The following is a 70,394-nucleotide window of genomic DNA, read 5'->3' on the forward strand; positions in this document are numbered from 1 at the left end:
TGTGTTTGATGAAGGAGATTAACTGAGGGATAAATGATAAAAGATCTTATTTTTGAAACATATATTTTGCTATAATATTGTTGTATTTCACGTGTTTATTATTGTGCTTTTTGACAAATTATGCCAAACACTGAAGAGAGATGATTTTTATTATGATTGACTGTATTCAATCATGGTGATTGAAGTGTTTTCAATCTTGTTCTACTTTTGATGTAATTAATGTGAGTGAGCCCACACAACTCTGAAGACGCTTATTGACTTAAGTATTGACTGAAATATTCTTTAGACTAATGTTAATTGATTATCATAGATCATAGATATCATTGATAAAAGGGTGGATCTGTAAAGGAATATTTTAGTCTTGTTAAAGTATATAGAGTTTAGTGACTTGTCCTCAGGAATCTGTTTAATGGTTAAAGTGTATTCCTGCCTGTAATGTGATCCATAGCTTCTCAGGAAGACACAGGTCAAGAGGTCATCTGATGTCTTGTCGGGGGAGAAGCTTGGCTCATGTGGGTTTGCAATACAACGAGTCTTTGTCTCGACATCTGGCATGCATTAAAGGAAAACCCGCGTGTTTTAGGGCCCTCCTCTTCTTACATATAGATGGGTTCTTGGCGCTTTTGTCTTGAGAGTTGGCTGGTATCTTACAGGAGAACTGTATTATACTGTGATTCTCTCCGGCCGTCTGTCTCTCAATAAATATCAGTGTATTGACAGGCGAATCCAGTTTCCCTCATTTGATGATTGGCTCAACATTGCTGCAAAGAAGTTTTTACTTCACAATCAGTAAAAATGAATATCTATGTCAGAAAAAATGAAAATCTACATCTATATCTATATAAAAAATGTAAATGTTCAAGTTAAACACAAGAACATGACACCACCCCGCCCCAAACCATATTTACACAAAGTTGCTCATGAAAGTTTAAATGAGCTAAAAGCCCTGAAAGAGGACTGTTTTGCAGAGCTTCTTTCTCGTGCTCCCTTTCTGCAGGTCAACAGAGGTGAGTTTGGCAATGTGGTGTAGTCTTAATTTCAGAAACACAGACACAACCAATGACAACAAGTTGGAATAATGGTTGTCGATACCAAACTGCGTCTCCTCAATGTGTTCCCCAAGCTGAAAAACATCCTCCGTTCCAATCTCCTCCCGGACGATGTAGGTGACTGTCGACACCTTTGGAGCTTGCCTTGTTGAAGCTTGGCGAATCACCCTCTCTGCAGCTCTCAGCACCTTCACTGTGCCTTGTGATGGAATCACTAGGCCACCGTTGTTTTTCAGGGCTAGAAGGTGGTAGCTCTCATCAAATGATGAAGGTACAGCATCTCTGACCAAGCTTGCACGGCACACATCACAGGACAGCTTTCGCAGAATCTGCCGGACTACAAATCCTGCGATGTAGACCAGCGCATTTTCCACCAGACCACCAAACCGAGTGGGAAGATAGCTGTGGTCACTCACAACAGCCGAAATGTTGGCGAATGGAGATGGGTGCTCTTCAGCAGTTTCAGCAGAGGACATTTCTACCGCAGACAGGGACACAGTGTGATCTTGGGCTGCCACATTGCCTGTCTCACTATGAAACACCGAACCATCAGACGGCAGAAGATGGCCTGGAACTGGCATGCAGATGGATTGTTATTCCAGCCACCTTGTATGGAAAACAGGCACACAATACATACATTACTCATAAGTCATTTTCAGAATGGATTGCAATTAAAAGAACATCAACCCTACCTGACGCTCTGATGGAATTAAATAGGAGCTCCAAGTGATCCTGGCTGAACCTGTAGGTGAGGACATACCGCTGAACTTGGAGCAGTTCAGGAATCATCAGCATCAACGTGTCGATGTTAATGACAAATCCGATGACTGACAAGTACCTGCAAAAGAAAAACATTTTATTACTCTGATCATGGCAAAACATATACAGTATACTTGTAGGACACTTAGCTAACTAGGAACAATGTAATTGCAGAACTGGGATAACTTGAGAACAAGAACACATGCAATACATACCATTTTGACACCTACATGTGCTTGATGGTGTGTAATACGTACCATTAGAAGCATCTGGGACCTCAAAAACACTGAATACAAGATAATTCAAATAGAAACAAAACTGCAGATTGAAAAACATTGAAACAAGAGAACATCATTTCAACATACATACCCTCCTTCTGACACCTGCAAAACTTGATGTTGTGTAATACATACTATTTAGAAGCATCTGGGACCTCAAAAACACTGAATACAAGATCATTCAAATAGAAACAAAACTGCAGATTGAAAAACATTGAAATAAAAGAGCATCATGTTAGCAGACCAAACTAAAGGAAAACACATTGTAACAGTAGCATCATATGAACCTGATGTAGAGAACAGAGCATCTTATGAACTCGATGCATAACGGAACAGAGTATCGTTGAACTCATGTCGTGAACTTTTCATGCATGAATAACAAGCACTATTTGAATAGACCTCTTAGATCGGTGAAGTGGTGTTCCATCTTTTGTCACCAAAGTGAGCAAGTACTCCCTGGCTCTTGACAAAAATGCTTTCCTCTCTATCCAATTCAAAGCACCCAAGGGAGATTTGAATCCTTTGGCACGAGGATTGCGTCCATTCATTGTGTCAAACAGCCTGTCAATAATCTATAAAGAAATATCGGCATCTAAATCACTATCATTACAGTGTTTCATTAGGTATCAGATAGTTGTAATCAATACTCATCTATTCAAGATATAAAGAGAACAGAGTACTTATTTCTAAACTGTATGTTCAACATGCAAACTTAGTATTTGCTTGACTTCCTTCTCTCCATAGGCCTGCTTTGTGCTACAGCACACAGAGCTTTACCACTCTAAAATGTGTGAAGGTATGTGTAAGGTTATATACAAACTTTTGTATTTATGAATATGCAATATCACGGTTCATGAAAATATTTGCATGTTGAACTTAGAGAATTATCAACAAATTGTTCCTGATGCTCAAATCACATTTTGATCAATTATTTAAAATCAACACGTACTTGGTTCTATAATCACTAACTGTTTACCTCAATGAATTCTGCCGTTGCCTCACAGTCTTTAGAGCAACTGACACGGAGCGACTCAGTGTTTGTGCAGCCAGGGACACCCTCCTCTTGTGGTTCTCAAAGTAGACATGTTTGTCTGTGATTTTATTGGCAGCATGCAGTCCGTCTTTTTTTTGCACATCATTGAGATGATTGATGAACCTCCACTTGATCTGTCCGGTGGTCGTTGCAATTGGACTGTTTGCCTGCAGAGAAACATTCAGTCACTGCTCAAACAAGTACAAACAGCAACATGTTGATCATCACGTCCAGCCATAACTGTGCAAATGAACAGACAACAATATTTAGATACAACTTTTAGCAGCAGAGACAAAACTTGTACAAATAGGTCTACAACAATCATCATTTACCTGCAACATATTACGTGCCAACTTCAGCCTGTGGCATGCATCCATCATTACAAATACTTTGTCACCAGTCGAGGGATGCGGGAAACTGGTTTGAAGTGGCTCCTGTGGGTTTCCCTTCAGCTCACACCCAAGTTGGTTGCACATGCTGACATTGGAGGCATGCCCATCCATCGTGACAGATACCACCCGAATGCCCCGTGCATGCAGCTCCTCCAAAGCATGACTGAGAAGGACCCTTTGTGTTTCAGGTGACAGAGACTTCGTCAGGTAATATGCAATGGGAGCCTTCCAATGTCCTTGTAGGCCAACCACCATGAACACAAGAGCCTCAGTAGCAACATCGGTCTCATTGTTTCCATCACCCAGCCTACAAAACCAGACATCGACTGGTTATGTGGATTATATTGTTTTCTGATGGCCATGGCATCCAACATGAGTGCAACACATCCATATTTAGCCTGGTCTTCCTGGCATCTTCTCTCCAGCATATCCAGCATCATCTTGTTCAGGCCAGGCTTGCCATCCACCGAACACAGCCACCTGTAAAAAAATTGAGAAGTAGCTATTTAACGTATTTGCAACCGTAATTTCCAAAAATGAAATTGAACAACATTAAGACTACCTTTGTAATGTATGTGGATGAGGGAGGGGAAGATTTGTAGTCTCTCTGAGGTATTTGTATGTCTTTGGACCATGTAGATGGAGTGTGAGGGCAAACTCTCTGTGGTCCTTTGAGTACTCATGGCCCTGCTTTGCCTTGAAGTCTATTTGAAGATCTGAAATTGTATGAGAAAAAATTAATAAGGCCCCTTCATATAATAACAAAGGAGTTTAATAAAGAGTGTAAGAGTAAGATGTACATGAATTTCAAAGTGCTAATTTCATCTTACCTGAGTAGAAATCAAGCCTCTCTTTGAGTTCTTCATTAATGAGGTTCTTTTCCCTCAAATCCCCCAAAAGACTCCTCACTGTGGTCTTTGCCCTCTTTTCTCTAGCCATGGCATTCTTCCTCTCTCGCTCAAGACTCTCCACTCTTGCTAAAGCTTCATTGAGTCTGGCCTTAAGAGCAGTAGGAGAAGCAGGCAAGACATAGCTATGATCCTAGTAGAAAGAGGGATGAACATGGTTTGAGTGATGTTTCACTTCACACACACATCACTTTGACACAACTAGAGTATGGCCCACATTCTTTCTTATAGTCATCACCTGTCAAAGCCACTGCCAGCATAATGCGTGTGTGTGTGTGTGTGTGTGTGTGTGTGTGTGTGTGTGTGTGTGTGTGTGTGTGTGTGTGTGTGTGTGCCAGGAATGCATGTTCAACATGTCTTCAATTGTGTGTGTATGGGTTTATTTGTGAGTGTGTTTAATATGAGTGGCAGCAAACAAGAGAGATTTTACTTTGTCTAGGACCCTTATGATATGATGTTGAAAATAGAAATACTCACATCATTAGGCTGAGGTTGTGAGTGTGAGGTTGAAGCTTCTGGGTCGTCCTGAGGGGCCACAGACAGGCTCTCTTCAGCTTTTCTGGAAGGAGACGTAGTCCTGCCCTTTTCCGGCTAAAATGAAGAAGCATAATACTTGAAAAGAATATATATATATATATACACACACAGAGATAGGTATTTCACCCTGCCCTGTTATTGATAATAGAATATTTACATGTATGAATGCTAATAGCCTTATGATGATACACCTACTCTTTGGAGGTGAACCGGGAAGCTGAAGATGGAGGGAATAACACCATCTCTGAGTCGGACAATCTGTCCTGTCCTGTCAAACTCGTCCTGCTTAAAATGCTCACTGCAAATCACAGATGACTCGCTTGCAGTGAACCCTTCCCTCCTCAAAGCAACTTCCCACTTCTTCCTCATATCTTTGTCTTTGGGAAACCTTCAAAATAAAAACGGGAGATTTGAGAGAGTCAACACAAAACATTTTTAAGAAGGAGGTCAAGCTTATTTTCTTCCTTCTTCTTCCTAGATAGATTAGATTAGATTTTACTTTATTCATCCCACAACGGGGAAATTCACTTGTTACAGCAGCATATGATTTATAAAGTCTCAGTTGGCCATAAACATAATGTTTGCTGGCTACGATTTCGCTGGCGGACATCAATACAGTACAATAATATTCTATTTACAAAATACAACCAATAATAATGTTGAATCTTACTTGTGAAAAGTAATCCCCCGACCCCTGTTCGTAATCGTTCGCCGATTTGCACAGCAATACGCCGCACAGTGCTCTGGCATCTTGAAACCTCTGCTGTCTATGGGTAGAATGTCTGTACAATATGGGTAGGATGACCGGTCCAAGATGGCGGCCGTATTTCTTGCGCCCCAGCAGCCAATGCGGCATCTACTGTTTATATGTCTATGGTCCCGACCCCCCGGGGGGGCGCCAGGGGGCGCCAGGGGGGTCATGCAAAGTTTGAGGGAAAGGGGAATTAAATTTTTTAAGTTACATTTTTTGGGGGGATTTTATTAATAACTGCATATCTATCAATCTATGTGTCCTTTGATGCCAATCTTTTAATATGTTTTACTTATTCATATATATATATAATATATATATTTTTTAAATCACACGACAGCCCTTCAAGCCAATCAGAATCGAGCTACTGAGAGTGAAACTGAGTATCTGCTCAGCTTTTGGAGCAAGTGAGAGCTAGTGAATATTTCGCTCTGCAGCTGGATGAGAGCACGGATGTAGCAAATATTGATGTTTATATATATGAATATAAATATGTTTATTGTTAATATTACTGTTGAATATTATATATAATATTATTAAGGCATAAGTAGCTTTCAAAAATGCAAAAAATATATGTTAATTCTTCATATTACTGTTCAAAATTATATAATATTATAAAGACAGAAATCACTTTAAAAATGCTTTTAAAATATGTTTACTGTTGATATTACTGTTTAATATTGTGTTAAGAATGTTCATAACAGAAGACACAATGAATGTAATAAATGACAAACAAAAGATAAATACAAAACATTTTAGAAGAATAACTGATTATTAATTATTAATACAAATATATATTAAGAAAATGTATTAAGCTGTATGATTAATTTGTCATATTATCCATCATAATGTACTGATCATTTAAAAAAAAAATTGCAACAGGGGTAGACGATAATGCTATATGGGGGTCCTTGGCATGGCAACGTTTGGGAACCCCTGCTCTAAAGTACCGCATTCTCTTCTCCTAAATCCTTTTGAATTCTCCTATCCACTATCCCTTAACCCCGTGACGTTTCACTCAGAGGTCAAGGAATAGGAGATAGGGTTAGAATTTAGGAGCTGATTTTTGGATTATCGGAACGCAACCCCGCAGTCTCTTCTCCTAAGTCCTTTTGAATTCTCCTATCCACTATCCCTTAACCCCGTGACGTTTCACTCAGAGGTCAAGGAATAGACGATAGGTTAGAAGCGGATTTTTGGACTATTCGACTGCAGCCCCCTTCCAGCAACACAGCCGAACATTCCCTGAAGCAGCGCTGGAAACAACTGTGGAGGCCTACCCTCTATACAACATATACTGTATCATTCATTTAAGATTAATATTTGATTTATCCAATCTAATAATTGAAAATGTTTATTTGAATCATGTGAAAATATTATGCCAAGACACCTGTTAGCTCATTGGATCAGAGTATCTACAGTATCAACTGTGTTATTCAAAGATGATGTAAAATACAAACAAAAACTGTGTTTGGAATATAAAAGTTTGATATATAAAGCATATATAATAATGATTATAATAAAAAACATTATTATAATATGTAGGTATAATATGTTTTGATCTCATGCTTTCTGTCTTCACACATGTAGGTACACCCACAGGGCCCCATTCTGACGGCCATTTTGGCTGCACTATTTTTATGAAAAGATAAGAGTCTCTGGTACATATAAATTACATTTTTGGGTGATTGGACTCTTTAGTTTAAAAATGACAGAAAAGCATAAACATATATTTAGCATTTTCTATTTCCTATTCCATTTCCGCCTATGATTTATGTGTGTTTAAGTGTTAATATTACAAAGATGGTAAAAGGTATTGCTATAATCTTTGCTTTATTGTATACATTACCTCTCTGTGAACCTTTAGGCCAAATGTGGTGACATTCTGATAATTATTTCCAGAGATACATGGGATAAGGCCAACACAGTCCCCTTCAGAGGAGCCCACATTTTCGGTTATGGGAAAGTTCCAAACATTAACCAAAAATAATTATTTTGCGCTAAAATATTTGTATACAACCATCCGTTTAATAAACTAGACATATTAAAGTAATGAAAAAACATGGTTGTGCTTTGTTCTACCTCGGGTAGGGGTATCTCGATAACTAAAGCCTTTTTGGGGGGTTTGTTCCTCTACTATACCTTTAATGACTGTTTTTAAATGCCATTTTCTTAATGTCTTTCATTTTTGTAAAGCACTTTGAATTGCCTTGTTGAAACTTTAGGCATGCTAAACTTGCCTTGCTCATACTAATTGCATGCTAAAGCTATTTATTTAAAAAGAAATATTGTTACTGTATTGTTGTCTGCCTGGATGCGTGCTTTTGTATATTGTAATTTGAGTCATTTCCATTAATGTTTTGCTATTTTAGCTCATCCCCTCTGGGACTCATAAAGGTGTCCTCAGGATACACGGTCACTAATACTGCCGTTTTCCCGCCGACCTGCAGGAGGCAGCAGAGTCTCATCGGACAGACCTCTGCATCCGGAAACGCTTTCAAAGCTGCTGAGCATGTCTTTACCACACTGAAATGAATTATCTTCAACTACATACACAATAGAAACCTCACCAACATGTCGTCAAAAAGTCGGGATAACGACGATAACTGTGAGGGACAGTCTGCGGTGAAGGAGGAGCTGAACAGAAAGGTGACATGTAGCTGCTGGCTAATGTGAAGCTAAATATTAGCTGGTAAACATATGTCATCACAACTCAACAGAATATCTACGTTAATATATGTAAATTAACAGAATAATTGTTCTCTTTCCTACATGCTACATGTCTCTAAAGAATTTACCATGGTATACTGAGAAGTTAGAACTTTTATCAGGTCAGAAATAAATTCAAGTTTCTAACTTTCAGATCAAGGAGCAGAAGGTGGTCGTGGACGAGCTCTCCAATCTGAAGAAATACAGGGTAAATAGAATTGCATCTAAATACAGTTCTTGTATCTCTCAGAAAATCTGTATATTTAGGTACAATTTGTGTGTATTCCCTCCCCCAGAAAGTCTACATCCAGCAGAGGAACAGTAACATTTTTTTCCTAGCAGATCGAAGTCACACACTGGGGGCATGCAAACGTAAGTTAAAAGCCGTACATTTTGAAATATAATTTTAACAGATACACTCCCTAGATGTCTGTCACGTTGATTCTCAACTGAGGCTGCACAATAGTTTAATGGACATAACTGGTTATCAATTTTATCTACAGAGGAACTGGATGACATGAAAAAGGATCTGCAGGATATATAAGACTAACTACCACAATGTGCGGTATCTTCTGTCTGTTGAGTCTGTCCCCCACTCAGTTTGAGTGGGACAAGACAGTTTATGAACATTTAAAGAGAAGAGGGCCCAACTTGAGTCAGAATCTCACAGTTAGAAGCACAAAGCCCTGCTATCAGTGTGTATTCTCTGCCCACGTTCTTCACCTGAGAGGCCTTCTCACCCCGCAGCCAGTTGAAGACAGCAGAGGAAATGCCCTGGTATGGAACGGGGAGATTTTTGGAGGTGTCCCAGTGATGCCTGAGGAGAACGACACTGCTGTTGTCTCTCAGCGGCTCTCGTCCTGCAGCAGCTCTACAGAGATTCTGTCCTTTCTCTCCACTGTACGCGGACCGTGGGGCTTTATTTACTACCAGAAGGCTGGGGACTACCTCTGGTTCGGCCGAGACTTCCTTGGTAGGAGGAGTTTGCTGTGGAAGTTTGATGCAGAGGTCAAAGCCTTGACCCTGACTTCTGTAGCAGCCCACTGTGCTGGACCTGCTGCATCTGCGTGGCAGGAAGTCCCAGCAGCTGGTGTGTACCGGATTGACCTGAAGGCAGTCTCAGAGGCAGGCTGTGTAACATTTGAGGTTTATCCCTGGGCTTACGGAGAAAACTGTCCTTTCTATAGCTGTACTCAAGCTATATTAGAGTCTGTGCCGAGCGGCTGCACTGCTGTTATTAACCGGTCAGGCCTTGCATTGACCTCCCCTGTGTGCCCTCTCAATACATCCATCCCTGAGTCTTTAAACCAGGAAGAAATTCATCCAAACGCTCATCCCTGTGATCAAGATCTGGAGCAGCTGCCTGCAGGCAAAGAGAGAGGTGAGGCGGTGAACCGTCTCATTGATGTTCTCAGCGAGGCAGTTAGGCGTCGCGTTCAGGCTCTGCCATCACAGGACAATTCTGCTCCGTCTAATGACAATGCCAGAATTGCCATTCTGTTCTCTGGAGGTATAGATTCAATGATCCTGGCCGCCTTAGCTGACCGTCACATTCCTGCTTATCAACCAATAGACCTTCTCAACGTAGCGTTCAAACTACAGGTGCCAAAGAAGCAGAAAGAGTCTGCAAAGAAACCTGTGAAGCACAAAGATAAGCCCACAGAGTGTAAGACTGATGGCACAGAGTCCCTGACCTCCAGCCCTTTCGATGTTCCAGACAGAATAACAGGGAGAGCCGGTCTCAAGGAGTTACAGCAGCTAAACCCTGAAAGGAGGTGGAATTTTGTTGAAATCAATGTCACAAAAGAGGAGCTGCAGAAAACCCGTCAGGAGCGCATTAGTCATTTGGTGCATCCCCTGGACACGGTGCTGGACGACAGCATCGGCTGTGCTGTGTGGTTCGCTGCCCGAGGGGCAGGCTTCATCACGGGGGACGGGGACCAGAGGCCTTTCACATCCTCTGCAAAGGTGAAGTACAACAAACAACCCTTCCAGGACCAAATGGCCCCTGGGTTCTTTAACTACAGTTATTGTGATGGGGAAAAAAGTAGAGTGACAATTGCTAAAATAACAATACATAAATGTGCTTTTCTTAGTTTTATCAAAACTAAAATACATTAAAAGAGATGTTTACAATCAACAACAAACACATTGACCTGCTATTCTGTGCTGCAGGTCATTCTGACCGGCATCGGAGCAGACGAGCAGCTGGCAGGCTACTCCCGACACAGAGTCCGGTTTAAGACGTCTGGACACCAGGGACTGATCCAGGAACTGGCCATGGAGCTGGCCAGGATCCCTTCCAGGAATTTGGGCAGAGACGACAGAGTGATAGGGGACCATGGGAAGGAGGCCAGGTTAGTGAGCTTTTCACTTAATTATGTGTATATAAACATACAGCTCTGGAAAAAATAAATAGACCACTGCAAAATTCTCAGTTTCTCTGGTTTGACTATTTATAGAGATTTGAGTAAAATAAAAATAAATATTTGATTTTTTTTAAACTGCTGACTAAATGTCTGTGTTGGAATTCAACAGACACTGGAATGGAATGGCTGCAATACATGTAGATATTTAAGAAACATTTGCAGGGTTCATCTCTTTCAGAGCTGGATATGTCGATATTTTAATCTTTGGGACGGTGTTACATTTAGTTAATAATAATAATAATAGATTTAATTTGTTAGCGCTTTTACAGGTGCTCAAAGACGCTTTACAGATATAGTGAAGAGAAAAGGAAGGAACAACAAATAAATATATTTGGTTGTTAAAGTTAAAGTCAAATAATACAATTTGTACAATAATACAACCGTGTTTTGAAGGTGGTGAGGTCAGTGCAGTCTCTGATGGGTTGTGGGAGTGAGTTCCAGAGGGAGGGGGCAGCGACGGAGAAGGCTCTGTCCCCCCAGGTCCGGTGATTGATGTGGGTGGGGATGGATAGGAGGTTGGCTTCTGATGAGCGGAGGCAGCGGGAAGGGGTGTGGTGGTGCAGCAGGTATGTGAGGTAGGGGGGGCCTGATTGTTGAGGGCTTTGTGAGTAATGAGGAGGAATTTGAAGTTGATTTTTTGACGGACGGGGAGCCAGTGGAGGTTCTGGAGGACGGGAGTGATGTGGTCTCGGGAGCGGGTGTGGGTGAGGAGGCGGGCAGCAGAGTTCTGGATATGTTGGAGTTTATTGAGGAGGTTGGATGGTATGCCGTAGAGCAGGGGTGCCCACACTTTTTGGGCTGGTGAGCTACTTTTGAAATGACCAGCTCACCGAGGTCTACCAACCAAAAATAAAATCCCAAATTGCAAGGGTTGCTGAATAACACGTTTTATTTATACATGGGATAACTACAATAGGGCTGCAACCAACGACTCATTTGATAATCGATTAATCTATCGATTAATTAAACGACTAATCGACTATTCGGACTATTACTGTACGCCTTGCACAATTTCTCAAACGCTCTGATTTAGCCATCAACTTTTAGATTTAGCTTGAGGTTGTTTTAGGCATGTGGAAACTATCAATGAAGACAACAAAGATGAATACTTGATTCAAAAATACATATTATTAAATTAACTAAACAAATTGTGAACAAAACTAACATTGCTTTTTATTTAAATAAATAATATTTCACATCAAAAGAAACAACAATGTTTTAACAAATCGTATTAAATAACCTGATGACAGAACTGTAAACAGAATAGCTGAAACTTTAACTAAATAAATAACTCAGTTTCCTCTAATCATTAACCCATGTTTGTATCATGTAGTTAACTGCGTGTGTTGCTGCTAGCATACATAACACCTGACGTGGAAACGTTACTCGTGGATGGGGCTGCAGAGCTACTAGAAAGACAGTCGAGCCCGGTGCATTCCTCCGTCTGGATGTGGTGCACTTTTTCTAAATGTTTAGACAAATTGCTCGTGTTACCGCCCTCACATGCTGAACTCTCTTGGCAAGGAGCATTGTCCACCTCAAGACGGGTAACATTTAACCACACCTTGGAGCGCTTCTCTCCGCCATCTCCTCCGTGTGTTGCTGCATGGAGCAGCCGCGTGTGTGTAAACTGCCCCGCCCCCTCGCACACAGACGGGGGAGAGAGAGATCTCGTCTCGATTGGAAAGATAAAAAATACACCGACCATAGACGCATTTGTTTGTCTTTTTGCATGTTAGAAACGAGTTGGCGACACTAAGATTGCGAGATAATGTTTGTGTAGCAATAATACATTACCTTTCTCTTTCTCACCTCGCTACTCGGAGGGAAGTCGCTGTCATATGCCTTGTGAACACTCCGATAATGCCTCTCCACGTTACCTTTCTTTGGCAGAGCGACGCTTGCTTTACAAATAAGGCAAATAACCTTTGAATGTGACATCACAAAAAAATATTCTTCCTCCCATTCTGAGTGGAAGTAGTTTGTCTTTGGCTTTTAGCTCGGTCCCGCACTCATTTTGTTGTTTGTCTCTTTGAGTTTGAGTTTTCCCGGCACTTGACTGATTTTGTATCGCTTTGCATTCTGGGTTAACTGACTGGAAAGCGATAGGTCGCTTTTACTGTCAATCAATTAAACTCCTGAATTAAGTGGCAGGGAGGCCAAGGGAGGAGGGATCAAAACCTGTTTTGTCTATTTTAACGGAACTGGATTTTTTATTTTTTATGAATGACTCGCGGTCTACCAGCATTGCCCCCGCGGTCGACGTACTGGGCACCTCTGCCGTAGAGGATGCTATTGCAGTAGTCGGGTCGTGAAGTGATGAATGCATGAATCAGGGTTTCAGCAGCAGAGGAGGAGAGTGATGGGCGGAGATGGCAATGTTTTTGAGGTGGAAAAAGGCGTTCAACAAATATTTCTCTGTCTGTACCACACACTCAAGAGATATTGATGATAAAGGTGACTTTGACTTGGTGCGACTGTTGATATGCATGTCAGCAGAGCCTTAAGGCATGTCTTGAAGCTGCCTATTTTATCTGTCCAACAGTCACACTGTAAGATTTTTGCAAATATTTTGACTTCACCATTAAGGTTAATGTTTAAATCGTTTTTTTCTTATGGGATGCAAGCAGGACAAACCAAAGGGACACTCATAAAACAAAGTTTAGTGACTTTGGAACCAGAGGGTTGTCAGTCACGTGCCTAAACAGTCCCAGAATGGAGAGGTACTCTGAGAGAAGTAAATCTCCTCGGTACTGTAGAGGTTCCTCTGAGCAAGGCATTAGATTCCCACAGTGCTTCGCCGTTTATATAATCCTAATACTAGGATCGGTAAAATGCTGAGACCAAATGTCAGTGATGCAAAAAAAGAGAGAACTATTCGAAGCAGAAAAAAAACAGCGTAATATACCATCTGACAAAGGCCTGTGCTATACTGCTTCAATTAACTGGCTATTCTTTATTATATACTCAGATCAATAGGAGACAGAGATGTTAAGTTATAAATCAAGGGTTTTTATTATTATTTACAGGTAGATATTATCAAGTGTGTAACTTTGGTTTAAGAAGTGGGGGAGACACAAAACAGGGGGTCCTCCGCAATGAAACATATATATTATCATTATATATATAATGAGTGAGCAAACTTATCTAGTATCCTATCCATATGAACCTGTTTATTTGTGGGGGGACGTGCTTAAATTAAATTGAAGTGAAATGCATCAATCTGGTGCACTTTGAGGGCAACATTAAGAGATTTATGGATACAGCTCTCAACACTCATATACAACAGAACTGTATACTGCTTCAATTAACTGGCTATTCTTTATAATATACTCAGATCAAGGAGACAGAGATGTTAAGTTATAAATCAAGGGTTTTTATTATTATTTACAGGTAGATATTATCAAGTGTGTAACTTTGGTTTAAGAAGTGGGGGAGACACAAAACAGGGGGTCCTCCGCAATGAAACATATATATTATCATTATATATATAATGAGTGAGCAAACTTATCTAGTATCCTATCCATATGAACCTGTTTATTTGTGGGGGGACGTGCTTAAATTAAATTGAAGTGAAATGCATCAATCTGGTGCACTTTGAGGGCAACATTAAGAGATTTATGGATACAGCTCTCAACACTCATATACAACAGAACTGTATACTGCTTCAATTAACTGGCTATTCTTTATAATATACTCAGATCAAGGAGACAGAGATGTTAAGTTATAAATCAAGGGTTTTTATTATTATTTACAGGTAGATATTATACACTTTTGACTTTAAGGGCTTCAGTTTTTCTTCTTCTCCTTTGCTTGCGAAAGTGTTTCTACTGCTTTACGTCTGCTTTACTAACTGCTTTACTGCTTTACACAACCGACTGGTGCTGCTGCGGCGTCATGACGTCACCGGTGCTTATCAGGCTCTAGCTCCGAACCGGCCCTGGAACCGCATTGGGCACTTAGTACAGATCGCGTTCACACCGGAATCAGTTCCCTGAGGGAAGATTACGCAAATGAGCCGCTGACGTCACTTCGTCTTCTTCTGCTTTGGGTTTACTGGCAAACCACTTCACGGTGTATACTGCCGCCGGAAGTCCCCGTAGTTGGGGACTGGCCTTCCGAGTAAATCGCCAGAACGCCGACACCTCCTCATCTCCACCGCTCCCATGTTTTATTTTGTGTTGCCATAAGTTACGGCCCCTACACACGGCGGCGTGCGTTGCCGTTTCAACGCTTCTGCCCATTCACTTTGAATGGGGTGACGTCACGCCTCGCCGAACTGCATTGTGGGAGCAAAGCGTAGCTTTTCTCGCGGTGCTCGCTGCAAAAGTAGAGCAATGTTCTACTTTTGACGCTTCGACGGAGGCGTCAGCCAATCATATCCCGCATATGCAAATCTGCCAGTACAAGCGCTAGCCAATCAAAAATGTCAAAAAATGGAGAAGAAAATAATCGTGACGGTAGGGAATCACCCGGTGCTTTATGATCAGTCCCTCTTTACCCACCGGGATACAGACCGGAGGAGCCAGGCATGGAGGGAGGTGGCAGAGACAGTGGGTGAAACTGGTAGGTTTTCGCCTGTTTGGGGAGTTTATATCCAGTGTACTTCGTTTGAATGGACAACTAGCAGGCATAGACAGTATTTAGCCAGCATGGAATCTTGCGTAAAATAGCACCATAGACATAAATGTCATAAATGTTCATCATATAAAGTGACATGTAAAACCTTTTATGCAATTGACAGGAGAGATTCATGTGATTGGTTGTTGGTCGCGTAAACTCCCCAAGCTCAAGACACGCCCACTGCCAAGCGGCAACGCACGCCGCCGTGTGTAGGGGCCGTTACCCCTAGATTCCACCGGGTCCGTCTGCGGCGCGTTACGGCTGCGCCACGGTTTTGGTCCGGCCTCCTCCAGCGTCATAACCCACCGGGCGCGTTTCAGAAGCGGAGCGTCTTGCCTACCGGCTCGCAGTTTTTGTTGATTTGGGCGTATTTCCTGGACAGACTACTTTCTACAGACAAAGTTAATAATAATTGTAATATCCCAGTTATAAACGACATGAATCAAAGATGTGTTGCTGTATTTTAGTGGTAAAAAAAATGCATTCATCATCATAATTATTCTATATATATCATTTACACAGTGCCTGTAAACCGGAGGAGAACGCTGGCCTTTCTCCTCCTACTTGAAAGACTACGGAGGGATAGGGTCTGCAAAATTAGTTTGTATGTGTATATATATCAGAGGTCGCGTTAACCGAATATTTTCAGTCTATGACGGATTTTTTTCAACAATGACAGAAAAATCTGAAAGCAGTCCGTCATTTTGACGGATTAGAACAAACTCGGAACAGAGCCAAAGTTCCCCCGCAGCGAGGCTCCGGTGTTAAGCATGCCTGCCAAAAAAGGAAATGATACCATTTCCAAACCCAACTTTGCCGTACAAATCATTGAAATGTCTGTGAGTTTTGGCTTTACGCTGTGCGCACACCCGCGCGGTGCAGTGGGCATGCATAACACGGCGCTAACAGTTCACGAGCGTGGTCTGTGGTTTGTACTTTAACTTTTGTCCAGTTTCTGAACAGATATGAGGAGCTGTGATCTCTGTGTGCTAACTGCTAACAGCTAACGGCTGATGTTTTCTGGTTGAACGTCAGTAAAGGCAGGCTGAGATCCTCACCGCTGATTGGCTTCCGCGAGAACGCGTCACGTGAATTTGACGCTCGAGTTGAACTCTGGCGTTTGACGCGGCACCGTTCAATCGCGTGATTCGCGCCGCGTCTACCGCTTCATGCTCGCCGTCGGAGCGAATTCGCGTCTGTCCGCGTCTCTGCATTGACTATACATGTAATCGCGCCGCCCCCAAACATCGCATCGCGTCCGGTGTGAACGCAGCATAAGTCTCTCTGCGTTTGTGCGCTGGGCGAATGCTAATAATGCTAATGCGAGAATAATAAAATGGCGGCTCTACAAAACATTTCAGTTTTACGTGGCGTGGTTTGCAATTCGCCCTGCATATCAGAACTGGGGCACTTTTTCCCCCCAGGAAAGTACCATCTCTCAGCAGGCACTAAAAATGGGGGTAAAAGTTCCCGGCACTCGGTACTCTTTTTTGGTGTGAACGCGACATAAGGGGTACTAACGGAACTAAACGCGAAAAGTACGTTTAGTTCCGTTAGTGTGAAGAAATCCCATTTAGAGCCTAGTATCTGACCCCTGCCTCTCCCTGCAGATTTCCCTACTTGGATGAAGATGTGGTGAGCTACCTGAACTCTCTGCCTGTGTGGGAGAAGGCGGACCTCTCCCTCCCTCGAGGCGTCGGGGAGAAACTGCTGCTGAGACTGGCAGCCAGACAGCTGGGCCTCGGCCAATCAGCTGTCCTGCCCAAGAGAGCCATGCAGTTTGGATCCCGCATTGCAAAGATGGAGGACCACCGGGAGAGGGCCTCCGACAAATGCACAAGACTCCTCACTGAGTAGAAAAACTCAAGTAGTAAAGTGTAATGAAGAGACTTTAAAAATCAATTTTTAATAGAAAATATTAATTGGAAAATGACTGATTATCTGCTGGTCTTGGATCATTTTTGAACATGGCAAAAATAAATATGGTGCTTCAGTTCATCTCAGTTTCCTCTACACCATGTAAGACTCGACATCTTGAAGTGTTTCTCTGAAGTACAGGTCACATTCAATATAGGACGGCAAGTTTCCGACATCAAAACGCCCAGAAATCTCATGAATGTATACTGGCTTCCTATAAGAAACAAAACAGTCTCGTTTATTGAAAAATCCACAGACAAGGTGCCTGTAAAAAAAAAGTGTGTTAGCTTTAGCTGAGTAAATCCTACATGAATTAACTGTTCATACATGTAGAATGATCATAAAGAAACACCTTAATAAATCAAAGAAAGAAAAACAGCTGCTAGTCACTAAGCAGGAATACTATATTATGAGGAGTAAAACCTCGGGGTGGCAGCACACATTACCTGGGAATGAGCCAGGAGACAAAGTTTCCTGGGGCATCTTTCTCTTCAATGGGAGCCTCCTGTGGAAATACAAAATGGTAAAAACAAACCGCTTTATTCTTCATTCACGGCACACGTGTGAGACTTTCTATTATTTCATATACCTTCTTTTCTTCCAGGAAGTTCTCCAACAGAGGAAGGCTTTTCTTTGAAAACATATAGAAACAGGGACACTGAAAAACAAAAGGAGATTATTACCTCAAGTATAGATTTATACACTACACATGTTGAAAATGTTTAATTTCTGGTTTTTCTTCATTTTTCAAGGAATTTCATTACCCTGGGTATCCCGTAAAGATGTATTTATACATGTACTCATGTACTCGTCTTGCTGAAGGGGAAATAGTTTAAGACTAGCAAGTAAAGTGAATAAGAGCATCATTGGGGAAACCACCTACGTCTATAGAGAGGCGAAGTCCTTCCCCTTCTGGTGGACCTCCATGGGACCTTATTTCGGGAAAATTATGTATTGAAGTCAATGGAGAGAGAAAGATTATCTTTTGATCCCATTTGAATTGTGCCACGAATTACACATATGATGTTTGTCAATTTAAAAGATAATTTTGCAAGTAAAAAAAAAAGTGTTGTAAAACTGAAGTAACACTTTTGTTTTGTGTGAAACCACTCAATGAACTACATCTCCCATCTCGCAGCACACACCAAGACGGCCGTCACGTTGGAACATTTCACTTCTTTCTTTCAGAATGAGGCGGAAAGTATTAAAAGAGGTGAAAATCACTCCAAGTCTGGACATGTTGAGAGCTGTACATACACACAAGGGGAGTCAGTTGGTTCCGTGAGAGCCAGGACTCTGGGATTTGTGGTCTTTCTAGTTGCGTATTTTTCATAGTCTTATATTTCAACAGTTTTACGACAAACTGACTTTTTTGACATGGAAATTATCTTTTAAATTGACAAACATCATGTGTGTAATTCATGGCACAATTCAAACGGGATCGAAAGATAATCTTTCTCTCTCCATTGACTTCAATACATAATTTTTCCGAAATAAGGTCCCATGGACCGGAAGTAGATGGACGGGACTTCGCCTCTCTATGAGTCTGAATCAGTAGCCCACCACTGCAAAGGATGTGAAACCAAAGAACAAATATCATTTATTATCTTGCTAAATCAGGCTACTAAAAAAAGGTTAACAATAACATCTTATTCTTCTGATGTGGAACATTAATTGTTCAGGTGGCTCTACCCTTTTTTGAAAGACCTGAAGCCTCTGTTGGCTCCATCTGGCCCGCAGTAGTGTGTGTAATGAACTTACTGCTCTCCTCGACTGTGTCTCTGCAGAAAGAGGTTTCTCCTTCATACAGAGGACGTGAAGATCACTGTCTACTTCCAATATCCCGTATTTACTAGTTTCTGTACAGACACACAAACAGATAAGATAAATCCATGTTTGACATTTAATGAGGAGATAGCTTCCATAGGGCCAAAGTCTTATCTGACTCACCCTCCTCTTGGCACTGGTAGGACAGCAGCAGACAGCTGTCCTCACTCTCTGCCTGGAGCTCATTGAACCTCTCCTTTACTTTCTTCAGGCTGAAATCTTCTTTAAACAGCGTGTCTCTGTTATGATGCAAAGGGACTTGTGAGAATCTTGAATGTTGATTTGTGACAACACCTTTGCACGGTTTTGTTGATAATGTTATCTTACCCCCCAATAACTAAGACATGGTCCTCTATGTTGAAGTGCTTGACGGCCAGCTGCAGACAGGCCACAGCCCCGAGGCGGCCCTGTGGAAAGAGAGAGGCAGAGGATGCTGTAGAAGAGAGGCAGGGACAAAGCATGGCATTATTTCTAAAATGATATTTACTTCATTGCTTGTCGTCTGATCGCTGAGAATCTTGACATTTGTGAAATGTGATGCCCACTCTTCAAACGCAGCATGGTAAACAGCGTTGGTCTGTGGAGAGAAAGGGATGAGTGGCGAGGTCGTCCTCAGGTCGGCTTCAAACTGCATTATTAGGAACAGCATCCCCGATCCATGATGCAAACATTTCTATTGGCATCATGCCATATGTACTAAAGAGCAATACAGATAATACAAGAAAAAGCATTATGTAGAATGGCTGATTTGAGATTTTCCTCAAATATGTTTGAGTAGGTTGATGCTTACTAATGACTCATTTCAACTGCTATATATTTATATAGCCTACTCTTTGGTAGTTGCGTATTTTTTAACAACGCATCCTATTTCAAATGTGATGATGTTTGCTTCAATATATTAATATGCTAAGTTACTTGAAAGTACAACAGCTGATACTCAGGTCATCAGGTCTAAATAAATAATACAGACAATACGGATTATGAATACTCTGTAAATATAAGTCCTATATTCATACATGTACTTAAGAAAAAGTACAAACATATTAGCATTAACACATTAAAATAATACAAGGTACTCATTAAGCAAAATTAGACCTTAAATAGAAATGTATACATTTAAGTTTTATTATCATTATTGATGCATCCCTGGAGCTGATTTGAACTGTTTTGGCTACAGCTGGGTGTGGATTTCCTACCAGAATTTTATCAGTTATAATATATATCATAATTGCATTTTCTTGTATTAATCCATTTGAGGTGAATTAACTTAAGATGTGAGATAAATGCAGTGGATTTAAAATAACAATATTATCTAATATGTTATAAAAGTGAAATCTAGCATTAAAAGAAACTACGTCTACCCACCCAATAGCCTACCTACTTAAGTACAGTATTTTTTTTCATGAATTTATGTAACTTTCAACCATTCCATAGAGATGATTGAGTAAACATAAGTGGTTTGTTCTGCTAACATCACTCACTACCACATGGATGCAGTCCACGCAGCGGGCCGCGGTCAGGGCTCGGACCCAGAGAGAGAGCAGCGCGCCGCGGCCCACCGGCAGCAGCGGCTTGGCGGTCCCAGCCAGGTGAGCAAACCTCCCGCTGCTGTCGGCAGCCACGTCCTTCTGGAGCCTGGTTCCGTACCCGGCGGCGAGAATTACAGCTTTCATTTGACCTCTGAACAGGGGAGACTCTCACTATATTAACTTAAGATGTGGTAGGAAGGAAGGAAAGTTAAACGTTAGTACAGGAAAGACCCACGGCCAGTCGGACTCATCTCGCGAGTTCACAGTCCACCAAAAGTCCGTCTCCGCGAGACTCAAGCCTTATAGCGCTTCCGGTTACAACTTTCAAAACAAAAGTGTAGCTGAGTTTACAGTGGCCCTGCAGTGGCCCAATCCCAAATTACCCCCTCGACCCTACCCCTCCGTGACGGAGTGAACTCCGTCTGTAGCCACACTCGCAGCGGAATGAAGTTCCCTCCATTAAGGGTTGGGTATAAATACAGTGGCAAGCTTTGGGGCGGCCTCCCCTCTCTCCGGCAGAAACAGGAAATGCCGTAAATCAGTGGTTCCCAAACTTTTTCAGTCGGGACCCCCTTGGGTATTGGAAATATTTTCGGGACCCCCCCAACCCGGTTCCCATATAGGATTAATTGTATATTGTGGTAAAAACATTACATTTTCTCTGCTAATAATAAGAAGATACAAAGATCCAACTATAATTGTATATGTTATTATTATGGATTACACATGAACAAAAGTGCTTGTAATAGATACTGTGAATTAATTTGGCCTAATTAAAACTGGTTGGCCTTCTTCCCTGAGTAGTAGATTTTTAAATTAAAATGTCTTTAAGGAAACTATATTAATGAACTACTATTTCTACTGCAGGTTGCAAACGATCACATCACTTTACCATTCCTATTCCACACATAGCTTATCAATTACTTGTGTGTGCTTGCTTTCCCTTGCAGATCTTCTCAAACCGGGGCTGGTGTTTTGAGACTGCCCCTCTCAGTTCATTCTCAATGTTCAGCTTTGATCTGTATTTCGTTTTGATGGCAGCAACAGCAGAAAAAGCCGATCTCACACAAGTAGGATGTTGCACAAGGCAGCATTATGCCCACAGCTCTCTGACCAATGAGATATTTTCGAGCAGTGTTTGTTTACAATTGAATAATAATAACAATACATAGGTGCACTTTAAAAACAACGTCATCTCAAGGTGCTTCACAAAACTAAAAGGAGAAAATAATAAAATAAAAAAATCTTCCCACGACCCCCCTGCAGTACCTCTGCGACCCACCAGGGGTCGCGCCCCACAGTTTGAAAACCACTGCCGTAACTCTAACAACGGTTTCAAATCAGCATCTCTTTGACAAAAAATGTAAATGAATAACTCAAATAAAACTCCAAACATCTTTAATTGTGTTTTTTAACAGTCTGTATCAGGGTTTCCCACACATAGACTATACCTGGGCGGGCCGCCCAGGTATATTAACGGCCGCCCAAGTATATTTCGCGACCCATTTAGTTTTTTTTTTTTTTTTTTATGTTTTTTTTTTTTTATTCGTCCGTGACCACGACGCCATCTGCGATCGATTAACTTGTAGACAATGATCCCTCGCTCCCTTGCTCTGATCTCGCCTCCTTCTGGCCTGTTAAGTGGCCTGCCTCACACAGGGTGACTGGCTGTCCACATGATGTGGCCTGCCGACATGGCCACTGTCATACAGATCATAAATCAAAGCCCTTGATTGGTCTCTGTGTGTCATTCAAGCTCGGGATAACCTCAGCTCAGGTGAGGTAAAGGACTCTGAGTGTTTAGATAGTTAACTTAGTCTAAGTTCTCAGTGGGTCTCAAACGGTGTGATCACCATTTATGTAAACACATATTTCCATTTGAGAGGGTAGTGATTGGTCTAATGGAGAGTGAGGTGGGCTGAAGATCGGAAGGCTGTGAGTTCAAATCCCGCCAGGAACACCACCACTAGTGTGCCCTTGAGTAAGGCACTTAGCCCTTAGTTACTCCAGGGAGAATGTCCCTGTAATCGGTCATTATAAGTCGCTTTGGATAAAAGCGTCAGCTAAATGAAATGTAATGTGATTTGTAAAATATGCATGAATAAATAAATAAAAAGTTAACTAGGTGAAAAAAGGTAAGATACACTTTTAAAACTTGTTGTGAGAAAACTAGTCTTTGCTGCTGCCTCAAAGAGGAGGGGGGGAGAGGAGGGAGACAGGAGAGGCTGATTCAGGAGCACAGACACACTCACAACTATAAATGAACCAAAAATAAATTAACAAGTTTCAGTGTTTTTTTCATATTGGAAATGGTATGTTATTGGTTATGGCCTTGATTTTATGATTATTGAAATGTACAGGTCTGTTAAATATAGGTGTTTCCATAGATCTAGTCTCTTTATTTTCCCCTCAAAATGCACCAGATTGATGCATTTAACTCCAAAATAAAAAATAAAATCTTACCGGGGGGGCATGCCCCTGGACCCCCCTAGAGGATTTGAGGTCGACCCCCACTAAAAATCACATGGATAGGTTCCTAAATACATTAATAAATACATTAATTTTTTTAAATAGTAGCCCATTTCCATATGTTCATGTGTGGGTAGTAGATTTAAACTATAGGGCTATCATTATGGACCCTGCCTGTACCTGTTCGCTCTGCCATCGCGTGAAGGGTCTGCTAACAAGCGACCAACAGAAAGGTTAATGTTGTTGCACGTCACCTCAACCCCCCCCCGCTACCACCACCCCCCAAAGTATATTTCAGATCTGTGGGAAACACTGGCAGTTAATGGACCAGCACCAGAGGCATTCCCATACACACAGGCGTTGGAGCTGTTCTTCATGAAATCCCAGAAGGATGAAGTGCTCTGACAAACAGTGCCATCTTTGCGCAAAATGATTATACCGGAATGAAAAGTCAATAAATAATGTTGTTAAAACTTTTTTTTTTTTTTCGCGCACCCCTAATCCCCCCCCCCCCCCCTCCTTGCCACCACCCGCCCAAGTATATTTCATATCTGTGGGAAACACTGAATATACACAACTTTATAATAAAATGCACACATTTACCTTTTTCTAGACTAAACACAGGTACGATCCAGTAGCGTGGCGTGGGGAAAAAAATGAGGGGAAGCCAATAATACGTCCTTTCTTTTGGGTCGGGGGTGTGGTGGTCAATGTAATAACGTAACCAGATGAGTGATTACAGCACCCGGTATCATTTTACACACATTTGTATCAGATGCAGGACTTACACACGCCTGTTATCTAACCGACAGGTCCGCACGCACTCTCCAGCCCAAACTCTAATAAGCATTCATTCACAAACTAAATCAGGAGACCTTTAACGTTTTACGTCCGATTCGCCCCTTTTTTCCTCGCTGTACACAGCTCCAGTTTGGGCATCGGCCTGTCATCAGATTGTATTTGTTGTTGCTGCTGTAGCGGAAGTTTAGTACAATTATTTTTGATGAAATACTCCAAATCTCCACCCTCCATAATTGCACTTGCTTCGGTTGCTTGCTACTTTCTAACGGCGGTGAGAGTGGTGCAGTGGCGCTATCTATCTTCTATCGATTAGATTTATGATTCGAAAATTATAAAAGTAGGGTAGACATGTGGATATTATCCGACTGAACAAAACTTGCATTTATCTAACAGGTTCGTTTTCCACTGACCTTATTTCGAGCTATTTTCCAAAATCCTATGGAGAAATCCCATTGCTTTTTTGTCGAGGGAAACCGAGAGCAGCTTACTTCCGGATTTTAGGACGCGTCACTGCAACACTAAATTGATGCGATTTGATTGGATTGTGAGGCAAGGGAAGCCTTGGCATGGCCCTGACCAATCACAGGTTGGCAGGGGCATCACGTGAGCCTCATCTGATTGGTCAATCCCTCCATTTTTTTTCACCAAGGGAAGCCAGATTCGGCTGGCCTCCTCTCGCAACAGTGAGTGCAATCTACTGTTTCACCATAACATCTAGAGGGGCGCTGTTTTGTTTCACTCTTTGTAAAATACTCAATGAGAATGGGGGAGAGACGGGCCGGCAGCAACACACAGCAAAGGAGAATTATCGAAACAAAACAAAGTGTTTTTATTTATTTATTTAAATTATAACTACAATCCGAAAAAACAGGGGAAGCCTGGCTTCCATTGGCCTCCGGGAGAAAACGCCACTGGTACGATCCTAAGTTAAAAACATATGAGGTTGTTAACATCGCAGTTGATCAGTGGATGTTTGCTGGAAATACTTGTAAACAGCTTGTTTCCTGACGGACACACACAGCGTGGAGACCGGTCAGGTAGAGACGTTCTTATTATACATCCATGGTAGAGACCTATGGTAGAGACCGGTCTCAAGTCAGCACCGATGCAGACTCGCTGTTTGAGGGCTTGATAGCCCACTCCCCCTCCAAACTCGTTGATTTGGAACAGCACTTAATGTGGCGGACCCTCCTCCGCGCGAACGGAGGGGGAGTGTGTAGGGGGTGATTTGGGATTGGGTCAGTGATAGGGTCTACTATGTAAGGAAAATACCACATGGACATTGTGAGCCTTATCAAGAGTTAAGACCAGAGAACTTAAGCTTGGAAAGTAACCAATGTATTGAATACACAACTCTATGCAAGTCGGTCCATTCTGTCGTTTGCAAAGAGGAATGTATGGACGGTGTGTTGAGAGGCCTGGCCCTCCCATTTGACATTCCCGCCCTCCCCCAATAAATACGTTTTAAAAAACGTATTTTTTTATTATAAATAAACTGTGAACTTTAATGATACGATGTATGTGATGTCAGATAGTAATATAAGAGTACTAAATGAAAAACAGTTATGAAATACTATAACGGTAAAACAAGAATAGTTTAAAAGGGGAGTGATTGTAAAATATCCATAAAGAAATAGTAAATCTGTTTACAGTTCTGTTTCTGTAGTAACTCACAAGAGGCTTTTGGTGAGCATAGTGGAGTTTATTGGTTTCTGGTAGCACCAAACTGCGACTCCGGTTCATCACATACTTAGCATAACAACATAGCCCCCAGTTCCTCTTCTATGCTTATGGAACGGCAACAACTTCAATGTCACAGTGCCACCTAGTGGACTGGTGAACTAACATGCAATGATATGACCTTACAACATCCCCTTCCCCTCAAGCAGGTTATATACATCCAACAGGAACATTGTAATACTGTAACATTTTTTTATTTTTTTTATTAAACCTAACAGGTGACTCAGAACAGTATTATCTATTCCCTTCTTAGCTCAGCTGGAAGTCTTTAAGGTAACTGGGTAACTTAGTCTCTCTTTTTGACTGTCTCTTCCCTGGACTTGTATTTTCCACAGTTCCATGGACCCTCGCTGCTGCAGCTTCTGTAGCTGCTGGCTCTTCCAACTCGTCCCCACTGAGCACCACATTCTCAACGTCCTGCCATGTCTCTCCTTTTTCGGCTGCCTGACTTAGCTGAGTCGAGTCAGTCTGTTGTCTTTCATGGTCTTTTTCTGGTCTTTGGTGTTGAGCATGAATCTGGTCCACATGTCTCCTGACTACTCTCCCATCACCCAGCATCACTTTATATGACACTGGCCCTGTCACTGACTCTATGATTCCTGGAATCCACCTGGGTCCAAGACTGAAGTTTCTCGTCAGCACTGAGTCTCCTGTTTTGAACCAGCGCCCCTTTGCCTTTTTGTCATGATCTCTTATTTGTCTTTCCTGTTTTTCTTTCACCTTCATGCACAGATCTGGATGAATCGAATCCAAACAGCAACGTAGCTTCCTCCCGAGAAGCAGCTCTGCTGGTGACAGACCTGTTGTAGTCTGAGGAGTCACACGATAACTAAATAACACTCTGGCTACCTTGGCTGTCAGTGTGCCTTCTGGACATTTTTTCATCATCCTTTTAAATGTCTGTACCCCTCTCTCTGCTAACCCGTTACTGGAGGCGTGATAGGGTGCCGAGGTCACATGACGGATACCATTTATTTTCAGAAAATCTTCGAACTCGGTGCTGATGAAACAGGTGCCATTATCAGACACCAACAATTCAGGCAGTCCATGGTTACTGAAACTGGTACGCAGGCACTCAATTGTAGTGGCTGAAGTGGCAGAATTGACTGGAACCACATCTATCCATTTTGAGTGTGCATCGATGAGCACAAAAAACATCTTCCCCATGAATGGCCCAGCATAATCCACATGAATACGACTCCAGGGCTTATCAAGCCAATCCCAGGGGTGTAACGGAGCTGGTGCCGGAACATTTCGGTGCTCTTGACATGTTATACAGGACTTGACAGTATCCTCTACATCCTTCTCGAGCTTTGGCCACCATACATAGCTCCTAGCCAGTGCTTTCTGACCAGCCTCTGTTTACCAATTCCCGCACCCGTGAGAGTACTGGATCCTTGTCTGTCCATACTTTCACTTGGTCAGTGTAATGTCAGAACTCTCCAGCATGAGAACCCTCTCTTCTGGCCTCCCCAGGTCAGGTTTCTCTGGTAGGGGCAGGCGGCTCAGTGCGTCTGCATTGTTGTAGTACTTCCCTTCTTTGTACACTATGGTGTATTCATAGGCTCTCAAGGTCACGGCCCAACGTTGGATCCTCGGTGATGCCATTTGGGGTACTGCTCGCATCTCACTGAAAAGTGACAACAGGGGCTTGTGATCCGTCACTATAGTAAACTTCCGTCCATAGATGTACTTGTGGAAGCGTTTTATTCCAAAAATCATCCCAGTCCTTCCATGTCAAGTTGTGAGTAGTTTTTCTCTGCAGCATTTAATGTCCGTGATGTAAATCCAATGGGTCTTTCAGTTCCATCTGGCATGCGATGTGAGAACACAACACCTAATCCATATGGTGATGCGTCACATGATAGCACAATGTCCTTCTCTGGGTCATAATGCACCAACACTTCAGCTGACTGCATCATGTCTTTTGACTTTTCAAACGCTGTCTGTTGTGCATCTTCCCACTGCCCCTTTTTTTTTAGCAGTTTGTGCACTGGAGCAACGATGGTTGACAGACTGGGCAGGAACTTGTTATAATAGTTTAACAGTCCTAGATATGCTTTGAGCTCTGTCACATTTGAAGATGTGGGTGCATCCTTGATTGCTTCCACCTTCTCATGCACAGGGTGCAGTCCTGTGGCATCCACCTTATGACCTAGAAACATCACTTCCTCACTCATGAATGAACACTTGGTTCTTTTGAGCCTGAGACCGGCCTCCTGTAGCCGTTTCAGCACAAGGACAAGAGTCTGCAGATGCTCTTTGTCGTCTTTCCCTGTCAGCAGGATGTCATCCAAGAATATTGCCACTCTAGGGATGCCCTGTAGCAGTCCCTCCATGGTCCGTTGACAAATAGCTGGGCTAGATGATACTCAGAAAGGTAACACTTTGTACGTGAACAAGCCCTTGTGTGTATTTATGGTCACATATGTTTTTGCTTCTTCATCCAAAGGTATTTGGGGATATGCATGACTGAGATCTAGCTTTGTGAACTTCTGTCCACCTGACAGGTTGGCAAACAAATCCTCAATTCTGGGAATTGGATACTGCTCCAGTTTTGATACTCGATTTACAGTCAGTTTGTAATCACCGCACAACCTTACTGAGTCATTTGGTTTTAACACCGGTACCACAGGCGCTGCCCACTCTGCATATTTTACCGGCTCAATTATCTCCTGGGCTAGGAGACAGTCCAGTTCGGCCTCAACCCTTCCTCTCATTGCATACGGGACCGGTCTAGCTTTAAAAAACCTGGGGGTTGCTTCCTTGTCCACATATAGTTTAGCTGGGGGCCCTTTACATTTCCTTAGTTCCTCTTTGAAAACCTCCTCATATTCCCCAAGTACCTCCTCCAATGTCTCTTCCCTGACATGGTGAATCTGGCTTTCCGGTCTCCACTGCAAACCTAGCTTCTTAATCCAGTTCCTTCCAACTAGACTAGGGCCCGTCCCTGGCACAACTACCACCGGTAGGTTTTTTACTGACTGTTTGTGCTGCACTTTTACCATAGCTGCTCCCAAAACATTTACCCTATGTCCTGTGTATGTTCTGAGTCTCACTCTGCAGGGTTGTAGGGCTGGTACCTCTCCCCTCCATAAGGTTTTGTACACTGAGTGGTTCACCACTGTTACCCCACATCCTGAGTCTACTTCAAACTGTGTTTCAGTTTCGTTAATAGTCAGTGTTTCTAGAAATGGCTCCTCTGCCGGTATGTCTATTTCCTCCACTTTGTACTAAGTGAACATGATCTCATCTGTGTCTATGTCATCTTTTTCGCCCTCCCCCTGGCTGACATAGTTTGCTCCCTGAGTTTTCACATGCTTATATCTCTGATATACTCCACCCCCTTTTGCTTGTGAAGCACTAACTGAGCCTTTTGACCTACACACTTTCTGAATATGGCCTATCTTCCCACACAGTGGCGGCGGGTCATTAGGGGCAGGTGGGGCACAGCCCCACCTAGTGTCAGAAGAAAGTATTACAAATAATGATTACAAAAAAATACTAAAAAATAAATAAAAAAACATATAAAATATATTTTAAGGTCATGTTTAATAATCTGATTCGTCTGTACATTTCTGTTTTAGTCTGTGTTCTTCTAATTAGTGTCTAGAGTGCCGTTTTGAGCTGTTTAGAGCCATGTGGGACAAAACCCGATCCTGCCCCTCCCTCTCACAGTCTAAGTGAACGGTGATTGTAAAAACTACACTGCGCATGCTCAGAGTATTTTTCTATTTAATGTGTGTGGCAAAAAAATAATGACCGTAGGGGCATAGTGCTCCCATCCCCACCATACGTCATCTCACATAATTCAGAATTGATTGGCTGTAAGTACTCACGTGTGCAGTGCTGCGAAACGTCACGTGTAGTTTGAAGAGGAGACGAGAGAGCAGCATATAGCTAACATCACCAGCGATTAAAAGAAGTAAAAAACTGAAAGAAAATGAATGAAGTTGACCATTTACTGGAGCACACATTTGAGACACTTAGTCTCGGAGAGAAACTGGAGGTAAAGCGCCTCGGTGCCCACCATCCACCGGATTTCCAAATGGTCCAGACTGCGGGCAAAGTTAAACGTGGGTTTAACGCTGAGTGGTTTGCTAAAAAGAAATGGCTAACGGCGAGCATCCAGAAGAATTCCCTCTTTTGCTTTCCTTGCCTGCTTTTTGGTGAAGATCAAGGTACTTGGTCGAGGACAGGTTACAAGGACTTAAAGCATCTTTCGGAGAGGACAATGAAGCATGAGAGCAGCAACAGTCATTTGGAAAATGCCGTAAAATTGGGATTACTTGGAAGGGTGAATGTTGCAGCTCAGATTGACAGCGCCTACAGACGCGGCATTGATTCTCATAATAGGAAGGTGGAAGAAAACAGGTACGTGCTTGGTCGGATCATCACCTGTATTAAACTGTGTGGGAAATGTGAGACAGCACTGCGGGGCCACAACGAGTCGGCGGACTCTCTGAATCCAGGGATATTCAGGTCAATTTTCGAGACAATGTGTGAGGGCGATTCCAGGCTTCAACGGCACTACGAAGCTCAGCTTGTTTTCAAAGGGACATCAAGCACCATACAGAATGAACTCTTGGACTGCATGTATGATGTGTACAGGGAGGAAATAGCCAAGCAAGTGGACAACACATCATTTGTTGCCGTTCAGGCCGACGAGACAACCGATGTCTCCTGTAAATCGCAAATGGTGATTGTGCTGCGATACATTATGCCTGACCTCACAGTTACAGAGCGTTTTTTGGAGTTTGTGGAAGTAAAGGACAAAACTGGTGTAGGTCTCTCTAACAGCATCAAGGCTGTTCTGGAACCCCTGAAGCTGAAAGAAAAGCTAATCGCTCAGACCTATGACGGGGCGGCCGTCATGAGCGGTAACGTGCGTGGGGTACAGACGGTGATGAAGGAGACGTACCCAAACGCTCAGTTTGTTCACTGCTACGCCCACCAACTGAACCTGACCCTGCAGCAACTGTGTTCAGCAAGGATGAGCATCCTGAAGGTGTTTTTTGCAGATCTAACTGCTTTTTCCACTTTTTTCTCCGGTGCTCCAAAACGTGTTGCAGCTCTTGCAGAGGCAACACAGAGACGCATCCCACGGCCACCGGCTGTGAGATGGAACTTTAAAAGCAGAACTGTGAACGCGGTTTGGGAGACCCGAGATGCACTACTTCAGTGTATGAAGCATATACGCGCACAACCAGGATGGGATGCGGTCACCATAAGTGAGGCATACGGCCTGTCAAAGAAACTGCGGGACCGAGCATTTATGCAGCTCCTGCACTTTTTTTCGTTGCTTATGCCAGAAGTGGATGTTCTATACAACACTCTGCAAAAACGAAGCATCGATGCACCTGGGATCAACAGCGCGCTCTGCCGTTTCAAGGAAAATGTTCAGAAAATGAGGCAGAAAACTGATGCATTGGCCGCCACTGCTCATGATGGAACAGACGAGCCAGGCCGACGAGTCAGCAGCACAGCGCCGGTGATGAAGGAGGCTTGTGACACAGTCATCTCACAGGTGGAACAGAGGTTCTCACAGTGACCATTTGATCGCTGCAAAGCTTGTTGACAGCTCATTCTTCCCACAGCATGTCCTGTCATTTCCTACACCTGAGCTTGACTGCGCCGTGAAACTGTGGCCTGCGTTGGGAAACAAGGAGAAGTTGAAGTCTGAGCTGACCACGCTCTACCGCCACAGTGAGCTTCACACTGGAAACACTGCCCTGTCTCTGTTGAAATCCATTCACGAGAACAACTTGGAGGAAACGTTTGCTGAGACTGTTATTTTGGTCAAAATAATAGTGACAACTCCGATGACGACATCCGAGTCAGAGAGGAACTTTTCCACCCTCAAAAGGATAAAGACTTTCACTCGCAACACCATGGGACAGCCGCGACTTAACGCATTGGCCATGCTTTCAATTGAAAGCCAGTTGATCCAGCAACTACAGGACTTCATCCCCAAAGTGATAGACACATTCTGTCAGAGGAAGGACCGCCGTGCCGCTTTTCTTTTCAAGTGAGCCTTCAGCTTTGGTAAGTTCATTTATGTCATATATTTTGTTGATCTTCTGTGTTTTGCCTCTGCTGGATCGATTGATATTGTGACCTCGATGATGAGTGTCTGTGTTTTCCTTATATTTACAGTCTATGGTGTTTTAATGCTAAAGCATTACGGTTGTTGTTATTGTTAAGAATTACTTTGTGATGGTGACCTTTACTCCATGTATGAAGGTGCATTACTATGACATCCCCACGCTGTGTATGTAAATGTATGCGCTCACAGTGTTGCTCCTGTGGTCTTCAGTATGTAATTTGACACTCCCCCTCTCTCTCTCCTCCCCCCCCCTCTCTCTGTCCCCTCTCTCTCTCTCCTCCCTCTCTCTGTCCCCCCCCCCCCGCTCTCTCTCTCTCTCTCTCCCCCGACCTCTTTCTGCCCCCCCCAGTTTTGTACACCTAGAAACGCCACTGTTCCCACACCTGTGACAGGTTTCTTTAATAAACCTACAGTCCCCTATATGTGCTGCTCACTGCCACACCTGTAATACGCCTTATGCTGGTGCTGCTGCTCACTGGGGCTCTGCCTTGTCGTCATCTTGTGCACTGCCTCAGGTGCTCTCATATGCGAGGGTGCTGACTCCAATGACTGTAAGTAGGGTTGGGAACCGAAACTCGGTTCCAGATGAGAACCGATAAGAAAATGCCGGGTACCGGGTACCCATACAAAATACACAATTTCGGTTCTGCTTAACGGTTCCTAAACGCGGTAGACCCTGTATTCCAGCGGGTCCGTCTGCACCGCGGTGCTGCGGTGACCCGGTGGAATACAGGGCGGACCTGGAGAATCACAGAACGGCCGGTCGTCAGCGGGCCGTTGACGGCCGGCTCGGTACGCTGACGGCCGGCACCGCCCTTCATTTTTTTAAACGGCATCATATAAATTGCGCTGACAGGCGACAGAGGTCCACAGTTGCCCCGCAGCGATGCTCCCCCGCCCTCCCGTAGACATTTCACGAGCTCAGTCACTTCATAACACCAAAGATAGGTCGCGGTAAACACTCTGAAGTGAGGCTCCACTACACTAAAAAAGAAAAAGAAAAGGCAAAGTGTAATGCCTGTTAATAGCTTGCCACAGGCATAGCTCAGTTAAAATAAAGCACAGCTATTGTGCAATACATTTGTATTGCATGTATATTTTTTAGTAACAATTTCAGTTAAAGCTTTTAAGAATAAATATATTGTTGTTATCTAAACGTTTGACCTCTTTATTTTACAATTTTGGAATCGAAACGGGGAATCGATAAGAACCGGAATCGATAAGCAGAACCGGAATCGAAATCGGAATCGATAAATTTCAAACGATACCCATCCCTAACTGTAAGTCTCTCACATTCTTGCTGGCTGTCTCAATAGCCTGGGCCAGCTTCAGTGCCCTGTCGAAGGTCAAATCCGGCTCTGACAACAATCGCCGTTGTATGCGATCCTCCCCAATCCCACAGACCAGCCTATCACGCAGCATTTCTGTTAACTTGTCTCCATAGTTACAATCTTGTGCTAATTTCCTTAGCACAGCAACATACTCCATGACTGTTTCTCCCAGCTTCCTACTTCTTGAGTTCAATTTGTCGCGCTGTACAATTTCACTGGGTTTGGGGTTGAAATGGTCTTTCAGCAGCTGAACAAGCTCATCAAAGGTCTTGTCTCCTGGCCTCGCCGGGCTGATAAGGTTCCTCATAAGGCTGTAAGTCTGACTGCCAACTGAACTGAGCAAAATAGCTTTCTGCCGACCTGCATCTTCGATCTCATTAGCTTCAAAGAAATATTGGAGAACCTCACAATATTCCTCCCACGTCTGGGATTGACTATCAAAAGGAGCGGTGTTTCCTACCATTGCCATCTTCTAGCTCACACCACTGTCCGGTGTTTGGTGCCGTTAACGTAGCCACTCAACAGTCTCGCTCATTTGTGTGCATTTCCACCAGGCATCTGCTGTACTTTTATCCTCGTCGCCATTATGTAGTAACTCACAGGAGGCTTCTGGTGAGCATAGTGGAGTTTATTGGTTTCTGGTAGCGCCGAACTGCGACTCCGGTTCCTCACATACTTAGCATAACAACATAGCCCCCAGTTCCTCTTCTATGCTTATGGAACGTCAACAACTTCAATGTCACAGTGCCACCTAGTGGACTGGTGAACTAACATGCAATGATATGACCTTACAACAGTTTCATATGGGTGTTGAGAGATGTATCCATAGATCTCTTCATGTTGCTCTCAAAATGCACCAGATTGATGCTTTTAACTTCAATATTAAAAAAAAACATGCCCCCGGACCCCCCTAGAGGAGGTTAGGTCCACCCCCTACTTATAAAAATAGCACTTTACCCCTGCTTACACCTATATGCCGTGAGCTGATTATCGCGCCTTCATTGTAACTGTCGCGGGTACACTGTGGCTGTGTCTCAATTCAGGGGTTTCAATTCAATTCAATTCAAAACCTTTATTTATCCAGGTAAAATCCCATTGAGATCAATGATCTCTTTTTCAAGGGAGACCTGCAGCAGTAGGTTCCACAAGAAGACATAAACAACAGAACAACAAAAGGACATCATACAGCAAAATGTACAGGGATTACAATTTACATATTTAACCACAAGTACAGGTACCAACAGCATCTGATTGAGTATCCAACCGAGCTTTAAAAACATGTAGTGGTACTAGCTTGGTAATTTTCCATTCTTTTTGCAGACTGTTCCATGTTAGTGGAGCTGCACATCTAAAAGCTTTCTTCCCTAAGACAGTCCTAGCACTTGGCACATTTAATAAAACCACAGCATGCGATCTCAGGCAATAAGTACTTTCAATTCGTAGAGAGATCAGGGAGCAGATATAAGATGGTAGTTTATCCAACATGGCTTTGTAAATGAAAAAGTACCAGTGACTGAGCCTCCGTACAGTAAGTGATGGCATAACCGCCTTGGTATACAGGGTACAGTGATGCGTAAGTGCTTTACAATTTGTCAAAAATCTCAGTGCACTGTGATACGCAGCATCTAACTTGCTCAGGTAATTGGCAGGTGCATTCATATATAACAAATCACCATAATCCAGCACAGGTAAAAAGGTCTTTTCCTGGCCTCAAGCGAGAAACAGGACTTATTTCTGTAGAAGAAACCTAGCCTAACCCTCAGCTTTTTAAGCAGGTTATTGACATGAAGTTTAAAAGTGAGACAGTCATCAAGCCAGATACCCAAGTATTTGTAACAGGTAACCACTTCAAGTTGTATTTCTTGCGTAGTTACAATATCCAAAGCAGTCTCTGGTGTAGCTTTAGCTTTAGAAAAGAGCATTACCTTGGTTTTATCCACATTTAAAAGAAGCTTAAGCTCAGAGAGCTGAGCCTGAATAATGTTAAAAACAGCCTGTAATTTAACAACAGCCTCGTTAATCGAGGGACCTGCACAGTACATAACGGTATCGTCCGCATAAAAATGTAAGGTTGCTCCTTCGACATTTTCACCTAAACTATTAATATAGATAGAGAATAATAGCGGACCTCCACAGCCTTGGAGATGGCTGTGGAGAGAGAGAAGGTGTGGAGTGGAGCTGCTAGGAGCAACGGAGGGCCGGCAGCACCGGCTGTGAGGAGCTGCAGGGAGGAGGAGAAGCCTGCATGGGTTACCGAGATGACTGAAATGATAAGGGCTGTTTCTCTGCAGCCAACACTCAGACCAAGTACCAGGGTCTGCTGGGGGTGTGGTCAGCCAGGACATTTGGCCAGAGACTGCCCCAAGGCACACCGGACCCAGGGAAAGGACGGGGGGCCCGCATAAAGGAGAAGATGCGGAACCAAGCCCAAAGACTCCCCAACCAAACCACAGCTTTATTGTCACCAACTCAGACATCCGAGGAAGGAGCCCAACAGCACAGCCGGGGGAGCCAGACTCTACGGCTTCCTGAAGAAGATGACAGCACATGCGTGGAGCCTGTCGTCGCGGTGGGCCGTGCTGGTGGTGGGGATTCCTGCTATGTCCCTGTCGATGTGGAAGGGGTGCCCTGCACTGCACTGGTGGACACAGGCTCTACAGTAACCCTGGTGAGAGCAGATATGTTGCCCAGTGGGACTATGTTAGAGCCGACAGCGGTGCGTCTACGCACAGTCACAGGAGAGCTGGCGCCTATGAAAGGAAGAGGCATGCTGACTGTGTCGGTGGGGGGAGTTGAAGTGCAGCACCCCGTGTGGATAGCGGATGTACAGGACCCGTGTATTCTGGGTTTGGACTTTTTGAAGGCGTCTGGCTGCCTCCTGGATCTTCAAGCAGGCACAGTGAGTTTCCAGGGGGGGCCTGTGATTACTATGACCCGTATCCACAACCCTGCTGAGCCGGCGGGGAGACCCTCTACACCAGGGGTGCCCAACCAGTCGAGAGTGGGAGATTCCCAGTCGATCGCGAGATGTGTCTAAAAATAAAACAACAACATTCTGTTTTATCGTTAATGTCCTGTAACATAATCTTCCTGTGCCAGAATAATGCACTTGAACGCATCATTACATTACATTACATTACATTGCATTTAGCTGACGCTTTTATCCAAAGCGACTTACAATAAGTACATTCGACCAGGAAGACACAACCTTGAAGAAAACAGAATCATATAAGTACATCAGGTTTCATAGAGCCAAACATTTCAAGTGCTACTCAACTGGCTTTAGGTAAGCCAGTCCTTTATTAGTATAAAAGTGCTTCGTTAATAGTTCTAACGCTCGAAGTGGAGTCGAAAGAGATGAGTTTTCAGTTTGCGCCGGAAGATGTGCAAGCTATCTGCCGTCCTGATGTCAATGGGGAGCTCATTCCACCATCTTGGAGCCAGGACAGCAAACCCACGTGTTTTCGCCGATGGGAACTTGGGTCCCCCTCGCAGCGAGGGCGCAACGAGTCGTTTGGCTGATGCAGAGCGTAGTGCACGCGCTGGGGTGTACGGTTTAACCATGTCCTGGATGTAGGAAGGGCCAGATCCATTCACAGCATGGTAAGCAAGTACCAGTGTCTTGAAGTGGATTCTAGCAGTTACCGGAAGCCAGTGAAGGGAGCGGAGGAGCGGAGTGGTGTGGGAGAATTTAGGAAGGTTGAAAACCAGACGAGCCGCTGCATTCTGGATGAGCTGCAGAGGTCGGATGGCACATGCAGGTAGACCAGCCAGGAGGGAGTTGCAGTAGTCTAGGCGTGAGATGACGAGAGCCTGGACCAGAACCTGAGTCGCTTTCTGAGTCAGCTGGGGACGTATCTTCCTGATGTTGTAAAGCGTGTATCTGCAGCAACGGGTTGTAGCAGCGATGTTTGCAGTGAAGGACAGGTTGTTATCTAGGGTCACACCCAGATTCCTTGCAGTCTGAGTCGGGGAAACAACTGAGGTGCCGATGTTGATTGTTAGGTCAAGAGTGGGACAATCTTTTCCCGGGAGGAAGAGCAGCTCAGTCTTGTCAAGGTTGAGCTTGAGGTGGTGAGCAGACATCCACTGAGAGATGTCAGCTAGACAAGCATAGTTGCGTGCGACGACCTGGGTCTCTGAGCGGGGAAAGGACAGAATTAATTGGGTGTCATCAGCGTAGCAGTGGTAAGAAAAACCATGCGGGCTAATGACTGATCCGAGCGAGTTTGTGTACAGGGAGAAGAGGAGGGGACCAAGAACAGAGCCCTGAGGGACCCTCGTAGTTAATTGACAAGGGTCGGACTCAGACCCTCTCCAAGTCACCCTGTAGGTACGGTCTTTCAGGTATGAGGTGAGGAGGGAAAGTGCAGAGCCTGAAACTCCAAGTTTTTGGAGAGTGCGAAGGAGGATCTGATGATTCACCGTGTCGAATGCAGCAGACAGGTCCAACAGGATGATGACAGAGGAGAGGGATGCAGTTTTGGCAGTGTGCAGTTCCTCCGTGACAGCAATGAGAGCAGTTTCTGTGGAGTGACCTGCCTTGAAACCAGACTGGTGCGGATCCAGAAGGTTGTTCTGATTGAGATAACAGGAGAGTTGTTTAAAGACAGCGCGTTCAAGTGATTTAGACAGGAACGGGAGGAGAGAGACAGGCCTGTAGTTTATAACATCAGACGGGTTGAGAGTGGGTTTCTTTAGGAGAGGGTTTACTCTTGCCTCCTTGAGACTGTTTGGAAAGTGACCAGAAGTTAGAGAAGTGTTGATGAAATGGGTGAGAAACGGTAGAATATCAGGAGCGATAGTCTGAAGGAGGTTTGAAGGGATAGGGTCCAGAGGACAGGTGGTAGGGCGGGCAGAGGTAATGAGGGTAAGAACCTCACTTGGAGAGAGAGGGGAAAAGGAGGTTAGTGTGTTGGTGGAAGGAAGGTCTGGTGACCCAGCGGTGAGTAAAGGTGAGTCAGAAAAAGAAGAGCGAATATCATTAACCTTTTTTTCAAAGTGGGTAACAAAGTCGCTTGACAGAAGTAAGGAGGGGGGAGGAGCTTTTGGAGGGTCCAAGAGGGTGGAGAAGATGGAAAATAGTATTTTAGGATTGGAATAGGAAGATTGGATCTTATCTTGAAAGAAAGTGCTTTTTGCCTGAGAGATTGAAGCATAGAAAGAGGAGAGGAGAGCTTGATAGGTTAGGAGGTCGTCACGGTGTTTGGATTTCCACCATTTCCGCTCTGCTGCCCTAAGGACGGTTCTATTAGCACGCAGTGCATCATTTAGCCAGGGAGCCGGAGGGGACTGACGAGCCTGCCGAGATGTCAGAGGACAGAGCGAGTCCAGAGTGGATGAGAGAGTAGAGAGGAGAGTTTCTGCAGCAGAGTTTGGAGGCAGTAGTTGGAACGAATCAGAGGAAGGGAGGGCTGAGAGCACCGATGAGGCAAAGGTAGATGGAGAGAGGGAGCGAAGGTTACGGCGGACAAGTGTAGGATGGGAAGAGATTAGTTTGTTATGTTTGGAAAGGGATAGAGAGAATGAAATGAAGAAGTGATCGGATGTGTGGAGCGGGTTTACAGAGAGGTTAGAAGTAGCGCAGTTCCTTGAGAATATGAGATCAAGGACATTGCCAGCTTTATGAGTCGGTGGGGACGGAGACAGTGAGAAAGCAAAGGCGGTTAACAGAGATGTTAGTTCGTCTATCTTCCCCATCTGGAGGTTGAAGTCTCCGAGAAGTACAGCGGGAGGGCCAGTTTCAGGGATGTGTGAGAGGAGATGATCTAATTCCTCCAAAAAGTCCCCCAAGGCGCCTGGTGGACGGTAGAGAACAACAATGGTTAACTGTATAGGATGGGTTACTGTGACGGCATGGAACTCAAAGGTGGAAGGAGTGAAGTTAGGTAGCTTGAAGAGGGAAAAGCTCCATTTGGGAGAGAGCAGGAGACCAGTGCCACCTCCTCTGCCAGTGGGTCTGGGTGTATGGGAGAAGGAATATGCAGTGGAGAGAGCTGCTGGGGTGGATGTGTTGGATGGAGTAATCCAGGTCTCAGTGAGAGCAAGGAAATCCAGAGACTGCAGGGAGGCGTAGCCAGAGATGAAGTCAGCCTTAGGAACAGCTGACTGGCAATTCCACAGGCCACCTGAAACTAGATGTTGGATCTCAGTGGAGCATGTGGGATAGACGAGAGCAGGCCGGTTATATCGATTACGAGATACACGGGGCCAGTGATAATTGCGAGAAGACACATGAACAGGAATGGAGAACATACACATGATTATAGCATGAGGGGCTAAACAACAAAATTAAAAAAAAATTAAAAACACCAACGATACTTAGCTCAATCAAAGTAGGATTTGCCTCCTCTTTGCCTCCCTCGTGACTCCTGTAGGACTCTAATGTCTTTGTCAGTCTTACTCCTGTAGGACTCTAATGTCTTTGTCAGTCTTAGCCTGTCTGACGCTGAAGCTGACGCTCCAGGAAAGTGATACCTAAAATGGACGCCTGATTGCTCAGTTCTCACAGCTGTAGTTAATTAGTTAACTATCTACAGCTGATGGGCGACAATAGACTGGCCCTGCCTATGTTAATAATGCAGGCTTGAGTGCTGAGACCTGTAAAGCAGGTTTCGCCTGAGCAGATCTGAGATTTAAAATCTCTCAAAAGCGATTTAGCCGTTTAAGCTACAGTAACAATTATACAGTGTCGAATAAATGAAACCGAGAAGTCTAATTAAACAAGAATATAACTTACAGTGGTTGCTGCGTCAATAGGTAATGTCGTCACCAGGTTCATGCACACTGAGTTCATCAGTTTCTAAATGCGGTATTTAAATGCTTTTTGAGCTAAAGGATGACTGAGTCACGCGGTTCTACTTCACGCAATCAATAGACTGACCCTGCCTATGTTAATAATGCAGGCTTGAGTGCTGAGACCTGTAAAGCAGGTTTCGCCTGAGCAGATCTGAGATTTAAAATCTCTCAAAAGCGATTTAGCCGTTTAAGCTACAATAACAATTATACAGAGTCGAATAAATGAAACCGAGAAGTCTAATTAAACAAGAATATAACTTACAGTTGTTGCTGCGTCAATAGGTAATGTCGTCACCAGGTCCAGATGCATCAAAGCTTTGTGATTGGCCGGCGTGACCCCATGTGTGGGGGCGTGGCTGATGGGCAGTGGGCACTAGTTCGCTGACGTTGTCCGTGTCAACAGGAGTGACAGTCCGCACACACACAAGACCGCAATTACGGCAGAAGCAAAAAAGCCCAAAATATATCATTTTCACTCCGAGTGGGAGGATGATTATTTTTGTATCTATTCCAATTCAAAGTCCATCTGTCTCATCTGCAATGCGAGCGTGGCTTTATCGAAGAAGGGTCATTTAGGAGTGGCATTTCAAAACAGTGCACAAACGCTACGAGACGGAATTCCCTCCTAATTCTGCCCTACGCTCCCGAAAGGGGAGGGGCCTGAAAGGACAGCTAAATGCACAGCAGTCAATTTTCACCAGGCCCAACAACAAGAGCAAGGCTGCTACCATAGCATCTTATCGTGTCAGTCACGTTCTTGCGAAACACATTAACCCCCAGTTTCCACTGGGTCCGTCTGCGCCGCGTCACGGCTGCGCCACGGTTTTGGTCCGACCTCCTCTAGCGCCATAACCCACCGGACGCGTCCCAGAAGCGTAGCGTCGTGCGTGCAGGCTCACAATTTTGTTATTGATTCGGGCATCCTGGACATTTGTACTTCTACAAGAAAGTAAGTAGGCTACGTAGTTAAATGTTTTATTTTTGTGTCTGTTTAAATTGTGTTTATTGAATGGCTCTGTACTGTACCTACAAGTATTAATTAACTTGAAAACATTAATATGTAGTTGTTACCTTCCACTCCACAAACTGCAGCGACTAAAAACCAGGCCTTGTCCTTTCTGATGTTGTCCTTGTAGTAAGCATTGGTTACATCATATAAAATAGTGTGTTTTTCCACTTCCATGATGAAAACCTCGTCGTCCATTGTGCGTATTGTAGTGGTGTTGTGATGAAGGAGGGGGGTCTGCTAAATTAGTATATGTGGGGGATGGGTCTGGCCCGGATGCTCACCTTTCCACTTCCTGCGAGGGGGGGCTGCCTGCCCGACCTTATGTTACGGCTGCGCTGCGGCAAAAATAGGATTCATCCTAATTTTAGAGAAGTGCTGCGCCGAGCCGCTTCTGGGACGCGCCTGAGCCGTAACGCGGCGCGTGTGGTCGAATAGCACCCATTGACTAGAGTGGCCGCGATCCTTACGACCGCCACGGCGCAGCGCGGCGCAGACGGACCCGATGGAAACTGGGGGTAAGTCTTTCAAAGACGGCGAAGTTGTAAAAGAAGCATTCCTGGAGGCTGCTGACACGCTTTTGGGGGACAGTAAAAATAACAGCAGCATTTCAACAGGTTTTTGATATAATAAAAACTCAAGTTAGATACCGTTATTAATCAGCTGTAAGTTTTAGTTTGTTTGAACTTATTCATTATAATTATTATACAAAATGGTATAAGAATGCAAACATTAAGATCTGTTCTGTTTAAATTGATTATAGTCTATTATCAATTCAGGTTAAGAAACTAGTGTTGCTTGCATCCTATTTTAAAGGCATTTCTTTTTATAAAAGGGTTTGATTCTATTAATTTTGTCTTTTTTATTGCACTGTTGCAGCAGATTCCTGTGTAGCTTCAGATCTGAGTTGTCTTATTAGTAAGCCTAATTTATACTTTTGTAGCAACACTATTTTTATATAATGGCAAAGAAAGGGTTCAGAGTCTTTTCTTTTTTCCCTGTGTCATATGTGGCAGCACTGTTCAATGTTTCTTGAAAACATTACCCACTGTAGTATGTGACATGTGAATAAACTCCAACAACAACACTGTTGTGTAACTTCAGTTAAATACTTGTATGTGTGTAGATTAGAAAGAGGTAAGATAAAGGATCTGCAGTATTTTATGAAGTATTAATCGTACAAAGGTCAGTTTTATACAAGTAGAAGTGTGTATTTACCTGGTAGGCTGTCAGTAATGGCTACGCCTCTCTATTTGGACTGGTAGATCTCGGCAGACTGGCAACTTTAAAAGTAGCTCTCGGTTCAAAAAAGGTTGGGCACCACTGCTCTACACCCACCGTGAGTACCCTAGGAACTGAAGAAAACCCTCCCTCCTTTCCCGTATCCCCGGTGACGCCCGCTCAGGACAATTCCCCATCTGTCACCCCCGGACTGTGCCACACGATCACAGCCTCCCCCCCAGTTACCCCAGACGGAGGTGGAAGAGGCTCAGTCTGCAGTATTGGAGGTGTGGAGGAAGAACTGTGGCGGCCTGAATCCCGAGCAGCAAGAGCAATTGGGGCAGCTTCTGCTAGAGTTCCAAGGCAGTTTCACCATGAAGGAGGAGGAGGTGGGCCGAACGCATCTGGTAGAACACGAGATTGATACAGGGGACTCGCGTCCCATCAGGTGTCGCCCGCGCCGACTTCCCCTTGCTCGTCAGCAGACTTGCGACGAGGCAGTGCAGAGCATGCTGCAGGCAGACATCATCGAGCCCTCCGACAGCCCTGTAGTCATGGTCCCGAAGAAGACAGGTGGCTGGCAGCTGTGCTCAGACTACAGACCGGTGAACAGGGTCACCAAGAAGGATTCATACCCCCTTCCCCGCATCGATGAGTCCCTGGACCTGGTCGCAGGGTCGTCGTGGTTCTCTTCCTTGGACCTCCGCAGCGGGTATTACTAAGTTCCTCTTGCCCCAGAGGCCAGACCAAAACGGCTTTCTGCACCGGCCGGGGACTATGGCAGTTCAAGGTCCTCAGTTTTGGGCTGTGTAATGCCCCGGCCACCTTTGTGCGGTTGATGGACAGGGTGCTGTCTGGGATTCCCCGCCAGCAGTGTTTGGTTTACCTGGACGACATCCTGGTGCATGGCAGCTCGTTTGAGGCGGCCCTGGGATCTCTAAGAGTGGTGCTGGAGAGGATCAGAGCCGCTGGTTTGAAGCTACATCCAGATAAGTGTAATTTCCTGCAGAGAGAGGTCACTTTCCTGGGCCACAAAGTGGCACCCTGCACGAGAAAGTGCAGGCAGTCGCAGGCTGGCCAAATCCTCGCAACCAGAAACAGCTGAAGAGTTTCCTGGGCCTGGCCTAGTACTACAGAAAGTTTGTACGGGGTTTTAATTGCACTGCCACACCCCTGTTCCAGCTGCTGCAGAAGGACAGGGATTTCCTGTGGTCTGAGCAATGTCAAGCAGCGTTTGACAGCCTTCGGCGTGCCTTGAGTGAATCCCCGGTTCTCGCCCCAGCCAACCCCAGGCTGCCGTTCACCCTGGACACAGACGCTAGCGGCGTGGGTGTAGGCGGAGTGCTCTCCCAGACTACACCAGAGGGGGAGCGGGTGGTGGCATACTTCAGCCGGGCGTTCAACAAAGCAGAGCGACGATACTGCGTCACCCGCAGGGAACTTTTGGCAGTGGTGCTGGGCATCAGACACTTTAAGTACTACCTGTGTGGGCAGGCGTTCACGGTGAGGACTGATCACTCTGCATTACAGTGGCTCATGACGTTCAAAGAGCCAGAAGGGCAGGTCGCCAGGTGGCTAGAAGAGCTCCAAGCTTTCGACTTCAGGGTGGAGCACCGGGCTGGGGTGCGCCACACAAATGCAGACGCTCTCTGCCGCCGCCCGTGTGCCGCCGGCGGATGCCACTACTGCGAGAAGAGAGAGACTCGTGAAAAGGAGCTGCTGGAGGAGGACATCGTCTGTGCGGCAGCGCGGCAAGTGGAAGAGGTTATCTGCCGGGAGCTCCAGACAGTGGACGTGGCAGAGTGGAAGCAACAGCAAGAGCTGGACGCCGTTCTACAGCCTGTACTGCAGTCGGTTGAGTCGCAGCAGCGGCCACCGTGGGAGGAAGTGGCAGTGCTCTCCAAAGCAACCAAGGGGCTGTGGTCTCAGTTTGAGACTCTACGTCTGTGTCAGGGCGTACTACAGCGGGCGTGGAAGGAGCCAGCAACGGGGGGAGAAGAGGTGGCAGGTGGTGGTCCCGAGGGGTCTGCAAGAGGTCGTACTCAAGGCCATGCATGGAACGGCAGGCTCTGGGCACTTTGGCGTCACTAAGACTCTCCGGCGCCTTCGACAGGGCTGCTACTGGGGGCAGTGCCGGAGGGATGTCGAAGACTTCTGTCGCCGCTGTGATCCGTGTATGGCTCGGAAGGGCCCCCCTGGTCGTTCCCATGCTCCGCTGCAACAGTTTCCCGTGGGGGCCCCGATGGAGAGAGTAGCGGTTGATGTGGTGGGGCCTCTACCTTTGTCAAACAGGGGTAACCGCTACGTTCTCACGGCCATAGACTATTTCACAAAATGACCAGAGGCGTATGCTCTCCCTGATCAAGAAGCAGAGACAGTCGCAGATGCCTTGGTGGCCGGCATGTTCAGCCGGTTCGGAGTGCCGGAGACCCTGCACAGTGACCAGGGGAGATATTTCGAGTCCCGGGTGTTCGCCTCCATGTGCTCACAACTGGGCATGCACAAAACACGCACCTCCCCCTTGCGACCTCAGAGCGACGCACTAGTCGAGAGATTCCATCGCACCATGGGACAGCAGCTGACCATCCTCACGTCTCAGCATCAGCGCGACTGGGACGAGCATCTGCCCCTTGTGCTCATGGCATGTCGTTCTGCAGTCCAGGAGTCCTCGGCCTGTTCTCCTGCCCTCCTCATGTTGGGGAGAGAGCTTCGAACCCCTGCTGTTTTGGCGTTTGTTCAGCCGCCAGATTCCCTGGGACACTCCTACAGGGCCTGAGTACGCCAGGAGACTTCAGGACCGCCTTGATTCCGCTCACGCCTTTGCCCGCGATCAGCAGAAAAGTGCTGGGGTGAGACAGAAGCGGAACTATGACACCAGGACAAGAGGGCAGCATTTCCGGGCCGGGAGCTGGTTTGGGTCTACAGCCCACAACGGAAGAAAGACCGGTGCCCAAAACTGGACAGTCAGTGGGTTGGCCCCCTGCAGAGTACTGGAGAGGGTGGGGAAGTGGTCTACAGGTGCAGCTGCCACCAAAGTGGGAGAAAAGTCGTGCTCCACAGAGACAGGTTGGCTCCGTACAGAGGAGTCGCTTCTCCACAGGCCCAAGGAACATCGGGGCCCACAGCCGTCCCCTCGACACCCCCACTCAGGTCCCCCGGCGAGCAGAGCAGCAGTCCCCCATCAGGGACTGAGTGTCCCCCCATTTTTTCGTCGCCTGGGCCAGAACCGGCAACCCCTGTCCTCCTGACCCCAGTCCCCCTGCCGAGAAGGCAGTCACGACCCCCGGGTCGTTTCAGAGTTTTGTTTGGTAGTAAAGTTATAGTGAGACCCCTCGGTTCTTGTAGAGGGCAAGAATGTGCCCTGGTCTCACTGGAAGGGATGGTAGTCCACCCAGACCTTCCTAGTCAAAGTACAGTGTGTAGTTATAGTGTTGGTGCTGGGTTTTATTTGTTCCTCGTGGGCGAGGAATTTTGTAGTGGGGGGGTAGTGTAGCGACCCTGTATATGATGCTGAGGGTGTCACTCAGGCATCCCCCGTCTCTCTGCCAATCATAGAGCTGCACAGTGATGCTGGTTGAGGTGCGGGCCTGTGGTTGGGGGAGCAGACGGGGGAGGGCGGGAAGTTGTGACGTAGACACTGTTATATATATGGGTATGTGTAGGAGTTAGTGTTAGTGTGAGGTTGAACCCACAAGCTGTTCCTGAATCTGTGATCATCTGTAGAAGAGTTATTAAAGCCTAATAACTAGCAGCCTGTTTCCGACTCCCTTTGTGATCGTTACAATATTATAATTTTAGACTTCTTGGAAGTTCTGTTAGTACATTCAAGCGCACAGCACAACATTTTAATTGTCTGGTATTTGTAACAATATTCCCTAAAAGGCACAATCACCACGAACACGGCTAAAGCTAAAGGGTAAAGTACAGTACTATGACTAACTAACGTTGTAGCCTCTATGGTTGTAGCCTAGCAGAGTGGACAAGTTGCTGTTAGCTGACAGTGAGGCATGTACATGTCCATCAAAGTGACCACGCCCTAATTTATGCAAAAGCTTTAAGGCTTAATATTAATTAAACAGATGAGTTGAGAAAAAATTCACCCCCCACACAGTAGTCACGAAGGGGGAATCTAACTATACAGAGAATATGGTTTTTTGAACCACGATGTAAACATGTTTATTTCTGCTGTTAAGTTGGGCATTTTAACATGGGGGTCTATGGAAATTGCTCCCTTCTGCAGCCTGCTCCTACTGGCCACTAGATGAACTGCAGTGTGTGGCACTTCCGTATTGGCGTCCCGGCTCTTCCCCAGAGTTTGCCGCTTGGTTTTAACTTACTTTAAATTAACTGACCAGTGGCGAGCCGTGACTTTTATGTCTTTTATGCATTTATCTAACAGGTTCGTTTTCCACAGACCTTATTTCAAGCTATTTATCAAAATCCTATGGAGAAATACCATTGATTTCTGTCGAGGGAATCCGAGCGCAGCTTACTTCCGGGTTTTAGGACGCGTCACTGCACCACTTGCATAGACCAGAGCCATATAATAGAAGAGTTATGACATCTCGTTCACTCCAATGGACCACTTTTTTACAGCAATGGCGGATCGTGGAGCCTCTCAATCGTTCCCCGGAAGTTAGCGCCAAGGCTAGCAGAGCTGTGGAGTTGCAGCATAATAGACCGTTCGTGACGGACTTTTAAAGGTAAGAAGAAGTTTAAAGATTTATATTGCGGATATTATCAGTACATCTGATTCAATTGAACATGTGTATTAAAGGATGTCAGTGGATTATCCCTAAATTAGTAGATTTAGGGAACGTTTACAGATAACAGATCAAGCTAGGATACCGAAGCAAGTTAGCAACACACGTTGAACAGCCTTTTAATTGTAAATTCCGTTCTCTTAATGTCTATTTGGTCCAACGTTGTTGAATTAGAGAAGAGGGGCTTCTAAACGGGATTGTATGCGGGGGTGGAGGGAGTTAAATATTAGATAAATATAACTTTGGTGCGTGTAAGAGTGAGTGTTTTTAGCAGAGCCATATTGTGTCCTTGTGATTATGTTGATTATTACCTGTGTGTATAATGTTGCAGCTCAGCTGATTTTGGATTGATGGCAAAGGGAGAGGAACTTAAGTGAGAGTGAACACACAAGGTAAGTTTAATACTACTGTTTTATATAAGTAAGCATACTAAACATGTATTATATCACTGTATTATATAAGTAATCTTGTTAGTAACCTACTGTATGGCAGGTGGAGGGGCAGTGATGTTACAGGTGGAGGAGCAAAACTGCAAGACTGCAAACTCACAAGACAGAGAAATCGAAGTTTGTTCTCCAGAGAAGAGGTTGATTTCACTTCAATTTTTTCATATTTTCTAAAGATGTGGAAATGGCACAAAAAAAAACTTGAGAGCTGTAACCAAGACAACTGTAACAACATGAGTAGACAGCCACCAAGGTTTTTCAAGTCCCTCTCTTACTCCATTTTGCCAACCCAAACTTCCAGGTACATGACGGGACACCTTGCTTGTTTTTGTTGTTTGCGCTCCTCTGGCAGGTGGAGGGCAGTGATCCCTTCCCTTCTTCCCTCAATCTTTGAGACTAATGTAAGTAGAAGACATGGCACTGTATATGTTCGAACATTTAAAATATTATACCACTTAAAAATAAGAAATATTACTTTTGTTACTAAGAGTTCATACTTATTATACCTGTGTCACCTTTCACACTATAGCTGTGATCATGAGCTATGGGCTTTGTAGATACAGGTCCCGGGGTGAATCGTGGTGCAGGGGCCCTTCTCTTTTTGACCACAGGGCGATGCACGAAGATGGTGGGTATAGCCTCTGCTCTCAGCCTAGTCTTGCCCTTTTTTGTCTTGACAAACTGGTCTGCATCAAAATGTGCCTGCGGAGTGACTTGAGGTTACTTCACACACAGAACAACTCAGTTGTGTCTGCCCACATACATATTCCATAGTGGTTGAATACACAGTATTAGGAAACACTTTATACTTACTGGACATGTTATACTCATTACATACTGTATATAAAATATGACCAAGAATGTGAGACAACTTTATAGAAATTCATATCACATCTGTTACTGATGCCATTTGTCATACTTTGTTAAACTCACAAATAATAAAGTTCCATAACTTCAGTTGGGAACAAAGACCACACCTTATCTCCCCAAGGCAATTTCCCATCCAATAGGTGTGCTATATAGGTGTGTATAACCCTTTCTCCTGTCTGTTTATCCCTCTTTCAGCACAAGAACCAGAGGGGGATTCAATGGAGCCTGAATACCTGCACTGAGACCCTCACCCTGCACCATGAGTCTCAACTCTCAGTGTTTTTCAAGCCTTTCCCTGTTTTTTGTATTAAACAAAACATTAAGCTTTCCCAATGGTGTGGTTTTCGTTTTGTGAAAAAGTGCAAATGCAGTGTTTGTATATAAATCACATATTGTTTTGTTGGTCGTGAAATTGCTCCTGCTTCCTCCGCTCTGTGTCAGTGGGGAAGCTGTACATTCATACTCCTTTCTCTGAGCGACTGGAGCATCCCCAGGCAGCACAGCAAACCATGGTGGCGACTAGGAGGCAGCACAGCAAACCATGGTGGCGACTAGGAGGCAGCACAGCAAACCATGGTGGCGACTAGGAGGCAGCACAGCAAACCATGGTGGCGACTAGGAGGCAGCACAGCAAACCAGGACAACAAGGAGGAAAAGGCACAGACAAACTGCATGATATGCTATTCAATGTTTATTGAATTCCATGTATTTGCAATGGATGTTCCTAAAACAACACATTTAACATCATCATCATCATCATCATGCTGCTGCTGCTAGTCCTTTGATAGTCACCTGTCCTTTCTGAAAGACATAAAGATGACATTAGTCATTTAGATAACTTGTGTCCTCAATTACCATGGTTACTGAAACTACCATGAATATAAGAAAATGGTAGACATTAATCTAATCTGAATTTGAAAGCATTACTTTAGATCCCCTCCCTCTAAATATATCAATAAACATTAGAAAGTGATGCTCCTGACTACCATACAAGTTTAAGAAGATAATATTGGTTTTAAAGAATTCAAAGCTATACATAAACAGCAACAGGCTCTTTAACCAAGGCACTGTTAGCCTAACATGTAAACTAGTTGTTCACACTAATCCTAATATTATCACTTAATATTAGCAAATTCTATTTTATTTTAAAAACATTGATGTAAATACATACACATATCGATTTGTTGTATAAATATTGCAAATCAAAACCTTTATTCACTAATAATTACCAAAAATCGTAGTTCTATCTCCTGTTATCAATGCATTCACATTGCCCGCCATGAACTTCCGGGGAACGATCCTCTTCTACATGAACCACGTGACGATAACCGTTTTTGGACTTCCGTTGTCGTAACTCTTCTATTATATGGCTCTGACATAGACCTCACAGCGGGCGGAACTTGTCATAAAGTCCGCGAAAATAAAGCCCGCCCATTTAGAGGGAAGATATGATTGGTCATTTGACATGTGAATGTAGAGAGGGACCAACAAGCTCTCCCGTCGTCTTCACAGTAACTCGCAGAGACGGCATTTAACCCTTCACATTCCAACAGAAACTGAACAGGCAGATTTGAAGGATTTATTTCTTTGGAAATATTATTTTAAATACAATTAAATCAAGTTATTTTGGTAAAACTAATGAAAAATGTAACAACAACAAAAATATTTTAAAAAATGTTTTTTTTAATGTTTTCAAATATTATTTTTTAGAATATCTGACTTAGGCCCTCACAGAGGGCCTAGAGGGCCCTGACGGCTCGCCACTGTAACTGACGTCACACACGTCAAACCCAAGGGGCATTAAAACGTACATTTTCGTTAAATAATACGGATACATATGTGACGCTAACTAGCTAGCTGGACGTACTGCACTGTTGTTTACACTTATTTTTTTAATTCAATTCAGAAGTTTATTAAAGTCATACAGAGATCTTGGCTCTGTTATAGATAAGTTATACTTTATATTACATAAATAGACCAAAGTGAAAACATTTAGACCGGTATATTCTACAGTACGGTGGGATTTATAAAATGCTACCCTGACGTGTAGCTGCTGTTAGCTTTATTTATTTCTCTGACATGTTGCAATGTTTTACTGTTTATTAAACTTTGGGACAAAATTACAACCTTTTTATTCAGCTCATGCTGCTTTGAGGTAGGGCTAAAAGAAAAGCCTATTTTAAATATTTCCACCAGATTTGATCATCTTTTATTTAGGTTAAAGTGTATTTAATTTATTCTAATCCCATAATAATAAGACAATCAAAAATAGACAGCAGCCTTTTGCTTAATGTTAGTTTGTGCCGTCAAAGGGATGCAGGTGTGACTGTCATTTCTTCTCTTTAGTTTTTTAAAAACCAGAACAGTACATTTAAATGATCCTTTAGGGATTGTTTGTCTTAAATGCTGAGAGTTACATTTTGCAATAATACTTTTGCAACCCTTTGTTTAATATGATTAATTCACTTTTTTCTTTTTCTCTTGTTTTTCTCTGTAATTTTGACAATTCTGGAGAAATGGATCTGCTGGAGAAGGACCCCTAATCTGAAAAGTGCACAGCGGATCACCAGGACAGAGCTCCATCCACCTGGACCCCCCGAGGTGCTGGAGAAGGACCCCTAACCCCAGCGGATCATCAGGACAGAGCTGCATCCACCTGGACCCCCCGAGGTGCTGGAGAAGGACCCCTAACCCCAGAGGATCATCAGGACAGAGCTGCCATCCACCTGGACCCCCCGAGGTGCTGGAGAAGGACCCCTAACCCCAGCGGATCATCAGGACAGAGCTGCATCCACCTGGACCCCCCGAGGTGCTGGAGAAGGACCCCTAACCCCAGCGGATCATCAGGACAGAGCTCCATCCACCTGGACCCCCCGAGGTGCTGGAGAAGGACCCCTAACCCCAGCGGATCATCAGGACAGAGCTGCATCCACCTGGACCCCCCGAGGTGCTGGAGAAGGACCCCTAACCCCAGCGGATCATCAGGACAGAGCTCCATCCACCTGGACCCCCCGAGGTGCTGGAGAAAGCAACACGGCGGTCAGGAGCATCCTCCACCCAGACCTCTGCTTTCTGCCGTCCTACAGACTTGTGTCTTACTTTAGTTTAGTTTATTTATGTATAGTGTCGTGGACGGTCCCCATCGATGAACTGTCACAAAAACAGTAAATGGTGCAGCTTTAGCCGACATGGCTAATTTCCAGCTGTTGTCCAGATGGTAATAGACACCCTTAAAATTACAATATATCAACAGCATTAGTTATAAGAAAATATATAAAATAAAATAAAAAGGAGGAAAGACAAGTATACAGGTGTGAGGATAAAAGAGAACAATAAACAACACACGTTACTATATACAGTACATGTCACATATAGCACATCACAATCACATCACAGAAACCAGGGGCAACATGTAACACAACATGTAACACTCACGCCATACTCAACACAGACTAGTGTGTGCAGGTGTAGTTCTCAGTGAACCATGTTTTTAAGTGAGCTGTGAAGGTGGTATGTATGTCTTTGATTTGAGTGGGTAGAGAAGTCCAGTTTTGTATTGCTGTGACCGAGAATGATGACTGACCAAAAGTACTCTTCCTGAATGGGACTCAATAACCAATGAGCTAAGAGGTGGAGGGGCTGTATTGTGCAGGATTTTGTAAACCAGAACGATGGTCCTATACTTTATTAAATCTTCCCAACTCAGGATGTTATGCTTGTTGAGGATGGTACAGTGATGGGAGCGGTTAGGTTTCTGGTCCAGTACTTTGAGGGTTTGTTTGTACAGGGTTGGTAGTGGCTTCAGTGTGGAGCTGTTAGTTTGCCCCCAGCTTGTGAGACAGTATGTAAGATGTGACATGATCATGGCATTCATGTATCATTTGGCAGAATTCAATGTCATTGTGTTTCTTATGTATTTCAAATGTGCTAGGCTAAACTTGACTCTTTGGGTCACTTTTTTGACTTGTGTTTTGAATGTTAAATTAGAGTCAATAATGATTCCAAGGTACTTAACCTGAGGCACAATGTTAACCTGTTCACCTGAGAGGCTTATATTTGACGCAATGTTGCATTTTCTTTTTGTGAAAAACATTCCAACTGTTTTGTTGACATGAAGCTGAAGACAGGAGCGGTGTAGCCAGCTAGTGACCAGCACTAAAGCTGAGGTCAGTTTATCAGCAGCCTTTTGCTTTGTGTTGGCATGCACATATATCACAGTGTCATTGGCATATAGCTGTGTTTCCACATCAGGACAGACAGGTGGCAGGTCATTAATATATAGGGAAAAAAGAAGTGGACAAGTATTGAACCTTGTGGTACTCACAAGTACCTTAAGTGTGTGCTTAAGTCTAGAGCTGGAGAGAGTCGATTATTGACGATAACATGCTGACGCCTGCCAGTAAGGTATGATTCAATCCAACTGAGTGTTAATGGAGAGCAGTTAAAAGCCGACAGTTTGGACAGAAGGACCTTATGGTGGACTGTATCAAAGGCTTTGCATAGATCCAGAAATACTGCACCAACAACACCTCCTTTGTCAACCATTGCTTTGACCTTTTCTATAAAAAAGCAGTTGGCTGTTTCGGTTGAATAATTTGCCCTGAAGCCAAACTGCATGGGATGAAGTTGAAATGGACTGTTGTTTAAGAAGGAGACAAGCTGTTCTGACACCCACTTCTCAGCCACCTTGGATACTACAGGTAAGATGCTAATTGGGCGGTAGTTGTTGATGTTCAGAGGGTCACCTGACTTGAAAATGGGGGTTACAATTGCAGTCTTCCATGCACTTGGGAATGTCCCATGTAATACAGATGAATTGATGATTTGGGTAAGAGGGCAGACTAAGTAATCTTGCAGTGATTTAAGCATTGTAGAATCCATAGCGTATGTGTCCTTAGCTGTCGAAGTTTTAAGAGAATGAATAATTGCTTTGGTTTTTAATTCCGATATGGGTTGAATGCAAAAGGACATCTTACTTTCGTCGACTTTGATAATATGTTCTGCTCTCAAAGGGAAGTTCTGTGCAATCTCATCTACAGAGTTGATCAAATATGTATTAAAAGCTATGGCAAGTTGTTCTGGGTCTTGCACTAGGTTACCATTCTCTTTTAGTTCTAGCTGCTTTTTTGGCCTGTGCTTGATTCCCAGTAAGGTTTTAATCTGTTCCCAAATTATTTTAGTGTTACCTTTTGCCTCATTAATTATTGTTATGAAGAAGTTGGCTTTTGCCTTTCTGATCGTTTGAGTTACTTTGTTACGTAATGAAGTAAACCTATGCCTGTCAGTAGTTCATTTAGTTTTCAGTGCAAAGTCTCTTTCCTTCATCAAGTTCAATATGTCCGTATTGAACCAAGGAAGTGCATTTGATTTTGTATGTGTCCTTTCTTTTAATAGATATCTAACGATTATAGCTTGAGTCTGTCTGATTCCCCAAACAGCTGCTTCTATATACTTGCTGCACATATAATACAAATAAACAACTCCATAAACACACTTTTGCTGATATTTGTGTTACTGCTGGTGATGTTAAATAACATGATTGATTTCCTCTGTCTCAATGATGAAAGTTATAATAATAGAAGACATGAAGCTGCAGAGAGAGGATGGATATATTCTTACCTCTACTTTGTGATAAGATGAAAATACAATACTACATTGTAATTGTTAAACACATTGTTTATTTCATTTACTGAGGTTGTAACCATTATTTACAACATGTGTACATAAGCAGTGGAATAATAGGATATCTCTAGGTCATTTAACTGTCTTCAGTTTAATTTAATTAATACAAAAAATGGGTCATAGAAAATGTTTAATTGTGTATTTCAGCAGAGCGGGGGGGGGGGGCCGGTGCTGCTGGACCTGGGGTCAGTGGGACATCCTCTGGGCAGGTTTAGGGGAAGAAGGAGAATATAAACTGTTATAATCACAGCTATTAAGATTAGAACACTAATATTGTTAACAATCAATCTATATAACACGCTTTTGTTCCTTTAAAAAACATATTGTTTTATTAGTACAGAAAAATTAAGACTTATTTTAAATATGATTAAATTACAGCAGCTATATATTACTTGTTAACTCACTTAATGTAACATTACTGGGGGCTAAAGGAACAGCTTCATCTTATTTATCTGGCCATGGTTCTCTTTATTTAATCTCCGACGGTGATCTCCAAAAAATGTAAAAGTAAAGTTTCTGGATCCTTTTCAGCTAGTTTGCTAGCAGGCTGCTGGAGCAACGCAACCGAACAGCGCGTATCGTGACGTAAATACGAAGCGCTCCGTAGGCTAGACCGTCTCATTTCGTAGGCCGCTCGGTCCAGCCTACACGGTCTCGTCGGCCACATCCTGCGTCGACCGCGTAGCGTAGCGTACCCCGAAGGATACAACCCCTGAATTGAGACACGGCCTGTGTGTGCGTGTGGGGAGTGTTTCCACTGTAGCGCCCGGTACCTTAATGGGAAACCCTACATGTTTGAGCACCCTCTATGAAACGTCAAAGCACCGTCAAAGCAACCCCAAAAGAAAATCTCTCGCGCCGCGGCACATGACGGTTTTGTGTGCCCTCCCATGAAAAGAATATGCCCTCTCTGTAGATTTGTTCTGGCGCAAGGTCTGGTAGAGAGAACATTATTTAGCTACACAATTTAAATTAGCAGATCACAGTAAAGTATAGCAGACAAATTGAAGCATTCTTTTTCTTTATTTGCCAACGAATCATCACATTAAAAGTATATTGAATCCATATGCACAATTATCTTGATATTTTTTCCACAAAATGATTTTTTCTCAAGTACAAAAAGAACAAAGAGCTTCCTCTTAACCAGAAATCCTGGAAAACATGAGTTTGCAAAGACAGAAATGTGTATGGAGCATGTGTTTTGTCATTCTCCATTTTCGCTGCCGCTCCCGCTCCCAGGCCCTGTGACCTCAGCCTCCCCAGGCTGTTCGGGCCCGTGCAGGTCTGAGGGCTCAGCTTCCATCGGCTCCTCCACTGCTGCTGGTTCAGGGGAGGGGGTCGGAGTTGGCGTTGGCCTCGGGGTCTCGTCTTGTCTTGTCAGCTCCTCCTGTAGAGAACCACGAATAAGCTTAAAAGTCAGTACTTTTGATGTTGTGTTATAGACATTTTTATTCTATCGTGGTGTGTAAAATATAGGTGCTCCATTCTAGACGGCTTGTTTCTGATCAAAATGAATGCACTTATAATTTCAGTCAGCATAGAGTAGTTCTTTGTTCATAGAAGTGCACATAAATCCAAAAGCTTTTGTTATCATTTGAACTCATTATGAATTAATGCAAAACGGTTTGGTTTTAAAGATGTGCAACAGCTTGTTTCTACTAAACTTCTGAACGGTTCACCCAAAAATAATTAAATGCACATTAACGTAATGTCATTTATATTTTAAAGAAAATGTCTAAAAACATTCAATTCAATAGTCAATCATTGTTTTAAGAAAGAACACAAACATTTAATTTTTCAAACTTTAAGTAATTAGAATTGGCCATGACATTTGCAATGGGTGCATCTCTAATGCTAAAGCTAATGCTAAGGTGTTCCAAACATGTGAAAAGATCAATCAAATGTTTATTGTCAATCTGTACCACCTGGGATTCAGTGTCCCCAGCCTCCTCCTGTATCCGTGGAGCAGACTCCTCCTGCTCCATCGGCTCCTCCTTCTGCTTCATGGTGCTCCGCTGCTCCAGCTCTCTTAGGGCTGCAGCGGGAGCCTCTGCTTCCACTGGGACAGAAACCGAAGCAGGAACTGGCTCCATCTGAAAGAAGAGGATACCAGTGTGTTCATGAGGTCTGAGCAGGTATACATATGGAAGTAGTTATTGTAGACATGATAATGTGGCCTAGCTCACAAGTCTGCAGTTTTTGTAAGATGATAGTTTGCTCTCTGAATACTATTTGGTCACATATCAACTCCATTAGTTGCTACAGCAAACAAACATTTGTGTGTGATTTTTATGTACAAATATTACAAGATCTATACTTTTACATAAACTGCAAGACATTTGATATATATACCAATGTTCCAGTGTGCCATTCATCAGTAGAATAATAAAACCTTTGAGTAAGGGTTTGTGGTTATGGAGCATGTACTGTGAATATCCCAAACAATTCCTACTGAGATCAAGCACAAGCAAACAACTTATGGGTAAGTGATAGTTTTACTTTTTTGAGACATTGGTCGAATTGGGTGAACACGGAATGACCAGCAGTGTTTGTAATACATGACACCAATTAACGATTCAAGCAAATCATAATACCTGTCATGGAAAGATCAGAACAGTTTATGGGGGGGAAAGTGTGCAGGCTTCATGGGTTACCTCTTGCTCTACGACAGGCTCTACGACAGGCTCTACGACAGGCTCTACGACAGGCTCTTTGACCACCACAGGCTCCGGTTCTGGCTTTTTATTTGCTTCCAGTACCGCCATGATGGAGGCAGGTATGTGAGCTTGCTGTTGCACAGAAAAACAGAGGGAGATGGTACATGATGAAATCCAGAGAACAGTAGAGTGTTGGGACTGTTTCAGGGGAAGCAGCTCTGACCTGGTGAGGGGTGAAGGAGAGGACATGCTGCAGGAGGGGCTCCCTCATCTCTGGGCAGCGCTCAAACACGCTGCTGAGCGGGGCGGCCGGCAGCTGCAGCAGCACGCTGTACGACTGAGGCTTGGTCCTCTGGCAGCACTTCACAAAGCCCTCCCATACCTTAGGATACTTCCACACCTACAGGGGGACACCACAGGATGTTGTGGTAATGGTGGAATATGGGGATTGATATTTATTAGCAGAAAAGTACAACTTTATTGGTAATCGTTTCTTAAGTGACAGAGTCTCTGACACGTCAAACACACAATATCTGTCATAATATTTATGTCTGCCACCAGTAGGGGTCTTCAATCAAAAAAAGTCAGAGTTTGGTGTTCTTGTGAAGTAGTTTACACATGTACAAAATCAGGGTTTCTCTAATGCTGCTTGAATGCCACTCATGTCAGCTCAGTTGTTTCTCTGATATTTCAAGATCCAGATGTCTGATGACAAAGGTCCTTTTTAAAATATAAGGTTAAAAAATAATCATCCAAAAAAGTAAAAAGAACAGATTGCTCTGAAAATCAGGAAAAATAGTGAGCGTAGAAACTGAATATTTGGCTGGAGCTTGGCGCTGACCTGCTTGACGATGAGGCGGGACAGGATGTTCATGACGAAGCCTCCCAGCCTGGGATACATGGTGAGGGACTGGATGACGGTGCGCATGAGCAGCATGGGAAGGGGGCTCTGCTCCATCAGCTGCTGCATCACCACCGCCAAAACCTCCGACGTGTACACATTCTTCTCCCCGAAGCACAGGTTGGTAGCTGTCGGTCACATGCAAAAAGAGACCGCTCAACTAACCGCTGAAAAAGTTTACCACAAAAAAAATCCATAGAGCTTCTAAAATAGGTCCCTATAGTGGCCAACATGCATACAATCTAATTATGAGGTAGTTGTTGCTGTACTCGGATTCTAAAAGCAGGCACTGATGATGTAGTGAATGAAAAAAAATGAATTTAAATAATTATATTCCACAAAACATTGCATTAAAGATGACAGTAACATCAGATTGAAGTAACAACTGCTGTTTGGTCTTGTTTGGATTAAACTCCTAATCACTGACCTTTAATGATAGATTTCATGTCACATTTGGTTGAGTCTATGTTGTGCAAGGCAATCAGCAGGTCTCCCGGGGTCAGAGGGGACACAGATGAACTCCCCTCACCTGAAATAAAACACAGCAGTCAGAATACACCCTCAGATAGAAGATAATAGAGCTCATTAATAACGGAATAACTAAATGTAAGGAATAAACAAGAATATTTGATATTATTTGTAATAACATTACTTATTACACAGCTTAGTTGTATACTCTATTCTGATTGGTCAATTCAGAACATGTGACAGGTTGTGAATACAGTAGTACAGATCGCTGTCAAGCACTATAAAGACCGTTGCTAAGTAGGATCAAGGGAGAGAAAGGAAAAGAAGTTAAAAGACAGAGCAATGGCCGTCAGATAAATGATCAGAAGAAGACAGACAGGAAGTAAATACTAACAGGAACACGGTATGGGCTACAGACAGGAAGTAAACACTAACAGGAACACGGTATGGGTTACAGACAGGAAGTAAACACTAACAGGAACACGGTATGGGCTACAGACAGGAAGTAAACACTAACAGGAACACGGTATGGGCTACAGACAGGAAGTAAACACTAACAGGAACACGGTATGGGCTACAGACAGGAAGTAAACACTAACAGGAACACGGTATGGGCTACAGACAGGAAGTGAACACTAACAGGAACACAGTATGGGTTACAGACAGAAAGTAAACACTAACAGGAACACGGTATGGGCTACAGACAGGAAGTAAACACTAACAGGAACACGGTATGGGCTACAGACAGGAAGTAAACACTAACAGGAACACGGTATGGGCTACAGACAGGAAGTAAACACTAACAGGAACACAGTATGGGTTACAGACAGGAAGTGAACACTAACAGGAACACGGTATGGGCTACAGACAGGAAGTAAACACTAACAGGAACACGGTATGGGCTACAGACAGGAAGTGAACACTAACAGGAACACGGTATGGGCTACAGACAGGAAGTGAACACTAACAGGAACACAGTATGGGTTACAGACACAAAGTAAACACTAACAGGAACACGGTATGGGCTACAGACACAAAGTAAACACTAACAGGAACACGGTATGGGCTACAGACAGGAAGTAAACACTAACAGGAACACGGTATGGGCTACAGACAGGAAGTAAACACTAACAGGTTAAACCGTACACCCCAGAGCGTGCACTACGCTCTGCATCAGCCAAACGACTCGTTGCGCCCTCGCTGCGAGGGGGACCCAAGTTCCCATCGGCGAAAACACGTGGGTTTGCTATCCTGGCTCCAAGATGGTGGAATGAGCTCCCCATTGACATCAGGACGGCAGATAGCTTGCAACATCTTCCGGCGCAAACTGAAAACTCATCTCTTTCGACTCCACTTCGAGCGTTAGAACGATTAACGAAGCACTTTTATACCAATAAAGGACTGGATTACCTAAAGCCAGTTGAGTAGCACTTGAAATGTTTGGCTCTATGAAACCTGATATACTTATATGATTCTGTTTTCTTCAAGGTTGTGTCTTCCTGGTCGAATGTACTTATTGTAAGTCGCTTTGGACAAAAGCGTCAGCTAAATGCAATGTAATAATAATAGTAATGTAATAATAACAGGAACACAGTATGGGTTACAGACAGGAAGTGAACACTAACAGGAACACGGTATGGGCTACAGACAGGAAGTAAACACTAACAGGAACACGGTATGGGCTACAGACAGGAAGTAAACACTAACAGGAACACGGTATGGGCTACAGACAGGAAGTAAACACTAACAGGAACACGGTATGGGCTACAGACAGGAAGTGAACACTAACAGGAACACAGTATGGGTTACAGACAGAAAGTAAACACTAACAGGAACACGGTATGGGCTACAGATAGGAAGTAAACACTAACAGGAACACGGTATGGGCTACAGACACAAAGTAAACACTAACAGGAACACGGTATGGGCTAGAGACAGGAAGTAAACACTAACAGAAACACGGTATGGGCTACAGACAGGAAGTAAACACTAACAGAAACACGGTATGGGCTACAGACAGGAAGTAAACACTAACAGGAACACGGTATGGGCTACAGACAGGAAGTAAACACTAACAGGAACACAGTATGGGTTACAGACAGGAAGTGAACACTAACAGGAACACGGTATGGGCTACAGACACAAAGTAAACACTAACAGGAACACGGTATGGGCTACAGACACAAAGTAAACACTAACAGGAACACGGTATGGGCTACAGACACAAAGTAAACACTAACAGGAACACGGTATGGGCTACAGACAGGAAGTAAACACTAACAGAAACACGGTATGGGCTACAGACAGGAAGTAAACACTAACAGGAACACGGTATGGGCTACAGACAGGAAGTAAACACTAACAGGAACACAGTATGGGTTGCAGACAGGAAGTGAACACTAACAGGAACACGGTATGGGCTACAGACAGGAAGTAAACACTAACAGGAACACAGTATGGGCTACAGACAGGAAGTAAACACCAACAGGAACACGGTATGGGCTACAGACAGGAAGTAAACACTAACAGGAACACGGTATGGGCTACAGACACAAAGTAAACACTAACAGGAACACGGTATGGGCTACAGACAGGAAGTAAACACTAACAGGAACACGGTATGGGCTACAGACAGGAAGTAAACACTAACAGGAACACGGTATGGGCTACAGACAGGAAGTAAATACTAAAGGCCCTGTCACACTGTCCCGAAATTGACACCCGATGGACACACGATAAAGGAAATGTTCAAATTCGGCTGTGATCGTAGCAACATCGGGCCATTCGTGAGGGCATCTTAAGCCATCGTATGACCGCCGGTGGAGTTTCTCAGGCTCCGGCAGCAACTTAGTGAGCGGCAACTTCGTAAGGCACTCGTGAGGACATCTTGTCAAATCGTGTCATCTTCGTGTTATCATCGGTGGCATCGGGCATTCGCCCTCACTCTGATCGGGGCGAATGCCCGATGGCACCGATGATAACACGATGCCCTCACGATGGCCTTAGGAAGGGCACAATTGACACACGAATTCAACACGAAAATGAACCTTCGCAAGGTCCTTCGGCAATTTTTTGGCATGCCAAAGATTTTGCCACCGCTCACGAAGTTGCTGCCGGAGCCTGAGAAACTCCACCGGCGGTCATACGAAGGCTTAAGATGCCCTCACGAATGGCCCGATGTTGTTACGATCACAGCCGAATTTGAACATTTCCTTTATCGTGTGTCCATCGGGTTGTTTTATTGCACAACAAAATCATGTAAATATATTATGTAAATAACCCAATTTGTGTTCTGTGAAACTAAAAAGGATATAATATATTATTTTGAAGGACAGTTGACAGGAAGTTGTTGTTGTTATGGAAACAACATTACGGAGAAAACGTAATATTTTCTACATATAACGACGGATAAAGTAAAGAACAAAGTCTGAAGATATCAGTACAGTATCATAGTACTGTAACACAATTGTTTTTGGTACTTTCATTGCAGTTGTATGTCTTAAATGTAATGTAAATGTTGCCTTCGTGTGTGCTTCGGGGCCATCTTCGTGCGAAATTCACAATTCCATATTCGTGTGTCCATCGGGTGTCAATTTCGGGACAGTGTGACAAGGCCTTAACAGGAACACGGTATGGGCTACAGACAGGAAGTAAACACTAACAGGAACACGGTATTGGCTACAGACAGGAAGTAAACACTAACAGGAACACGGTATGGGCTACAGACAGGAAGTAAACACTAACAGGAACACGGTATGGGCTACAGACACAAAGTAAACACTAACAGGAACACGGTATGGGCTACAGACAGGAAGTAAACACTAACAGGAACACGGTATGGGCTCTGTAGTGTTTAAGGACTTGTTAGTGGATCAGAAACTGTAAACAGACTTGGGCAGTTACAGAAAACATCAAACAGCGCTGCCGTAAAGTTTTTGTTGTTGCAGTTCCCTTCAGGCTGATCAAGATCCCTCCGCTTCGCGTCGGGCACTGTGATCACTGTGATCATTTTCCCCATAATGACCGCCTCGCTGCACATTATCCCTTACATATTCTAGCTATTAGTAGCTACAGGAAATCTAAATTATGAAGTGAAATTAAAGCTGTTGATAAAATGTGTAATTGTGGGAGCAGGGTTCTTAAAAGATAAATGAGCCTCTTGTGCTGATGGTAAATGTTGTTGTCCCTCAGGGGTCAGTACTGGGTCCACTCCTGCTCATCATTTACCTCCATCTTGGCACTATTGTTGCGTATATTTTACACCTCGTCAATACTGTGGAGATGTACAATCAGAATGATCAATCAATAAACTGGTGAAATAAACAGAGTTGTCTTGTCGGTTCAATATTTGAAGCGTTTCAAATGGTACAGGTCTCAGAGTACAGAGTATTCTGCAAGAGTGCACACAGAGGGAAGTGTGTGTATGAGTTTCATAGGACCTTGACAGTTTAACAATACTTCATCACCTGTCACTGGGCTGGAAAGAGAGATAAGCAACACCTTTCCAGAGGAACAGAAACTGTGCATTACTAATATAGGAAAAACAGGAACTTGTTCAAGACAGATGGAAGTGGGGAAAGCAGGAACTTGTTATGGAACAGGGAAGAAACACAGGAACTTGTCCAATACACTGTGTTTGACACCCAGACACACTTAAGGTTAATCATAAGTTTAGCAAGGGACATTAACTGAATACATCATCATGGAACTGCTGCATTTGGTTTTACCATATTAGGTAGCATGAAATTTGCCACTACAATCCCCTCTTTTGATCATACTTTGATCAATCATGAAAATAAAACAAATGACAGGATAGACATATAACACATCAATGAATACACCCCATCGCTGGTTTAAGTAAACATGTCACAAACATATCATGGAAAATAGCTGTTTTTTGTGGAGGACAGACTCCAAGACAATGTAAGCTATAATCATGTGTATTTTCTCCATTCCTGTTCATGTGTCTTCTCGCAATTATCACTGGCCCCGTGTATCTCGTAATCGCTATAACCGGCCTGCTCTCGTCTATCCCACATGCTCCACTGAGATCCAACATCTAGTTTCAGGCGGCCTGTGGAACTGCCAGTCAGCTGTTCCTAAGGCTGACTTCATCTCTGGCTACGCCTCCCTACAGACCCTGGATTTCCTTGCTCTCACTGAGACCTGGATTACTCCATCCAACACATCCACCCCAGCAGCTCTCTCCACTGCATATTCCTTCTCCCATACACCCAGACCCACTGGCAGAGGAGGTGGCACTGGTCTCCTGCTCTCTCCCAAATGGAGCTTTTCCCTCTTCAAGCTACCTAACTTCACTCCTTCCACCTTTGAATTCCATGTCGTCACAGTAACCCATCCTATACAGTTAACCATTGTTGTTCTCTACCGTCCACCAGGCGCCTTGGGGGACTTCTTGGAGGAATTAGATAATCTCCTCTCACTCATCCCTGAAACTGGCCCTCCCGCTGTACTTCTCGGAGACTTCAACCTCCAGACGGGGAAGATAGACGAACTAACATCTCTGTTAACCGCCTATGCTTTCTCACTGTCTCCGTCCCCACCGACTCATAAAGCTGGCAATGTCCTTGATCTCATATTCTCAAGGAACTGCGCTACTTCTAACCTCTCTGTAAACCCGCTCCACACCTCCGATCACTTCTTCATTTCATTCTCTCTACCCCTTTCCAAACATAACAAACTAATCTCTTCTCATCCTGCACCTGTCCGCCGTAACCTTCGTTCCCTCTCCTCCTCTACCTTTGCCTCATCGATGCTCTCAGCCCTCCCTTCCTCTGATTCGTTCCAACTCCTGCCTCCAAACTCTGCTGCAGAAACTCTCCTCTCTACTCTCTCATCCTCTCTGGACTCTCTCTGTCCTCTCACATCTCGGCAGGCTCGTCAGTCCCCTCCTGCTCCCTGGCTAAATGACGCACTGTGTGCTAATAGAACCGTCCTTAGGGCAGCAGAGCGGAAATGGTGGAAATCCAAACACCGTGACGACCTCCTAACCTATCAAGCTCTCCTCTCCTCTTTCTCTGCTTCGATCTCTCAGGCAAAAAGCACTTTCTTTCAAGATAAGATCCAATCTTCCTATTCCAATCCCAAAAAACTATTTTCCATCTCCACCCTCTTGGACCCTCCAAAAGCCCCTTCCCCCTCCTCCCTTCTGTCAAGCGACTTTGTTACCCACTTTGAAAAAAAGGTTGATGATATTCGCTCTTCTTTTTCTGACTCACCTTTACTCACCGCTGGGTCACCAGACCTTCCTTCCACCAACACACTAACCTCCTTTTCCCCTCTCTCTCCAAGTGAGGTTCTTACCCTCATTACCTCTGCCCGCCCTACCACCTGTCCTCTGGACCTCATCCCTTCAAACCTCCTTCAGACTATCGCTCCTGATATTCTACCGTTTCTCACCCATTTCATCAACACTTCTCTAACTTCTGGTCAATTTCCAAACAGTCTCAAGGAGGCAAGAGAAAACCCTCTCCTAAAGAAACCCACTCTCAACCCGTCTGATGTTATAAACTACAGGCCTGTGTCTCTCCTCCCGTTCCTGTCTAAATCACTTGAACGCGCTGTCTTTAAACAACTCTCCTGTTATCTCCATCAGAACAACCTTCTGGATCCGCACCAGTCTGGTTTCAAGGCAGGTCACTCCACAGAAACTGCTCTCATTGCTGTCACGGAGGAACTGCACACTGCCAAAACTGCATCCCTCTCCTCTGTCATCATCCTGTTGGACCTGTCTGCTGCATTCGACACGGTGAATCATCAGATCCTTCTTCGCACTCTCCAAGAACTTGGAGTTTCAGGCTCTGCACTTTCCCTCCTCACCTCATACCTGAAAGACCGTACCTACAGGGTGACTTGGAGAGGGTCTGAGTCCGACTCTTGTCAATTAACTACAGGGGTCCCTCAGGGCTCTGTTCTCGGTCCCCTCCTCTTCTCCTTGTACACAAACTCGCTCAGATCAGTCATTAGCCCGCATGGTTTTTCATACCACTGCTACGCTGACGACACCCAATTAATTCTGTCCTTTCCCCGCTCAGAGACCCAGGTCGTCGCACGCATCTCTGCTTGTCTAGCTGACATCTCTCAGTGGATGTCTGCTCATCACCTCAAGCTCAACCTTGACAAGACTGAACTGCTTTTCCTTCCGGGAAAAGATTGTCCCACTCTTGACCTAACAATCAACATCGGCACCTCAGTTGTTTCCCCGACTCAGACTGCAAGGAATCTGGGTGTGACCCTAGATAACAACCTGTCCTTCACTGCAAACATCGCTGCTACAACCCGTTGCTGCAGATACACGCTTTACAACATCAGGAAGATACGTCCCCAGCTGACACAGAAAGCGACTCAGGTTCTGGTCCAGGCTCTCGTCATCTCACGCCTAGACTACTGCAACTCTCTCCTGGCTGGTCTACCTGCATGTGCCATCCGACCTCTGCAGCTCATCCAGAATGCAGCGGCTCGTCTGGTCTTCAACCTTCCTAAATTCTCCCACACTACTCCGTTCCTCCGCTCCCTACACTGGCTTCCGGTAACTGCTAGAATCCACTTCAAGACAATGGTACTTGCGTACCATGCTGCGAATGGATCTGGCCCTTCCTACATCCAGGACATGGTTAAACTGTACACCCCAGCGCGTGCACTACGCTCTGCATCAGCCAAACGACTCGCTGCACCCTCGCTGCGAAGGGGACCCAAGTTCCCATCAGCAAAAACACGTGGGTTTGCTATCCTGGCTCCAAAATGGTGGAATGAGCTCCCCATTGACATCAGGACAGCAGATAGCTTGCACATCTTCCGGCGCAGACTGAAAACTCATCTCTTTCGACTCCACTTCGAGCGTTAGAACTATTAACGAAGCACTTTTATACTAACAAAGGACTGGCTTATCTAAAGCCAGTTGAGTAGCACTTGAAATGTTTGGCTCTATGAAACCTGATGTACTTATATGATTCTGTTTTCTTCAAGGTTGTGTCTTCCTGGTCGAATGTACTTATTGTAAGTCGCTTTGGATAAAAGCGTCAGCTAAATGCAATGTAATGTAATATAAGCATAAGAAGAGTGGATACTGAAATCATAGATTATATTGCAGTGTCAGAATCTGAATCGAACTCGGACACAAAAGGGGTTACCATATTAGGTAACATATGAAATTTGCCACTACACTATCCTCCGTCATCATAATGTCCACTTCTATTGTTAGGCCGATGATACACAGGTCTACATATACACCAAACTCAACACTGCCCTCCCCCACCTCTCTCACCACCTGCCACCAGGACTCCAGGAGCTGGATGAGTAGCAACTTGCTGAAACTCAACGGCAGCAAATCAGAAGGCCTGCTCATTGGCACCAAATCAACCCTCTCCAAAGCGCCACCCTCCCTGCCTCCAACCTCATCATTGATGGTTTCATCAAAAGCCAGGGAGCTGTAGTCCTGGATAGCTCCGTGTGTGTGTGTGTGTGTGTGTGTGTGTGTGTGTGTGTGTGTGTGTGTGTGTGTGTGTGTGTGTGTGTGTGTACACTCCAGAAGTTTCCCGTTTCTCAGCTTCTGTGGGCACATAGATGTCATGATGAAGCGTGTAATGCATCCTGGTACGTGTGACTTCAGGCATAGCTCTTTGAGCAGGAGAAACCAGCTTCTATATAGCAACCACTGAGCAATTTATTGCCTCAATGGACTAAATTTAGCATCAACTCCGACATCCATATAAGAAGCTGTCAAAGTGTTCCTTTATTGTGAAAAAAAGAACAGGGAGGCAGGTAAAGACTTTATCCAGGGAAGACTTATATGTATCTTACTGTGCTGGGTTCCTAAGAGACGGTTGAACACCTCCTTCACCACAATGGGGTTGAGTTTGATGAGCTTCGGGAGAGCCTGGATTACTTCATTCTATGGGAAAAGTGAAAGACGTCATCACAATGATCACGCGGTGATTGTTTGCTGTATGTGATGTGATACATTTTTTTAAAGTATAACTGGTTCCAAATCAGTTTACTAGAGCATTGATGCGAGTTGCAGAACTGTACCTTTTCGAGGCCGTTTATGACTGGAATCAGGAAACGTACATCGGGCACTCGTTTGTGGTACAGGTCTCGCACTCTCTCCACCAGCTCTGGAGACGGGGGCACTGCAGGAGGGGAAAGAACACTTATTCTTCTACATGTCTAGACTTTTCCTATCCGGACTTTATCCCACGGTGCTGTTGTTCCATGTTTGGTTTCATTCTCTATTCATTGATCCTAATTCTCCAGACAGATGTAAGGTGATGTTCAAACTTTTTACCTTTATCGGTCAGAATGTGCAGACAGCGCGTGACTAACGTCTCCGCCCCTTTAGGACAGTTTTCCACCAGCAGCAGCAGCTCGGGCGAGTTCATCCCCATCCCACGGATCTACAACAAGGGTGGAGAAAATGACTCAATGCTATTTTAAAACACCACAACTCAAGAGGAGCATTTGCATCATGTAAATGCATGTTTGTGCAATTGAGTGTTTTCCCCCAGAAGATGTTCTCCCAAAAATCACGAGTGTGCAGTTTTCATGTCACAGGTTTGAAACTGCAGGTGTGTTCTGGCTTTCTTTAGTTTTGAAAACAGTAAAGCATTTGCACTGTTCGCTGTAGTCTGCCATCACCAGTTAGAAAAACATGAAGAAATACAGTAGATAAACATCAAGTCCCACAGTCCGGACTCTGCCTCAGCTTAGTCATGCTGGGATTCTTATTTTTGTCTTGGCACAATCATTTAGTCATTGAGTTTAAATATTACACTTTTCCTTATTGAATAAAAACATTTATAGTGCTTCTATGTTTCTTAGCTGTTTACAGCGAGTTGTTTGTTTACACAAATATTGATGAACATTATTATTTATATAATAATCAGGGGTGCACATAACTTTTTTGCCCTGGTTCTCAAAGGAGCACCTGGAGATGTTGCTTGGTGCTCATCCTTAAAATGAAATAAACCGTAACTTTTGAGGGGCTCTTGACTTTATTTGCCAGACACACGGCACTGAACACACATGCAGAGGTGAACACAGAACACACATGCAGAGGTGAACACAGAACACACATGCAGAGGTGAACACAGAACACACATGCAGTGGTGAACACAGAACACACATGCAGAGGTGAACACAGAACACACATGCAGAGGTGAACACAGAACACACATGCAGAGGCGAACACAGAACACACATGCAGAGGCGAACACAAGACAACATTAGCACGACCAGTAATCCTACAAGCTGTCATCACTACCCTCCTGACTGTTCTCCTCACTGTCTTCCTCTCTGTCAGACATGGTAGCTGATGATGTAGGCCTACTACTTCCTCTCTGGTTGAGTCTGTGATTAGCTGCTTGCATCCACAAGTCAACAGCTGGGTTTGGGTTGAAAGTCTCTGTTGTCATCTTAGACAAGTGGATGTAATCAAATAAGTATGTGAACATAACCAATAACCTACCATAGCCAATAACAAATGAAACTTGTTTTATTTGTGTTGTTCATTCATATCTTATTTTACCTTAACATTTATTTATGCATTTTTTTTTATCTCTCCAGTTTGAAAGGATATTTTTGGTTACTGTCCTATAGTGTACATTGGAATGATTTCAAACCTAAAGTGGGTTATTGAACCTGAAGCTTGTTGCTTCTGCCCTCCTCGACTACGGTCTGGGAGCCGACAGGAAAGTTCAACAGATGGCCAGTCCGCCCCTTTGTAGCATATTATTTCGATGAGCAGATCGCCACTGGGCTTTCAACTAAAGACACAGCCACGCAAAAACTGCGGCATTTGTACAGCTCCTTATGGGTACTGCAATTTGTGAAGTGCTTTCCTCCGTGGTGAAACGATCAGCACCACGGAGGAAAGCGGCAGAAAGTCACCTGGAGATAAAGAGAGCGGGGCTGCGCTGCGTGCATGGCTTCCTTCTGCAGGTAACGGGGAGACGCGCTCTGGCAGCGGTCTCGTTCAGGATCCGAAGATACTATTTAAATATTTTGCACACTTATTCCACTTATTCCTAGTGTGCCACTGGTTACGGTGCCGCGTGCCAATGCTGGCACGCGTGCCAGGGGTTGCCGACCCCTGATCTAAACACTCAGAGTCCTTTACCTCACTGAGCTGTAGTCATCAGCCTCTCAGTCTGACTAGAGAGGACTCTCCCTCCACATCATTGTAGAAACATCTTCTTCTTATATCCATTAGAGCAGCTAGCACCAGATGCTAATAACAACAGCGCTGGTACCGGTGCACCCTCCCACGCTCACTCGCATTTTGGCTGTGAGCTGCGGGCGCCAGATAAGCCAACATCCCCCATTTTCATCACTTACAGCGCCCATCGTACAGGGCAAATGAAACGTGTAACCGGGGTGAAAAGGGTGTTACATTTACTTAATTATGAATATTGTTACATCAAGGCCGAAAATTAGGATGAGCACCAACGGTCAAAAATGTTTTTTTCTCTCCCAGAGCTGCCAGCGCAGCGCCTCCACAGATCTGGCGCCCTATAGGCGAACATCTATAACGCCAGTGCTACGGGCGCAACTCGCAAATATCTTTCTCTCTCTCCTGTTTTCCCTTCTCTCTTTCCCTCCCTCAATGCTGGTACCTTATATATATATATAGTCTATGTTGGTACGCAAATGCGCCTTTTTTCAAATGACCCGGTGCTCTTTTTTTGGCGGAGGTGCGCATGCGCACCAGTTATGTGCAGCCCTGATAATAACAATAATTGAAACAGGGTTCTTTAAGAAGAGCCAAACACTGGAGCATTCCTCAATGATCAGTGAAAGAGTCAGCTGTGCTGAGAGTGGGAGACTCACAGGCTGCTCAATGGCTCGCAGCACGCTGCGCTTGATGTCAGCGATGGCCTCGGTGTAGACGGACGCCAGCTCGTGGACCAGCCGGTGGTTGAGAGGCAGCAGGGACAGGTAGAGGAAGAGACACTGTCTCACCGTCTCTTCAGTCCAGGGGGCAGCCACCTCTGTCTCAACAAACACATAACAACACTGAGAGAGGACAGGACATTGGGGAAGTGCTGCTTTGTATTTCTTCTTTGTGAATAATTACTAAGGTTGCCCTAAACACACAACCTAACCACATCCAAACACATCAGTGTTAAAGAAAATGCATTATGTAGTTAAGACCAGTGATATTCACATATAATTATGTAAATGATGCTGTATGATGTCCTTTTGTTGTTCTATTTATGTTTCATGTGGAACTACTTGAGCAGGTCTCCCTTGGAAAAGAGATCAATGATCTCAATGGGATTTATCTGTATAAATAAAGGTTTGAAATTAAATGAATATTTAATTGGGTAGGAAATAATTGATCAAACATAAGGCGCGTTCACACCGCAGTACTTTTCCC

General features: G+C 44.3%; 5 protein-coding genes across 9 annotated transcripts in view; 2 read left to right on the top strand and 3 right to left on the bottom strand.

Moving 5' to 3' along the window:
- Positions 1 to 207: 207 nt before the first annotated feature.
- Positions 208 to 5,828, bottom strand: LOC117536957 (THAP domain-containing protein 6-like). 2 transcript variants are annotated; one of them, XM_034202073.1, is made up of 9 exons: positions 5,627 to 5,828; positions 5,152 to 5,344; positions 4,897 to 5,010; positions 4,342 to 4,552; positions 4,074 to 4,227; positions 3,452 to 3,991; positions 2,024 to 3,286; positions 1,742 to 1,887; positions 208 to 1,655 (listed from the first exon to the last, which is right to left on the bottom strand). In XM_034202073.1, exons 1-6 carry the CDS (start codon positions 5,704 to 5,706, stop codon positions 3,715 to 3,717), a joined length of 1,029 nt encoding a protein of 342 aa, XP_034057964.1. In that variant the 5' UTR covers positions 5,707 to 5,828; the 3' UTR covers positions 208 to 1,655; positions 1,742 to 1,887; positions 2,024 to 3,286; positions 3,452 to 3,714. The 2 variants fall into 2 exon arrangements, with proteins under 2 accessions (XP_034057964.1, XP_034057963.1); XM_034202072.1 differs by having other exon boundaries at positions 1,742 to 3,286.
- Positions 5,829 to 8,162: 2,334 nt separating this feature from the next.
- Positions 8,163 to 9,206, top strand: LOC117536956 (ASNSD1 upstream open reading frame protein-like). The gene is made up of 4 exons (XM_034202070.1): positions 8,163 to 8,356; positions 8,571 to 8,624; positions 8,713 to 8,788; positions 8,920 to 9,206. The coding sequence occupies exons 1-4, from the start codon at positions 8,282 to 8,284 to the stop codon at positions 8,958 to 8,960; spliced, it is 246 nt and encodes an 81-aa protein (XP_034057961.1). The 5' UTR covers positions 8,163 to 8,281; the 3' UTR covers positions 8,961 to 9,206.
- asnsd1 (asparagine synthetase domain containing 1) lies at positions 8,921 to 17,466 on the top strand. Its single transcript, XM_034202067.1, has 3 exons — positions 8,921 to 10,384; positions 10,592 to 10,773; positions 17,079 to 17,466. Exons 1-3 carry the CDS (start codon positions 8,975 to 8,977, stop codon positions 17,323 to 17,325), a joined length of 1,839 nt encoding a protein of 612 aa, XP_034057958.1. The 5' UTR covers positions 8,921 to 8,974; the 3' UTR covers positions 17,326 to 17,466.
- Positions 17,354 to 21,114, bottom strand: zgc:136439 (uncharacterized protein LOC678627 homolog). 2 transcript variants are annotated; one of them, XM_034202069.1, is made up of 8 exons: positions 20,694 to 21,104; positions 19,700 to 19,789; positions 19,540 to 19,619; positions 19,336 to 19,451; positions 19,147 to 19,244; positions 17,975 to 18,043; positions 17,832 to 17,890; positions 17,354 to 17,599 (listed from the first exon to the last, which is right to left on the bottom strand). In XM_034202069.1, the coding sequence occupies exons 1-8, from the start codon at positions 20,883 to 20,885 to the stop codon at positions 17,479 to 17,481; spliced, it is 825 nt and encodes a 274-aa protein (XP_034057960.1). In that variant the 5' UTR covers positions 20,886 to 21,104; the 3' UTR covers positions 17,354 to 17,478. The 2 variants fall into 2 exon arrangements, with proteins under 2 accessions (XP_034057960.1, XP_034057959.1); XM_034202068.1 differs by having other exon boundaries at positions 17,359 to 17,650; positions 20,694 to 21,114.
- A 33,864-nt stretch (positions 21,115 to 54,978) lies between these two features.
- The window catches only part of sympk (symplekin), a 37,885-nt gene continuing 22,469 nt past the window's right edge, over positions 54,979 to 70,394 (bottom strand). For all 3 annotated transcript variants that reach the window (XM_034202079.1, XM_034202082.1, XM_034202080.1), the window contains exons 18-27: positions 69,845 to 70,005; positions 67,305 to 67,413; positions 67,049 to 67,149; positions 66,821 to 66,911; positions 57,960 to 58,061; positions 57,473 to 57,660; positions 56,855 to 57,031; positions 56,629 to 56,763; positions 55,900 to 56,067; positions 54,979 to 55,361 (exon numbers count right to left, since the gene is read on the bottom strand). In XM_034202079.1, coding sequence (XP_034057970.1) covers positions 55,179 to 55,361; positions 55,900 to 56,067; positions 56,629 to 56,763; positions 56,855 to 57,031; positions 57,473 to 57,660; positions 57,960 to 58,061; positions 66,821 to 66,911; positions 67,049 to 67,149; positions 67,305 to 67,413; positions 69,845 to 70,005 — 1,415 coding nt within the window. In that variant the 3' untranslated portion in view covers positions 54,979 to 55,178. The remainder of the gene's footprint in view (positions 55,362 to 55,899; positions 56,068 to 56,628; positions 56,764 to 56,854; positions 57,032 to 57,472; positions 57,661 to 57,959; positions 58,062 to 66,820; positions 66,912 to 67,048; positions 67,150 to 67,304; positions 67,414 to 69,844; positions 70,006 to 70,394) is intronic.

This window comes from Gymnodraco acuticeps, unplaced genomic scaffold, assembly GCF_902827175.1.
Source record: "Gymnodraco acuticeps unplaced genomic scaffold, fGymAcu1.1, whole genome shotgun sequence".
Classification (NCBI taxonomy): Eukaryota; Metazoa; Chordata; class Actinopteri; order Perciformes; family Bathydraconidae; genus Gymnodraco; species Gymnodraco acuticeps.

What these genes read in the sequence shown, in the direction of transcription:
- zgc:136439 (XM_034202068.1), bottom strand. Translation starts at nt 20,885, where the DNA reads ATGAAAGCTGTAATTCTCGCCGCCGGGTACGGAACCAGGCTCCAGAAG. An exon ending in TGGACTGCATCCATGTGGTA is followed by an intron (nt 19,790 to 20,693) that starts GTGAGTGATGTT and finishes TTCTCTCCACAG; the next exon opens with ACCAACGCTGTTTACCATGC. An exon ending in ACTTCCTGGAAGAAAAGAAG is followed by an intron (nt 17,891 to 17,974) that starts GTATATGAAATA and finishes GTATTTCCACAG; the next exon opens with GAGGCTCCCATTGAAGAGAA.
- LOC117536956 (XM_034202070.1), top strand. Translation starts at nt 8,282, where the DNA reads ATGTCGTCAAAAAGTCGGGATAACGACGATAACTGTGAGGGACAGTCT. An exon ending in AGGAGGAGCTGAACAGAAAG is followed by an intron (nt 8,357 to 8,570) that starts GTGACATGTAGC and finishes TCTAACTTTCAG; the next exon opens with ATCAAGGAGCAGAAGGTGGT. An exon ending in CCAATCTGAAGAAATACAGG is followed by an intron (nt 8,625 to 8,712) that starts GTAAATAGAATT and finishes TCCCTCCCCCAG; the next exon opens with AAAGTCTACATCCAGCAGAG.
- LOC117536957 (XM_034202073.1), bottom strand. Translation starts at nt 5,706, where the DNA reads ATGCCAGAGCACTGTGCGGCGTATTGCTGTGCAAATCGGCGAACGATT. An exon ending in CACAACCTCAGCCTAATGAT is followed by an intron (nt 4,553 to 4,896) that starts GTGAGTATTTCT and finishes TCTTTCTACTAG; the next exon opens with GATCATAGCTATGTCTTGCC. An exon ending in CATCCACATACATTACAAAG is followed by an intron (nt 3,992 to 4,073) that starts GTAGTCTTAATG and finishes ATTTTTTTACAG; the next exon opens with GTGGCTGTGTTCGGTGGATG.
- asnsd1 (XM_034202067.1), top strand. Translation starts at nt 8,975, where the DNA reads ATGTGCGGTATCTTCTGTCTGTTGAGTCTGTCCCCCACTCAGTTTGAG. An exon ending in CTTTCACATCCTCTGCAAAG is followed by an intron (nt 10,385 to 10,591) that starts GTGAAGTACAAC and finishes TCTGTGCTGCAG; the next exon opens with GTCATTCTGACCGGCATCGG. An exon ending in GACCATGGGAAGGAGGCCAG is followed by an intron (nt 10,774 to 17,078) that starts GTTAGTGAGCTT and finishes CTCTCCCTGCAG; the next exon opens with ATTTCCCTACTTGGATGAAG.